We start from the raw sequence: 71,499 nt of genomic DNA, 5'->3' as shown, positions 1-71,499 counted from the left end.
TTTTGCATCGATTCCGAAAACGGATACTCGTATTGGAAATCCTTGCCAACATCTGCTTGCAATTTCCATCAATATGACGTTCTTTATGAGGGTTTAGCAACTAAAATTACAGATAATTCAACTAACCCTCTTTCTCCAATTATTTATAGTCTGACTACGCAGGACGTCACGTTCGCACTTACGAAGACAAAAGAACAACCCTTGTGCGGATACACTTTATTTCGCACAGAGCACCCTAAGCTCTTTATCCTAGAGACAAAGCAAGGCGATACCTTCGCCAGCCGAGGTATCATCCCCGTGGACAACCTGGATATATTCACATATATGAATTCTAAATTCGTGTATGTGGAAAAACACATCCGACAACAAATGACTTCATTATATTATAATGTTATGCAACAAAAATGCGAATTAGAAAGACAGGTAATCACCAACGCCCTGTCTTTCGCTACTCTTCAACCAGATGAATTCGCATATCGCCTTATGAAAGGACCCGGCTATATGGCAGTTACAACCGGGGAAACCACGCACATCGTCAAATGCATACCTGTAGATGTTGTAGTAAGGAAAACAAAGGAATGTTACACGGAATTACCTGTAACCACCCGCAACACTTCCTTGTTTCTCACCCCGAAATCCCGGATAATTTCTAAATATGGAAATCAAAGGGAATGCAGTTTTGAATTACCAACTATGTACCGTATCGAGGATACATGGGTTCAATTTACACCTGAACCTCAAATCAGACAGTTACCTCCGCAACAATTAAAACCAATGACGACATTAACCTGGGATTATTTGACGCCAGGAGCCCTCGCTTGTCAGCGGAATATACTCCGAAGAAGATATAGAAAAACTGAGGGATCACATTATGTTCCCCGCAGAGAAACCCGCTCTTCTAAATACAATTGCAAGAGGAATTACGGGATACTCCATTAACTCCGACGCTGTCTCCATGTATAATTTATTGGACGAAGCCTCTCTCAATAAAATTGCCGAGAGTGCCGCCTCACGAGTATGGACCGGATTTATTTCATTCGGATCCGCAACCGCTGGAATCCTTGGCATTCTAATAATTATTCGCATCATAAAAGTCTTCGTCGATACAGCTATTCACGGTTATGCCTTACATTCCGCCTATGGATGGAGCATGCATTTGGCTGGAGCCATTTGGAGCTCTCTCACTCATCTACTACTTCATCTCGCACGAGGACCTGTCGATAGGACCGATAATAAAAAACCAGCCAAGGGACCACCGTCACCTTCTGCTCCTGAAGGCCTCTCCAGGGAACCTACCGTAATCATTAATGGGTTTTCAAGACCAAATGATAATGCCTCATCCAACATCGAATCAGCAACTACTAATAATGTTTCTGATATTAATTCATATCAGAATTTAAGAGATCGTTTAAAAGATCTCGAACAAATTCCTTCGAATACATCGCAATTTGTTCTTAAATAAGGGGGGAGGTGTAACGTCCCGTCATTTTCGCGAAACCATATTTTTGCGCGCTACTGTTTTTCCTGCGCCAATACTTAAAATTTAAGGATAATTAATGATTTTCCTCTTTACATATAATTGTTTAGACTAAAATCAAGCATTTATATTATTAATTACTAACCATACCAAATCTAGGGTCTCCAGTTATCTAGTTCTAACTAGCCGCTACCAGGAACTAGCGATCCGACCAATCAAACATCATCCGAGACCCCTGAGCGTATACTTCAACTAACCAGTTGTTATTATATGAAACTAACCCTTAGCAATAAGAATATATTTTAATCATGACTAACCCACCTATATATGAATATTCAATATTAATTAAACAATATAATAATATTATTTATGGAATCAGAAACATAATAACTTGTCGAACTTTACTTAACGATTTAAGACTTATAGTAATGAGTTTTAGAAGTATTTTAATCATTGACAGAATTATTATGAGGAAGGTTCCATAAATCCTTATCTTGCGATGCATTGTAACGACAAGCCTGCGACAAGCATTCGATGAATTACTAAAAGTGTTCAAACACTTAATATTTTAAGATTTCATCCGCAATTATATTTACGAAGCCTTATTTCAGTCATTAAATGATTTCGATAACGAACCCAAGATTATTAAGATTTATTGAGTAAATTATTAAATGAAGAGACTTATAAATAAGGCCCAAGTGGATATAATTAAAGAGAATATTTTATTATAGAATTAAGTCAAACGAGAACAAGAAAGTCTCGATATTACGTTATGGAATCATAATTCTATAATTTAGAAATAACTTAATCTTACCCTATTGCATTAAACTCAAGTTTTATTATAAATTATCAATCATTAAGAATTCCAATTAATAACATAAAATAAATTATATAAGAAATGATTCCATAAACGTACAAATGAATATTTGGCGAACTACAAGAAACTTTAACATGTATCTATGCGCAGACCCCTCTAAAATCAGCTCACAATCAGCAAGTAATTAAGTGCCGATCGTAGGTGACAAGCCGCTTCCGTCCGTTATCTCCCTCGCGTTATCGGATGCTAGCGTTCAAACCACAAAAGAATAATAAATTAGACACTTCTTGGAATCGTCGCTCCTCATCTCAAGCTCACCGCCTAACTTCGATATCCGGTCCAGATTATCTAAAACTCGTAAATTGATAGTTGACACCTAGAGCGTTCGCTCCTGCGGGTCACCGTATCGTGACCTCTTAGTACAATTTATTGTGACATATTCCAAGAAAACGTCTTTCTTAGAAATCCCCACCAAAAGGGAATTGCACACGACACTCAGATTTTTCTCTATTTGATGGGTATATAAACCCTTAATTCTTAACTTCATTGCGGCATACCATCATTATCATCTCACCGTAACTCTACGGCATCTCATTATCGAGATCCCACCGTAGCTCTACAGTACATCATTTCTGTAGCCTTACGATACTCTGTATAAAGTCACGCGTTTGCCGTCAACTGCGTCGACATACTCAAATTGTTAGTCGCGCATAGAATTATAAAGTAAAAGTTAAATAAAGAACTCTTGTGCTTCAAAACTCGAATACGTTGATTTTGCCAAACATCCCGCGACCGAGGTCCTAGAGAAGGGAAAAAGGCGAACGAGCGTATTACGATCCACTGCCTGAAGTTCACAGTCTATCACAAGGTAAGTACTTATAATTACCCAGACTATTTAACACGCCAATTTTAATTCTAAGTTACTCTAGACTGACAATTCTCTTTCAATCACTACCTTCTCCTAAAACAAATAAACGAAATCCACTGTTAAGCATTGCATGCAGCTAACAGTTTCCCGTTGTCAATCAGTATTTATCAAATCAGAATCCAACTACCTTTTCATAATTATTCAAGGTATCAATATCAGAATTTAGCAACATTAACGTAGAAACAATACTCCTGGTATCACTCGGACGTCGTCCAAACCCGCATTTTACCTCTAGCCGTTGGACGTACCTTTCGTAGGTCCAGACGACTCTTTACCATTTCCCCTACTTCCCGTCGTTGTCGAGGCATTCATCATACTTGCCCGACGACAAACCTCCCATCAACACCCTGCGTATCTCCATCGTCGACGAGGCATTCATCATACTTGCCCGAAGACAACTCCTCATTACCTTCTCTCACCTAATAAAAATCGATAACAGGAGAAAGATATCGCATAAGGATTCTTAAACAGAATTCCGGAACTAATTTCACTCTGGACGTGGTCCAATCCTCATTTTACCTATAGTTGCAACGCATACTTTTACCGTAAGCACACAAGCAACTCTCTGCCTTTTCCCCTACTTCCCGTCGTTGTCGAGGCATTCATCATACTTGCCCGACGACAAACCTCCCATCAACACCCTGCGTATCTCCATCGTCGACGAGGCATTCATCATACTTGCCCGAAGACATTCTCCGTACCCCCAGACCTTCCTTTTGAATTCATATTTAAACCCAAATGAATAGACGTATCGGATATTGATATCTCACTCCCTCTAGTTCCCCTTCATGTTATCTCACGATAATCCTTATCTAACTCATTATTAACCCTTCATTCTGACCATATGACTCCTTGTAGATGAGCAACCCGAGAAACAGAAAAGCACGTCGGATAAAAAGGAATCATCGAGCCGGCTTGAAAACTCGCGAAACACGCGCTGCATCGACCTTACGCTGGTTTAAGCGTAAGGCATATAGAAATAAGCCGCGTGTCATATCGTGTGAAGTAGTATCATTTTCTCCCGATACATTGCGTCGCTTAAAGACCTCATCTTCCCAAACTAATACTCCACGAAGCTTAACAAACGAGCACGAAATAACGCCTGTAATAAACTTACCGTCAGGCTTAGATTCATACTCTCCAGAATTAATATTATTCTCTGAATGGTGTCAGAACATACGCTATTTAAAAGGAAATCACACTGCAGATAACCATCAAGAAGAATCTCAATCTAACGATTTAATCTCTCAACTAAAAACTCAACTCCCCGAGAATTCTTTAGAAATAGATGAGTACGACAACTATCTAAATTATTGATGTACGTACACTTAATCATATGTGCATTAAATATATTATTCTCATCATTACCTCTACCAATTAATTCAAATGCTACCCAGATCTACTGAATTAGACGTCCAAGGATTAACAAACGATGATGCAAATTCAATTATAAATATAATTATCGGGCTACTAACTGACGTTTTAGAAGGAACTATTGATATCGATCAACTCATAGTCTGCTTAGATAATCTTCATATCCCTGGTGCTCAAATAAGCGTCGAATTCACAGACGATTAAATAAATATCAAATTCATTTTATTAATTAGCCCCTGAATTATTATTATCCAGATGAATAAACAACTTCAAGGCTTAATTTGCAATACAATTTACCAATTAATACTCAATTTGATCTATGAATATTTGAATGGTAAAATAACTTTCGATCAAGTCATAACTATTTTAAACGACATCGAAGATATCGCTAATAGACTCGATACTCCCAACTAGTAAATAATACCCCACTCCTGTGACCTACAACATTCCCTAGATCCGTAACTTCGGTCCTAGCTCTCGGCGTCCCAGAGGTATAGCCGGTGTAAGCAGGTTGCCTCACAAAAATAGAGAGCGCCCGTTTTCTCACTAGCCTAGGCATAGAGAGAGAAGGGAGATCACCCAGACGTGACACTCGTCAGTGATTATTCGCACAAAAAATTTGCAAATAAAAATGAATGAGAATCAAATCAGGGTAAGTTAAAAAGTAGCTTTATAGTCTGATTATACTTTATGTTCTTATTATTACAAAATAAAATAATACAAAACAATTGATTTTAGGAAATTACATGTTAGCTGGCTAAAAAATAAGCCAGAACGGATGCAAAAGTTTATCGTAATAGAGGGAGAGCCATTAATTCGTAATAATCTCTTTGCAATATTAACGTTATATAATTTTAGATTATCCATAGACATACTTTTAATTATTAATTATTTTATTTTAGCTTTTGTAAAGCAATGCTTATGTCAGAATACAGAAGAAGTATGCATCATTGAAAATGAAAATCATAAAAAAATTTCTGTCATCTACCACATTGATAAACAAATATATCTGTGTCTAATTTTACAACAGTTTGATACAAAATATGCAGGGATACTTGTAAACCAGGCAAGTAATTTTGTTCGCTATAATGTATATATTTTAATATATATTTTAATACTAAAGAATATGTATGTACATTTTTTACAGATATCTGACTTATTATTAAACACAGAGAGCACAATTTCAATAGTGTGCCGTCATGTATCACAGTTTCAGAGTACAAATATTCCAGAAACACCATCATTTTTAAGAATATTGACTACCAAAAATGCAAATGTTTCCAAGTATAAAATTGAACGATTAGAACAACCAAATATTGTATTTGGAGTTGGCGCAGGAGGTTGGTATTTATGTTAATACTTAAAATATTTCATGAGAATTAATGAAACTTATCTATTTGTTTCAGTTTTGTCTTATGCTGAACTTACAGGCATATCAGCCAAATTATACATGTTATATATTGACAATTTTGTACTGGATTCCGTGTATCGTGGTGCAGAGAGAGTGCATTATTCAGATAGTATTTTCCAGATTGCAAACAGTTTTAATAAGTGATTTTTTCTAATTTTCCACTGTTGAACTGTTTGCTTCTTCTTCTTCCATCTCTGCCACCGTTTCCAAATAATAAGTAATAATAAATCAGAATTTATGTATTCTGATCCCACAATCACCTATTAATATAAAAGATTCGTATTAGAATTTTAACTTTATATATTATTAATTATAACGTAATCAATATAAATATAAATTAGTTTTACCTTTTGTAATGACGAGTCTACCATGGTATCACCGATAATCTTTTTACATAGCCTCAAAAACACACGAGGTACTAAGTGCAGATATACTACAAATATTACGCTTCACACATGTCCGGGCTTCACATGACGCGTACCTTTTCAGATGCGTAAGTTACGAAAACCAATCACAAATTTGTTTTGCATTTCTGTTAGAATGTCTAACAGAAACTCTAATCTGTGATTGGTTAAATTAGTTACGCTTTTTTCACATTTACGTAAAATACGCCCTATGTGAATCTCGAGCCCAAAATGGCGTAACTTCTGTTAAAATTACTAGAATACGCAGGTTACGCTTACGCAAGTTACGCTGCATGTGCCGGCACCCTCACAACCAAAGAGTCATTAATATCTAGACATGTAAATTTTTTGACCAATCAGAAATCCTACTTGTGGGAAAAGTATTTCATTGACCAATCAAAATAAAGAAATCTTTGCTTCTGTAACGTCCCGTCATTTTCGCGAAACCATATTTTTGCGCGCTACTGTTTTTCCTGCGCCAATACTTAAAATTTAAGGATAATTAATGATTTTCCTCTTTACATATAATTGTTTAGACTAAAATCAAGCATTTATATTATTAATTACTAACCATACCAAATCTAGGGTCTCCAGTTATCTAGTTCTAACTAGCCGCTACCAGGAACTAGCGATCCGACCAATCAAACGTCATCCGAGACCCCTGAGCGTATACTTCAACTAACCAGTTATTATTAAGGGTCGGCAGGCGACCCAGGCAAACTCCGAATTGATGTTAGAGACCTCGCGCGGTGACAACGCGAAACTCCGGTTTCAGTGTTACCAACGTTGAAAAACCAATTTCAGGTTCTATGTAGTGGTGTATATCCGTACACGTACACACTATTGCATTACTCACGCGGACGCACGGTAGAGAGACAAGGATCGATAATCATGTTATCCTTGTTCCTCTACCGTGCTAATCACGTGACATGCTACACGCGAGATACGGCCTGAAAATGCTTTCTGGCCTTCCGTAGCAGAAGGCAGGAATGTAGCAAGGCTAATAAGCACCCACTTTTTGTAAATTTTATATATGCTTATGCACATATGTGCGTATATATAACAAATAGTATCAAAAATTTATATATATGTCTCCAAATTGTACAATGATAAATAATAATGATAAAATAATAATTCGCAGAGTGAACTAATATACAACATGTAAGACACGGGCGCTTATTAGACTTGGCAATTTATTGCTTTTTTATTTCTACCTTTTTATCGATATTTTATGTATCGTCAGCACGATAGAGAGACAAGGAGAGAACGAGTATTTTAATTCTTGTCTAACATGTAGTGGCAATTGTAGATTTATAGGCTAACAAATATGTATTACTTAATTACTTTTTGATTATATTGATGTTACTGTATAAGAATACTTGCTCCATATAAATCGTGATGTAAAGAACATACGAGTAACATATTATAAATAGCTCAATGCAAGGTGTTCGGTCTGTCACCCTGAAGACTCAAGTTCAAGTCTATCAATACGATTTTTTTTAATAATATATTAGAATATATAAAAATTATTTTAAAAAATATATTTTTAAAGGCGATTAACTTTAAGAATTTTTAAATATTGAAAAGATCAATTATTTTACAACTATCATATACATAAAAATGCAAAATAATTCCGTGAATAAATTAATGTATCCTGTAATAAATCAATAATTAATATATATATATATATATCAGGGACCCGGACCAAAACCGATAACCGTTCCATAACCGTTTTTTTAGTAGAACAGAAACCGTAAACCGTATTGAAATTCTGATAAATTTATAACACCGGAACCATAACCGGACCGTTAAATTATTTTCGGTTTACGGTTCTTTTCGGTTTTTTTTCTGTTTTTGCGCAAATGACGGAAGTGTCATGATAACTGTCTCCTCGAAGTGCAATATTATACAATTATAATTATAAGAGTATTTTTGTGTCGCCAGTGAAGAATAAAATTAAGCAATTATTGTAAACAACCCAACTGGCTTAATTGATCTTTATTAATTCGATATCATATATAAATATACAGACTACGTTTCGACCTTCGGTTCAGGTCCTTATCAAGTCTAAAATTAAAGGATAATACTATATAGAAGGAATCATTTTATAAAAGCATAGCGCAAACCAAGTTGAAAACAACAATTATTATAAAGTAAATGATTAAAACATACCTTACTTAAATTTTTTTTCTTTTTTCAACATGTTACAATTCTCTCTGTACTAAACGTTTCGTATAGATGGTAAAAAACGAACTAAGTTAGACTTCCTTTATTATTCTATCATAAATAGGGTTTAAATTCTCTGTGTCTTTATGTAGGATGTAGGTTAATCGTGTTGTTAAATTTTTTTATATAAAACATTTCAGCTATCTCTTTTCTCTTTTCCTAGTATGTGTTTCACGATGTAAAATATTAAAGGTTGTCCATTTAAAGTCATGTAAATATTCATTTCTATGTTTGCTTATAACGCTTTGGTTACATCATTAACAACTTACAATTAGTCGATCACGCTATTTTGTTATCTGATGAACATTTCCATAATAAGAACTTACATATTGTTAAGGGAATCTTGTCTAATAATTGCTAAAGCAAACATAGAAATGAATATTTACATGACTTTAAATGGACAACCTTTAATATTTTACATCGTGAAACACATACTAGGAAAAGAGAGATAGCTGAAATGTTTTATATAAAAAAATTTATCAACACGATTAACCTACATAAAGACACAGAGAATTTAAACCCTATTTATGATAGAATAATAAAGGAAGTCTAACTTAGTTCGTTTTTTACCATCTATACGAAACGTTTAGTACAGATGAGAGAATTGTAACATGTTGAAAAAAGAAAAAAATTTTAAGTAAGGTATGTTTTAATCATTTACTTTATAATAATTGTTGTTTTCAACTTGGTTTGCGCTATGCTTTTATAAAATGATTCCTTCTATATAGTATTATCCTTTAATTTTAGACTTGATAAGGACCTGAACCGAAGGTCGAAACGTAGTCTGTATATTTATATATGATATCGAATTAATAAAGATCAATTAAGCCAGTTGGGTTGTTTACAATAATTGCTTAATTTTATTCTTCACTGGCGACACAAAAATACTCTTATAATTATAATTGTATAATATTGCACTTCGAGGAGACAGTTATCATGACACTTCCGTCATTTGCGCAAAAACAGAAAAAAAACCGAAAAGAACCGTAAACCGAAAATAATTTAACGGTCCGGTTATGGTTCCGGTGTTATAAATTTATCAGAATTTCAATACGATTTACGGTTTCTGTTCTACTAAAAAAACGGTTATGGAACGGTTATCGGTTTTGGTCCGGGTCCCTGATATATATATATATATATATATATATATATATATTAATTATTGATTTATTGCAGGATACATTAATTTATTCACGGAATTATTTTGCATTTTTATGTATATGATAGTTGTAAAATAATTGATCTTTTCAATATTTAAAAATTCTTAAAGTTAATCGCCTTTAAAAATATATTTTTTAAAATAATTTTTATATATTCTAATATATTATTAAAAAAAATCGTATTGATAGACTTGAACTTGAGTCTTCAGGGTGACAGACCGAACACCTTGCATTGAGCTATTTATAATATGTTACTCGTATGTTCTTTACATCACGATTTACATGAGAATATATATTTCAACGTATTAAAATAAGTAGTCTATCACACATATTAAAATCCTACAGATTTATTATAAGCGTAATATTTGCAGGATCCGGAAAGTGGTATTGTTATTAACACGGAGATATTCCGTGTGAAACGCAATCATCGTTATCGATTTCGTATGATAAATGGATTTTGTACGACCTGTTCATCACTTTTAACCGTCGAAGGTCATAATCTTACTATTATAGCTGCAGATGGTGTCCCAGTTAAATCCATCGTAGTGGATTCCATAATTAGTGTTTCAGGTATTATACCATACTAGCGTTTCGGACCGCGCTTCGCGCGGTCCTCAAAGCTTTTATAATTCGGACCGCGCTTCGCGCGGTTCTCATAAAGCCTTTATAAAACCTGATTTAACACAAAAGATTAATTGTTCTGTCTGTATTACCGCGAACTACTTGCATATTTTTTGACCGATTTTCACGAAATTTATATCAAATGTTGCAAATTTTTCGAAGATGACTACTATTATTTTTTTTTCACTCCCTGATATTGTATTTTGCGTCTTGTTTTGCATAAACTTAAATATTTATAATTAAAATTTTGTTTGCTTATATTAATTTTTTTTGTTATTTTAATTTCCACACAATTTAATATGTTTTAAATCTGAAACATTAGTTTAGTAAATATATATTCATACAAATTTTTTTTTTTTATTATTTAATTATTATACCAATTTTTTTTCCTTATTCAAATATTTTTTGATTACGTCTAATGTACCCACCGCTAACCCGCTATTATTAGGTCTCATACAATTTCATAATTCTTCAATTTACAAAATTTCTCTGTATATTATATTTTTTGTAAAACATTTTTCACTTCCTTCAATTAGATGTCCTTGATTGCTAAATTCATCAATCTTAATTTTTACACTTTCCCTTTTGGTTGCTCTAGAAAATGCCACATAAAGTTGACCATGAGCAAATACATGATGTGGCAAATAAATCCCAATTTTTTCTAAACTCTGTCCTTGTGATTTATTTATTGTCATAGCAAATGATACTCGAATAGGAAACTGTCTTCGTTTAAATTTAAATGGCAATTCCAAATCACTTGTAATTAAATCTATCCTTGGAATGATGACAATCTGTCCTCGAGCAGGACCAGTTAGAACCTCCCCATAAATTAGATTATTTTTCAAATTAGTTACAATAAATCTTGTTCCATTACAAAGTCCTTTCTTAGTATTTAAATTTCTTAATAGGATTATTATAGCACTGACTTTTATTTTAAGTCGATGAACTGGCATTCCAGAAGGTGTCAGAGAGTTCAAAAACTCTGTTGGAAAATTTAATTGCTCCTGTGGATCATCACTTACAATAAAGTCAATTGAGAGATATTCCTTTTCCTCTCCTTCCATTTGACAAAGGATTGTGTCATTAATTTTAAAAGTATCCTCATTTTTAGGACAAAGTATCGCTCGATCTGGATTTTCTCTAATCCGTTCCATGGTGATTCTATCACCAAAAATTTCATTAATAAGAGATTCTTTTGATATAAAATCTTTGGGGATTTCAATTGTATCGAGATGTAGTCCATCCTTATTTGATAATTTACCATCTCCGAGTTGCATTAGCCAATTTGAAAATTCTTTTTCTTCCGCAATTCTCATATTTTGTTTTAATTTAACTTGAGTTACGTTCCTCCATATAGGATTGTATTTTACAATCGATTCAATTATAGCTGCTTTTTGTGCATGAGGCACTACTGGGAGATTTTGTCTGAAATCTCCTGCAAATAAAATTACTTTTCCTCCAAATGGTCGAGGATTCTTCATCAAATTCTTTAAAAGTTTATCAACTGCTGTTAAAGCATGTCCAACAGTCATGCTCACTTCATCCCATATGATTAATTTGGCATTAATCAATTCTCGTGCACCTTGAGAATTTCCTTTAATATTTGATTTAGCTCCATCATCAATTGGGATTGAAAGCTTAAACAGAGAGTGATAAGTTCTTCCTCCTTTCAGAAGTGTGGCTGCAATTCCAGTTGAAGCACATGGAAGAATTATTTCGTTTCTTCCTCGAATAACTTAAAAATGTGTTAAATAGGTATGTTTTACCACTTCCTGCAAACCCGTCAATAAAAAATAACCTCTGAGTTTCATTTTCATTTTCAATTGCTCGCATGACTATATCGTACACGTGCTTTTGCTCAGCATTTAGGGCGGAATTCATAGACGTTGCTCGAAACTTGTCTTAAGCATGGTCTTGGCAAGGACGGTCTTAAGATCGAAAACCATCTTAAGATAGTTTCACATGCATAGATAAATCTTAAGAACACGAGTTTGAGCTTAAGTCCATCTTGACGAAGTCCGTGCTTAAGAATACATCTTCGGTAATGTTCGGGATTCCAAGCTTTTTGACCAATTATGATAAAGATCTACAAGAATTTATATGAAAACGCTGCATAACACGACGAGATATTCCGTGTGTATTGTACAAAGGTATATACACGTTTTTTCATTAATATTTTACAAAATTTCTCGTCTTCGAATGACGAGAATGATGTTAATGATAAAACTCGTATCCACAGTTAAATCAGAGCTCTGACAACGATAGACAAGATGCCAGTGATAAACAAGACGAGGCTTTAGATACGAATTGCAATGACACGAAATCTGGAAAAAAGAAGAAAAAACGTAAGAAATTGGAGAATAAGAAAGCCAAGAGTCAACAATATGATGTGGAATGCAATGAAGATGAGATTGAGCGAAGCATATGGGAGGTGAACAAATTACTTGGAGAGCCGCTACCGAGTTGTAGTAATCAAGTTTTAGAGCCACAGTGGATTAATAAAAAATCTAAAGAAGACATATTGATCATACAGCACAAACACTTGAATCCATATAATGAATTGAAGAGAATCTTTGATAGTAAAACTGTACAAGCTGAGCGAAGGTATACCTATAATTATACATACTTACATATACATAATTTCTAAATTATTAAATGAAAAAAATTATCTTCTCTTCTCTTATAGCAAAAAAAAAAATAGAGGCCGTCTTGGACACTTGAAAAAGACATGGTTGGTTTGCCCACGAGATAATTGGCCATCGATTGGTAAATCTGGATTAACAATGTCCTTGGATTATTCTATAGAGACTACAGGGAATGTACAGTATTTTGTATATAAGCATAGCACTTCGTACAAACAGATACAATTAAAATTTTTGCAAGCTGTTGAAAGTTTAAATCCAGAGAACATAATTGTAAGTGAATAGTGTAAATTATATTAGATTTGTCATATCATAATAGTATAACATATCTTTGATTTTTTATTTATCATATCTTTGATATTATAAATATAATAGTATAACATATCTTTGATATTTTATTTATCAAATATAATATGTACTGTGGAAAACTCTAACAAAAATATTTTTTATTTATATTAATATTCACACAATGCATATATGTATATATATACACACAATATAAATGTTAATACAGATTATTATATTTCAGAGCATAATAAACATACATTCTTATCATGTAGACGCTCTCCTGCAGATAGCTGAACTGTGTAAATTGAGTGAGGATTTACCAATGGCAGCGGAATTTATTGAGCGGGCTCTATATTGCTTAGAATGCGCATTTCATCCATCTTTTAATGTAACAACTGCACAGTGTAGATTAGATTACAGGAAACAACAGAATCGGGCACTTTTTATAACACTTTTTAAACACATTGGATTTGTTGAAGACGCGCTTTAAAAGTGGCTCTATATAGGAATCTATGGTGTTCAAGAGTGGATGTTGTTGATTTAGCATCTTATTGTTAAAGTTAGAAAAACTATAATTGCATAATCTAGATATGTGAATTAATGCTTCACTACTTTCAATTGTTAGATCAGGCCCTTAGTTTATACTTGCAACGATACACTGTATATAATTAAGTCAATTTACTGGAACAAATCACGAACTACGTTCTGCCTAACAATAAATCCATCAACAGGCTGCCAATGAGGATCATTATGATGCAATTCTTCGACATTTTCATTTTCAATTGCATCGTCATCTGGTTCTTCTGGGAGAATATCTCTAAATTGTAAGGATAAATTGTGCAAAACTGCACAAGCTGATACAATTGCTGTACATGTTATTAGTTTTAAAGATAATCCTCTAGCTAAACAAGGAAATCGTCTCTTCCAAACTCCAAACGTTCTCTCCACAACCATTCTCGTTCGTGATTGAATTTGATTATATCTGTATATAATGAAAATAGATATTATTTATTATATACTCTTATTATATAATATTAAATTTTTAACGGCGTATGATTATATATTTATTTAAATTTAAATTTAACAACAATTAAATTTAGGTCTCTGCAAAATTAAATGTTACATAAGCCGAAACGTTCGCGCTTAATGTATCTTTAAGAATATTAAATTATTGTCTTTCTGACTTTTCACGCACTAATAACCGCGTTGTTCTCTCTTTGCCCAATTTTTATCTTTCTATGGTTATTTAAATTTATTTAAATAAATTTATTTAGAATTACTCTTTACCTCTGTTCTTCTTCATTCTGTGGATTTCTAAAGGGTGTCAAGAGAAATGGGAGACAAGGATATCCTGCATCCCCAACCAATATTCCTGCCAATTCGCGTTGTTGATATCGCATAAAAACTCGAGAATTTTGGAAGATTCGGCTGTCGTGTTGACTTCCAGGCCATTCTGGGACAAGGTCCAAAAATTCCATTCGTGGTCCCACAATAGCCTTTTACAGAAAGAGAATAATATTTGAAAAATATTATTAGTTCTTTTTCCTCTAATAATAATATTTTGTCATTTTATTTATAAATTCTTCACGTTGCTGTCTTAATTGACACATTTCGATTTCATGATTAATTTAAATATTCGCTAATTGTTATTCTTTTTTGCACATTACAATATTTCTATTCACTTTTTTTATTTAGAGCATGAACGTAAGTCAAGTTTTGTAAAATACTGATTGCATAGATGCGTGCTATACAATGTATATGTAGATTGCACTTATACACACAAATCAATAGTTTATAAAACTTGATTTGCATTACTATGTTTTTCGCACTTTTATATATATTATTCAGCTTCATGTTTTTACCTGGACATTTAAAGAAAAATATCCTTTTCTGTTTCTGTATGTTTCAGCAAGTCCTCCAAAATTGTTACCTACTAGTCTTACATGGGTGCAGTCTATCGCTCCATCAATATGAGGAAGTCCGATAGCTCCTTGTCCATACCCTAATTCTTTAAAGAGTCTTCGATTTTCCTGAATGGCTGCTTGGTTTGTTGTAAATTTTACATAAGTGTTAAGGTAAGCTGCTAATACAACCGTTACTCTAAACACAATCCTGCTTATTGTCGGTTGTGGTAATATCATGAGATCTCCATTTACTGTCTAAATAATAAAATAAATTATGAAACAATATTTTAAAAATATTTGTACCGTTTGTCTTTAATGTTTGAAGATGCAATATAGAAAATTACCTGAAAATTGCCAGTAGCATAAAATCGTAAACAAATGAGCAATTGGATAACTGGATCAATAGGTAGACCTCGCATATCAGGCTTTGTTAAACTTTCGACAACTAAAGGCAGTAATCCGTTCATAACACAATTTTTAGAAAATCTATATCTAAGATGAAATTCATGTTCGTAGTAGGCAGTGAATGGATTCATCGCATCTCGAATATATCGTTTTATGCGTATTATTCGAATTTCATTATTCTCGTCATCCGAAGATGAATCAGAAGATAAATCAGAATTGTCAAATAAATTTATGTCAAATTGACCACATATATTGTTTAATTCCATGTTCTTATCTAAAATGTATAGTAATAGTGATTAATAGTAATATACAATATGTTATGTTTATACGGTCATATATATTATTATGGATATAAGTTACATATATAAGAATGTTATTATGTATACAGGGTGTCCCATAATTCGCGAACCACCCGTCAGTTGTAGGTAGAGTAGGTTAAACTGAGTCAAAAAGTCCTCTACCATTTTGCGATTTTCTCAATAATTAATGAGAAATAAATTAAAGAAAATCAGCCAATTCGAGCGATGATAAGCGTGCAGCGAGAAGAGACAGCCCACTCGGGGGTCCAGAGTTAGCGCTACTCGTATGTAGTTACTGTCTTTTAGTAAAGCGCTCCACCCCGCTTCATCGCGCGCGTAGCAACCGTGTAACATTATACTGTTTCTTTTCGCCGCATGCTTAGTAACGATATGAAACTGGGCTGTCTTTTCTCGCCGTCGTCACGCGAATTGGCTGATCTTCTTTAATTTATTTCTCATTGATTATTGCGAAAATCGCAAAATGGTAGAGGACTTTTCTATTCAGTTCAACATGCTCTACCTGCAACTGACGGGTGGTTCGCGAATTATGGGACACCCTGTATATGTATATCTGTAAAAAATCTGTAGTACTTACCTTTTATAAAGAATAAATTGTACGGTTTTAATTGCTTCTTTTTATTTTTCGAAATACTATGCGTGAAATGAAAGGCGAAAGATGAAACTGCAGATTTGGTTAACATAATTAATGAACAATTGACAATCTAAAAATATCCATACCAAATAATATATACAAAAAAGGGAAGGAATTTAATATAATACACATTATTATATGATTTGATATTTAATAGCATTTTTATTTTCATATAAAAATATAATTTATGTCATGCATATTATAAATTTTCTGTTACTTCATGCGCATCGCATGCATGAATTGGAAAGTACCCTATGTAATCATTTACTTATCATCAGCTGAAAAATAATGATGTCCCCTAAAATAAAAAAATATAAATTATTTACAATGATAAATGATAAATGATCAATGAAAATGTCAAACATAAAGATGAGATCGACTATCGGTCTGCAGCGGATCTTGGTACCTAATAATAATTTTTGTGTGATTGTCTGCAGACCGATGGTCGATCTTTATGTTTGATAAATTATTTAATTATTTAATAAAAAAAAGTAATTACTTACATCTCTTTTTGAGCACGAAACTTCGCTAATTTTACTCGCTCTTTTAATTCTTTTTCCTCTAATAATAATTTTCTAATTGTCAATTCATTTATGAACTCTTCACGTTGCTTTCTTAATTTACATATTTCGATTTCATGATTGATCTTAATATTTGCTAACTCTAATTCTTTTTCACATATTACGTTATTTCTGTCCACTTTCGACTTTTTTGATTTAGAGTTTAATGAGTCCGTATGATTTGTTCTCTTTGAATCAAGATATATATTATTTCTTTCAATAGTCATTACATCTAAAACATAATTTTAAGTTGCATTTAAATGTTAAGAGTATTTTTTTTAAACAGTATTTAGTTTTAAATAACGTTTGGTATTTTCTTACCAGATTGATTATTAGGTGCTTTCTGTATATTATCTTCAACATCTTCTACATGAACAATTGAATATTGAGCTTCTTCATCTTCGTTCCCGTCTATGATCATTATATTAGTATCTGAAAAAATAAATATACAATTAACATAATACTAATCTTATCAATAATAAATGAATATTAAATCGATATGTGAATAATATAAGGAATAAGAGAAACTACCATTTGTGATTGTAAATTAATTAATTTTTAGCTTACTTAAGTCAGATGCTGATTCATGTTGACTGCATGATGAAGTTGATGGTACTTGTGTTTTCTTCAAATGTTCATTATCAAATTCGTTTAGTGTTGTTATATTATTTTGCTTAACTGCTTTGAAAATTTGTTTTTGTCGATCTAAAATAATCAATAATTATTCATTCGTTTAACAAATAATTTCATTAACATTTATATGCATGTATTATTTAAAAACATTTTAACAGTACCTATAGACTCATTCCTTGTAAAATTACTCGAAGAAATTGTTGGTGCTGTAGTCATAAGGCTAGGTATTATGTCCAAAACATCTGAATCAACTTCACCAACATTTTTTTCTGGCCCTCCACCAGTAAGAAATCTTGCTTGTCTTTCAGCTGTTAAAATGTTCTTGTTTTGTTGTTTCAAGTTAGACCAGTATTTCTTTAATTGTGAAACATCTCTCTGCAACATAAAACATTGTAATATTAAGAAAATGACAAATTCGAGGAACTGCTGTATGAAATATTCTTAAAATACCTTATTATAAATTAATGAAGACTCATTATATTCTTGTGTAATCATAGACCAAGCCTCTGATTTTTCTTTTAACGTTGACGAATTTGTTCCTTTTGATTCAATAGTATGCTTATACTTTTTTAAAATTTCGAGAAACACCTTTTTCTCTAAATCAGAATAAATAACTCTTTTAGTTGCCATTGGAAAAAATTTTCGTTTAACACTTTTATCAGGACTTTTATGGAACTTGTATGGAGCTTTCACATCAAGGAATAAGTAGGATAATAGCTGTTAGGAATGTGTGGACAAGAGCACATGTTCTTCATGCAGCGAGACAACCTGTGTAGTACCATAGTAATAGTAATTTGTTTTAAGAGAATATACCCACATCGCTCATTGAATTTAACGTCATAACTCAAAAAACAAAGTTTTCTAGTTTGAATGTTTTAAATAATATAAATTTTGTAATGTCATCTTGATATGCGATTTTGATGTAACGATTTAATCATCTACTGATTGTAGAGGAATAAAAGTATCATTAGCTATTCACTCAGTGTATTGAATTCTCATCAGAATTCTTTTTTTGCAGACAACTCAAAAAAGATAATTTTGGAGTTATGACGTTGTGGTATTTAATGAGCGATATGTATGTTGTAAAACTATAATTTATACAGGAACTCATTTAGTTTAAGCAGACCATAGACATATTAACATAGACTGCTCAAGACTGCTTATAAGGGTGGTGGAGGCCTCCTTTTGAGGGAAAAAGATAGTATGAACTTGGGTGTCTGAGGAAAAAGGATAGTATGAAAGGCTAGGTTAGGTTATAGGTTCACGTCCACTCCAGAAGAAAACAGACACCCAAGTAAATTCATGCTGTCTTTTTCCCTCGGGAGGACGCCCCCACTACCCTTATGAGCAGTCTATGTTAATATGTCTATGAAGCAGACAAAACGCTGTTTTAAAACCTAAATTTTATTAACAAATTTTATTAACCTGCTGCGAGAAGTTATGATTGATGAAAGTCCCCTCGAGGGCTCTTCGTCTGTTGAAGCTGCCAGATTATCTTCTGTATTAGTTTCGAGCTGGTATAAATGAGCTTGATGGGTTTTCAAAAAAATAAGTCCTAACAAAGGATATAATGAGAACACGTCCGTTCCCGTCCGTGGACGACAAACGACAACGGTCTACGGAATCTGTCAAATCCGTCTCAAGTCGACTATTTACTGGACTTGACGAAGACAAGCTCAAGACAAATCTTAAGAAAGAACTGTGTATTGAATAATGCCATTTCGCTCTTAAGATTTATCTATGCAACGTTATTTGCTTACTTAAGACCGAGCTCAAGTTTAAACTTAAAAGTCGGTCTTAAGGAAGAACTATGAATCGATCGTGGTCTTGAGAACGAGCTTAAGCCCGTCTTGATTTTCAAGACACGTCTATGAATTCCGCCCCTAGTCTTCCTAATTTATCAAGTCCTCTTGAATGTGCACGTACATGCAACGATCACGAAAAACCCAAGATATGTTATTATCGTTTTGAAGCAGAGGTATATTCTTCACTTACCAGGTGAATAATATTTAATAATTATTTTTTAATAACACAATAAATTAATAGTATTATTAGCAATATTATTATGATTATTATATATTACACAAACTAACGTATTTAAAACATTATATTTGCTTGTAATCTCTATAATTTATCTTATCTTTATATCTTATTGAATTTATCTTATAATTAAGCTTATATAAATAAATAATTAAATATATATAAAGACAATTAATTATATTATAATTTATTTTAAATTTATCTTAGTTGCAATTTTTTTATAAAATAACTTTTACACATAAACATAATATTACATATATATATATATTTATATTTAAGTAGCATAGAAAAAGAAAAATAACTTATAATAAATACTTTTGCTGTCTCAAATTATTCAATTCTTGACATTAATAATTTATATATTTATATATTTTAATTTATATATTTGTGTTGTTATGCATACACATGTTTGCATGACAAATAATTCATGTAAGTGTACATATATATATTGATAGGATATAGCATCTATAACATGTAGAAATTTTTAATATGTCGAAACATGAGAATATATATTTCAACGTATTAAAATAAGTAGTCTATCACACATATTAAAATCCTACAGATTTATTATAAGCGTAATATTTGCAGGATCCGGAAAGTGGTATTGTTATTAACACGGAGATATTCCGTGTGAAACGCAATCATCGTTATCGATTTCGTATGATAAATGGATTTTGTACGACCTGTTCATCACTTTTAACCGTCGAAGGTCATAATCTTACTATTATAGCTGCAGATGGTGTCCCAGTTAAATCCATCGTAGTGGATTCCATAATTAGTGTTTCAGGTATTATACCATACTAGCGTTTCGGACCGCGCTTCGCGCGGTCCTCAAAGCTTTTATAATTCGGACCGCGCTTCGCGCGGTTCTCATAAAGCCTTTATAAAACCTGATTTAACACAAAAGATTAATTGTTCTGTCTGTATTACCGCGAACTACTTGCATATTTTTTGACCGATTTTCACGAAATTTATATCAAATGTTGCAAATTTTTCGAAGATGACTACTATTATTTTTTTTTCACTCCCTGATATTGTATTTTGCGTCTTGTTTTGCATAAACTTAAATATTTATAATTAAAATTTTGTTTGCTTATATTAATTTTTTTTGTTATTTTAATTTCCACACAATTTAATATGTTTTAAATCTGAAACATTAGTTTAGTAAATATATATTCATACAAATTTTTTTTTTTTATTATTTAATTATTATACCAATTTTTTTTCCTTATTCAAATATTTTTTGATTACGTCTAATGTACCCACCGCTAACCCGCTATTATTAGGTCTCATACAATTTCATAATTCTTCAATTTACAAAATTTCTCTGTATATTATATTTTTTGTAAAACATTTTTCACTTCCTTCAATTAGATGTCCTTGATTGCTAAATTCATCAATCTTAATTTTTACACTTTCCCTTTTGGTTGCTCTAGAAAATGCCACATAAAGTTGACCATGAGCAAATACATGATGTGGCAAATAAATCCCAATTTTTTCTAAACTCTGTCCTTGTGATTTATTTATTGTCATAGCAAATGATACTCGAATAGGAAACTGTCTTCGTTTAAATTTAAATGGCAATTCCAAATCACTTGTAATTAAATCTATCCTTGGAATGATGACAATCTGTCCTCGAGCAGGACCAGTTAGAACCTCCCCATAAATTAGATTATTTTTCAAATTAGTTACAATAAATCTTGTTCCATTACAAAGTCCTTTCTTAGTATTTAAATTTCTTAATAGGATTATTATAGCACTGACTTTTATTTTAAGTCGATGAACTGGCATTCCAGAAGGTGTCAGAGAGTTCAAAAACTCTGTTGGAAAATTTAATTGCTCCTGTGGATCATCACTTACAATAAAGTCAATTGAGAGATATTCCTTTTCCTCTCCTTCCATTTGACAAAGGATTGTGTCATTAATTTTAAAAGTATCCTCATTTTTAGGACAAAGTATCGCTCGATCTGGATTTTCTCTAATCCGTTCCATGGTGATTCTATCACCAAAAATTTCATTAATAAGAGATTCTTTTGATATAAAATCTTTGGGGATTTCAATTGTATCGAGATGTAGTCCATCCTTATTTGATAATTTACCATCTCCGAGTTGCATTAGCCAATTTGAAAATTCTTTTTCTTCCGCAATTCTCATATTTTGTTTTAATTTAACTTGAGTTACGTTCCTCCATATAGGATTGTATTTTACAATCGATTCAATTATAGCTGCTTTTTGTGCATGAGGCACTACTGGGAGATTTTGTCTGAAATCTCCTGCAAATAAAATTACTTTTCCTCCAAATGGTCGAGGATTCTTCATCAAATTCTTTAAAAGTTTATCAACTGCTGTTAAAGCATGTCCAACAGTCATGCTCACTTCATCCCATATGATTAATTTGGCATTAATCAATTCTCGTGCACCTTGAGAATTTCCTTTAATATTTGATTTAGCTCCATCATCAATTGGGATTGAAAGCTTAAACAGAGAGTGATAAGTTCTTCCTCCTTTCAGAAGTGTGGCTGCAATTCCAGTTGAAGCACATGGAAGAATTATTTCGTTTCTTCCTCGAATAACTTAAAAATGTGTTAAATAGGTATGTTTTACCACTTCCTGCAAACCCGTCAATAAAAAATAACCTCTGAGTTTCATTTTCATTTTCAATTGCTCGCATGACTATATCGTACACGTGCTTTTGCTCAGCATTTAGGGCGGAATTCATAGACGTTGCTCGAAACTTGTCTTAAGCATGGTCTTGGCAAGGACGGTCTTAAGATCGAAAACCATCTTAAGATAGTTTCACATGCATAGATAAATCTTAAGAACACGAGTTTGAGCTTAAGTCCATCTTGACGAAGTCCGTGCTTAAGAATACATCTTCGGTAATGTTCGGGATTCCAAGCTTTTTGACCAATTATGATAAAGATCTACAAGAATTTATATGAAAACGCTGCATAACACGACGAGATATTCCGTGTGTATTGTACAAAGGTATATACACGTTTTTTCATTAATATTTTACAAAATTTCTCGTCTTCGAATGACGAGAATGATGTTAATGATAAAACTCGTATCCACAGTTAAATCAGAGCTCTGACAACGATAGACAAGATGCCAGTGATAAACAAGACGAGGCTTTAGATACGAATTGCAATGACACGAAATCTGGAAAAAAGAAGAAAAAACGTAAGAAATTGGAGAATAAGAAAGCCAAGAGTCAACAATATGATGTGGAATGCAATGAAGATGAGATTGAGCGAAGCATATGGGAGGTGAACAAATTACTTGGAGAGCCGCTACCGAGTTGTAGTAATCAAGTTTTAGAGCCACAGTGGATTAATAAAAAATCTAAAGAAGACATATTGATCATACAGCACAAACACTTGAATCCATATAATGAATTGAAGAGAATCTTTGATAGTAAAACTGTACAAGCTGAGCGAAGGTATACCTATAATTATACATACTTACATATACATAATTTCTAAATTATTAAATGAAAAAAATTATCTTCTCTTCTCTTATAGCAAAAAAAAAAATAGAGGCCGTCTTGGACACTTGAAAAAGACATGGTTGGTTTGCCCACGAGATAATTGGCCATCGATTGGTAAATCTGGATTAACAATGTCCTTGGATTATTCTATAGAGACTACAGGGAATGTACAGTATTTTGTATATAAGCATAGCACTTCGTACAAACAGATACAATTAAAATTTTTGCAAGCTGTTGAAAGTTTAAATCCAGAGAACATAATTGTAAGTGAATAGTGTAAATTATATTAGATTTGTCATATCATAATAGTATAACATATCTTTGATTTTTTATTTATCATATCTTTGATATTATAAATATAATAGTATAACATATCTTTGATATTTTATTTATCAAATATAATATGTACTGTGGAAAACTCTAACAAAAATATTTTTTATTTATATTAATATTCACACAATGCATATATGTATATATATACACACAATATAAATGTTAATACAGATTATTATATTTCAGAGCATAATAAACATACATTCTTATCATGTAGACGCTCTCCTGCAGATAGCTGAACTGTGTAAATTGAGTGAGGATTTACCAATGGCAGCGGAATTTATTGAGCGGGCTCTATATTGCTTAGAATGCGCATTTCATCCATCTTTTAATGTAACAACTGCACAGTGTAGATTAGATTACAGGAAACAACAGAATCGGGCACTTTTTATAACACTTTTTAAACACATTGGATTTGTTGAAGACGCGCTTTAAAAGTGGCTCTATATAGGAATCTATGGTGTTCAAGAGTGGATGTTGTTGATTTAGCATCTTATTGTTAAAGTTAGAAAAACTATAATTGCATAATCTAGATATGTGAATTAATGCTTCACTACTTTCAATTGTTAGATCAGGCCCTTAGTTTATACTTGCAACGATACACTGTATATAATTAAGTCAATTTACTGGAACAAATCACGAACTACGTTCTGCCTAACAATAAATCCATCAACAGGCTGCCAATGAGGATCATTATGATGCAATTCTTCGACATTTTCATTTTCAATTGCATCGTCATCTGGTTCTTCTGGGAGAATATCTCTAAATTGTAAGGATAAATTGTGCAAAACTGCACAAGCTGATACAATTGCTGTACATGTTATTAGTTTTAAAGATAATCCTCTAGCTAAACAAGGAAATCGTCTCTTCCAAACTCCAAACGTTCTCTCCACAACCATTCTCGTTCGTGATTGAATTTGATTATATCTGTATATAATGAAAATAGATATTATTTATTATATACTCTTATTATATAATATTAAATTTTTAACGGCGTATGATTATATATTTATTTAAATTTAAATTTAACAACAATTAAATTTAGGTCTCTGCAAAATTAAATGTTACATAAGCCGAAACGTTCGCGCTTAATGTATCTTTAAGAATATTAAATTATTGTCTTTCTGACTTTTCACGCACTAATAACCGCGTTGTTCTCTCTTTGCCCAATTTTTATCTTTCTATGGTTATTTAAATTTATTTAAATAAATTTATTTAGAATTACTCTTTACCTCTGTTCTTCTTCATTCTGTGGATTTCTAAAGGGTGTCAAGAGAAATGGGAGACAAGGATATCCTGCATCCCCAACCAATATTCCTGCCAATTCGCGTTGTTGATATCGCATAAAAACTCGAGAATTTTGGAAGATTCGGCTGTCGTGTTGACTTCCAGGCCATTCTGGGACAAGGTCCAAAAATTCCATTCGTGGTCCCACAATAGCCTTTTACAGAAAGAGAATAATATTTGAAAAATATTATTAGTTCTTTTTCCTCTAATAATAATATTTTGTCATTTTATTTATAAATTCTTCACGTTGCTGTCTTAATTGACACATTTCGATTTCATGATTAATTTAAATATTCGCTAATTGTTATTCTTTTTTGCACATTACAATATTTCTATTCACTTTTTTTATTTAGAGCATGAACGTAAGTCAAGTTTTGTAAAATACTGATTGCATAGATGCGTGCTATACAATGTATATGTAGATTGCACTTATACACACAAATCAATAGTTTATAAAACTTGATTTGCATTACTATGTTTTTCGCACTTTTATATATATTATTCAGCTTCATGTTTTTACCTGGACATTTAAAGAAAAATATCCTTTTCTGTTTCTGTATGTTTCAGCAAGTCCTCCAAAATTGTTACCTACTAGTCTTACATGGGTGCAGTCTATCGCTCCATCAATATGAGGAAGTCCGATAGCTCCTTGTCCATACCCTAATTCTTTAAAGAGTCTTCGATTTTCCTGAATGGCTGCTTGGTTTGTTGTAAATTTTACATAAGTGTTAAGGTAAGCTGCTAATACAACCGTTACTCTAAACACAATCCTGCTTATTGTCGGTTGTGGTAATATCATGAGATCTCCATTTACTGTCTAAATAATAAAATAAATTATGAAACAATATTTTAAAAATATTTGTACCGTTTGTCTTTAATGTTTGAAGATGCAATATAGAAAATTACCTGAAAATTGCCAGTAGCATAAAATCGTAAACAAATGAGCAATTGGATAACTGGATCAATAGGTAGACCTCGCATATCAGGCTTTGTTAAACTTTCGACAACTAAAGGCAGTAATCCGTTCATAACACAATTTTTAGAAAATCTATATCTAAGATGAAATTCATGTTCGTAGTAGGCAGTGAATGGATTCATCGCATCTCGAATATATCGTTTTATGCGTATTATTCGAATTTCATTATTCTCGTCATCCGAAGATGAATCAGAAGATAAATCAGAATTGTCAAATAAATTTATGTCAAATTGACCACATATATTGTTTAATTCCATGTTCTTATCTAAAATGTATAGTAATAGTGATTAATAGTAATATACAATATGTTATGTTTATACGGTCATATATATTATTATGGATATAAGTTACATATATAAGAATGTTATTATGTATATATGTATATCTGTAAAAAATCTGTAGTACTTACCTTTTATAAAGAATAAATTGTACGGTTTTAATTGCTTCTTTTTATTTTTCGAAATACTATGCGTGAAATGAAAGGCGAAAGATGAAACTGCAGATTTGGTTAACATAATTAATGAACAATTGACAATCTAAAAATATCCATACCAAATAATATATACAAAAAAGGGAAGGAATTTAATATAATACACATTATTATATGATTTGATATTTAATAGCATTTTTATTTTCATATAAAAATATAATTTATGTCATGCATATTATAAATTTTCTGTTACTTCATGCGCATCGCATGCATGAATTGGAAAGTACCCTATGTAATCATTTACTTATCATCAGCTGAAAAATAATGATGTCCCCTAAAATAAAAAAATATAAATTATTTACAATGATAAATGATAAATGATCAATGAAAATGTCAAACATAAAGATGAGATCGACTATCGGTCTGCAGCGGATCTTGGTACCTAATAATAATTTTTGTGTGATTGTCTGCAGACCGATGGTCGATCTTTATGTTTGATAAATTATTTAATTATTTAATAAAAAAAAGTAATTACTTACATCTCTTTTTGAGCACGAAACTTCGCTAATTTTACTCGCTCTTTTAATTCTTTTTCCTCTAATAATAATTTTCTAATTGTCAATTCATTTATGAACTCTTCACGTTGCTTTCTTAATTTACATATTTCGATTTCATGATTGATCTTAATATTTGCTAACTCTAATTCTTTTTCACATATTACGTTATTTCTGTCCACTTTCGACTTTTTTGATTTAGAGTTTAATGAGTCCGTATGATTTGTTCTCTTTGAATCAAGATATATATTATTTCTTTCAATAGTCATTACATCTAAAACATAATTTTAAGTTGCATTTAAATGTTAAGAGTATTTTTTTTAAACAGTATTTAGTTTTAAATAACGTTTGGTATTTTCTTACCAGATTGATTATTAGGTGCTTTCTGTATATTATCTTCAACATCTTCTACATGAACAATTGAATATTGAGCTTCTTCATCTTCGTTCCCGTCTATGATCATTATATTAGTATCTGAAAAAATAAATATACAATTAACATAATACTAATCTTATCAATAATAAATGAATATTAAATCGATATGTGAATAATATAAGGAATAAGAGAAACTACCATTTGTGATTGTAAATTAATTAATTTTTAGCTTACTTAAGTCAGATGCTGATTCATGTTGACTGCATGATGAAGTTGATGGTACTTGTGTTTTCTTCAAATGTTCATTATCAAATTCGTTTAGTGTTGTTATATTATTTTGCTTAACTGCTTTGAAAATTTGTTTTTGTCGATCTAAAATAATCAATAATTATTCATTCGTTTAACAAATAATTTCATTAACATTTATATGCATGTATTATTTAAAAACATTTTAACAGTACCTATAGACTCATTCCTTGTAAAATTACTCGAAGAAATTGTTGGTGCTGTAGTCATAAGGCTAGGTATTATGTCCAAAACATCTGAATCAACTTCACCAACATTTTTTTCTGGCCCTCCACCAGTAAGAAATCTTGCTTGTCTTTCAGCTGTTAAAATGTTCTTGTTTTGTTGTTTCAAGTTAGACCAGTATTTCTTTAATTGTGAAACATCTCTCTGCAACATAAAACATTGTAATATTAAGAAAATGACAAATTCGAGGAACTGCTGTATGAAATATTCTTAAAATACCTTATTATAAATTAATGAAGACTCATTATATTCTTGTGTAATCATAGACCAAGCCTCTGATTTTTCTTTTAACGTTGACGAATTTGTTCCTTTTGATTCAATAGTATGCTTATACTTTTTTAAAATTTCGAGAAACACCTTTTTCTCTAAATCAGAATAAATAACTCTTTTAGTTGCCATTGGAAAAAATTTTCGTTTAACACTTTTATCAGGACTTTTATGGAACTTGTATGGAGCTTTCACATCAAGGAATAAGTAGGATAATAGCTGTTAGGAATGTGTGGACAAGAGCACATGTTCTTCATGCAGCGAGACAACCTGTGTAGTACCATAGTAATAGTAATTTGTTTTAAGAGAATATACCCACATCGCTCATTGAATTTAACGTCATAACTCAAAAAACAAAGTTTTCTAGTTTGAATGTTTTAAATAATATAAATTTTGTAATGTCATCTTGATATGCGATTTTGATGTAACGATTTAATCATCTACTGATTGTAGAGGAATAAAAGTATCATTAGCTATTCACTCAGTGTATTGAATTCTCATCAGAATTCTTTTTTTGCAGACAACTCAAAAAAGATAATTTTGGAGTTATGACGTTGTGGTATTTAATGAGCGATATGTATGTTGTAAAACTATAATTTATACAGGAACTCATTTAGTTTAAGCAGACCATAGACATATTAACATAGACTGCTCAAGACTGCTTATAAGGGTGGTGGAGGCCTCCTTTTGAGGGAAAAAGATAGTATGAACTTGGGTGTCTGAGGAAAAAGGATAGTATGAAAGGCTAGGTTAGGTTATAGGTTCACGTCCACTCCAGAAGAAAACAGACACCCAAGTAAATTCATGCTGTCTTTTTCCCTCGGGAGGACGCCCCCACTACCCTTATGAGCAGTCTATGTTAATATGTCTATGAAGCAGACAAAACGCTGTTTTAAAACCTAAATTTTATTAACAAATTTTATTAACCTGCTGCGAGAAGTTATGATTGATGAAAGTCCCCTCGAGGGCTCTTCGTCTGTTGAAGCTGCCAGATTATCTTCTGTATTAGTTTCGAGCTGGTATAAATGAGCTTGATGGGTTTTCAAAAAAATAAGTCCTAACAAAGGATATAATGAGAACACGTCCGTTCCCGTCCGTGGACGACAAACGACAACGGTCTACGGAATCTGTCAAATCCGTCTCAAGTCGACTATTTACTGGACTTGACGAAGACAAGCTCAAGACAAATCTTAAGAAAGAACTGTGTATTGAATAATGCCATTTCGCTCTTAAGATTTATCTATGCAACGTTATTTGCTTACTTAAGACCGAGCTCAAGTTTAAACTTAAAAGTCGGTCTTAAGGAAGAACTATGAATCGATCGTGGTCTTGAGAACGAGCTTAAGCCCGTCTTGATTTTCAAGACACGTCTATGAATTCCGCCCCTAATATAATTCTTAAGAACACGAGTTTGAGCTTAAGTCCATCTTGACGAAGTCCGTGCTTAAGAATACATCTTCGGTAATGTTCGGGATTCCAAGCTTTTTGACCAATTATGATAAAGATCTACAAGAATTTATATGAAAACGCTGCATAACACGACGAGATATTCCGTGTGTATTGTACAAAGGTATATACACGTTTTTTCATTAATATTTTACAAAATTTCTCGTCTTCGAATGACGAGAATGATGTTAATGATAAAACTCGTATCCACAGTTAAATCAGAGCTCTGACAACGATAGACAAGATGCCAGTGATAAACAAGACGAGGCTTTAGATACGAATTGCAATGACACGAAATCTGGAAAAAAGAAGAAAAAACGTAAGAAATTGGAGAATAAGAAAGCCAAGAGTCAACAATATGATGTGGAATGCAATGAAGATGAGATTGAGCGAAGCATATGGGAGGTGAACAAATTACTTGGAGAGCCGCTACCGAGTTGTAGTAATCAAGTTTTAGAGCCACAGTGGATTAATAAAAAATCTAAAGAAGACATATTGATCATACAGCACAAACACTTGAATCCATATAATGAATTGAAGAGAATCTTTGATAGTAAAACTGTACAAGCTGAGCGAAGGTATACCTATAATTATACATACTTACATATACATAATTTCTAAATTATTAAATGAAAAAAATTATCTTCTCTTCTCTTATAGCAAAAAAAAAAATAGAGGCCGTCTTGGACACTTGAAAAAGACATGGTTGGTTTGCCCACGAGATAATTGGCCATCGATTGGTAAATCTGGATTAACAATGTCCTTGGATTATTCTATAGAGACTACAGGGAATGTACAGTATTTTGTATATAAGCATAGCACTTCGTACAAACAGATACAATTAAAATTTTTGCAAGCTGTTGAAAGTTTAAATCCAGAGAACATAATTGTAAGTGAATAGTGTAAATTATATTAGATTTGTCATATCATAATAGTATAACATATCTTTGATTTTTTATTTATCATATCTTTGATATTATAAATATAATAGTATAACATATCTTTGATATTTTATTTATCAAATATAATATGTACTGTGGAAAACTCTAACAAAAATATTTTTTATTTATATTAATATTCACACAATGCATATATGTATATATATACACACAATATAAATGTTAATACAGATTATTATATTTCAGAGCATAATAAACATACATTCTTATCATGTAGACGCTCTCCTGCAGATAGCTGAACTGTGTAAATTGAGTGAGGATTTACCAATGGCAGCGGAATTTATTGAGCGGGCTCTATATTGCTTAGAATGCGCATTTCATCCATCTTTTAATGTAACAACTGCACAGTGTAGATTAGATTACAGGAAACAACAGAATCGGGCACTTTTTATAACACTTTTTAAACACATTGGATTTGTTGAAGACGCGCTTTAAAAGTGGCTCTATATAGGAATCTATGGTGTTCAAGAGTGGATGTTGTTGATTTAGCATCTTATTGTTAAAGTTAGAAAAACTATAATTGCATAATCTAGATATGTGAATTAATGCTTCACTACTTTCAATTGTTAGATCAGGCCCTTAGTTTATACTTGCAACGATACACTGTATATAATTAAGTCAATTTACTGGAACAAATCACGAACTACGTTCTGCCTAACAATAAATCCATCAACAGGCTGCCAATGAGGATCATTATGATGCAATTCTTCGACATTTTCATTTTCAATTGCATCGTCATCTGGTTCTTCTGGGAGAATATCTCTAAATTGTAAGGATAAATTGTGCAAAACTGCACAAGCTGATACAATTGCTGTACATGTTATTAGTTTTAAAGATAATCCTCTAGCTAAACAAGGAAATCGTCTCTTCCAAACTCCAAACGTTCTCTCCACAACCATTCTCGTTCGTGATTGAATTTGATTATATCTGTATATAATGAAAATAGATATTATTTATTATATACTCTTATTATATAATATTAAATTTTTAACGGCGTATGATTATATATTTATTTAAATTTAAATTTAACAACAATTAAATTTAGGTCTCTGCAAAATTAAATGTTACATAAGCCGAAACGTTCGCGCTTAATGTATCTTTAAGAATATTAAATTATTGTCTTTCTGACTTTTCACGCACTAATAACCGCGTTGTTCTCTCTTTGCCCAATTTTTATCTTTCTATGGTTATTTAAATTTATTTAAATAAATTTATTTAGAATTACTCTTTACCTCTGTTCTTCTTCATTCTGTGGATTTCTAAAGGGTGTCAAGAGAAATGGGAGACAAGGATATCCTGCATCCCCAACCAATATTCCTGCCAATTCGCGTTGTTGATATCGCATAAAAACTCGAGAATTTTGGAAGATTCGGCTGTCGTGTTGACTTCCAGGCCATTCTGGGACAAGGTCCAAAAATTCCATTCGTGGTCCCACAATAGCCTTTTACAGAAAGAGAATAATATTTGAAAAATATTATTAGTTCTTTTTCCTCTAATAATAATATTTTGTCATTTTATTTATAAATTCTTCACGTTGCTGTCTTAATTGACACATTTCGATTTCATGATTAATTTAAATATTCGCTAATTGTTATTCTTTTTTGCACATTACAATATTTCTATTCACTTTTTTTATTTAGAGCATGAACGTAAGTCAAGTTTTGTAAAATACTGATTGCATAGATGCGTGCTATACAATGTATATGTAGATTGCACTTATACACACAAATCAATAGTTTATAAAACTTGATTTGCATTACTATGTTTTTCGCACTTTTATATATATTATTCAGCTTCATGTTTTTACCTGGACATTTAAAGAAAAATATCCTTTTCTGTTTCTGTATGTTTCAGCAAGTCCTCCAAAATTGTTACCTACTAGTCTTACATGGGTGCAGTCTATCGCTCCATCAATATGAGGAAGTCCGATAGCTCCTTGTCCATACCCTAATTCTTTAAAGAGTCTTCGATTTTCCTGAATGGCTGCTTGGTTTGTTGTAAATTTTACATAAGTGTTAAGGTAAGCTGCTAATACAACCGTTACTCTAAACACAATCCTGCTTATTGTCGGTTGTGGTAATATCATGAGATCTCCATTTACTGTCTAAATAATAAAATAAATTATGAAACAATATTTTAAAAATATTTGTACCGTTTGTCTTTAATGTTTGAAGATGCAATATAGAAAATTACCTGAAAATTGCCAGTAGCATAAAATCGTAAACAAATGAGCAATTGGATAACTGGATCAATAGGTAGACCTCGCATATCAGGCTTTGTTAAACTTTCGACAACTAAAGGCAGTAATCCGTTCATAACACAATTTTTAGAAAATCTATATCTAAGATGAAATTCATGTTCGTAGTAGGCAGTGAATGGATTCATCGCATCTCGAATATATCGTTTTATGCGTATTATTCGAATTTCATTATTCTCGTCATCCGAAGATGAATCAGAAGATAAATCAGAATTGTCAAATAAATTTATGTCAAATTGACCACATATATTGTTTAATTCCATGTTCTTATCTAAAATGTATAGTAATAGTGATTAATAGTAATATACAATATGTTATGTTTATACGGTCATATATATTATTATGGATATAAGTTACATATATAAGAATGTTATTATGTATATATGTATATCTGTAAAAAATCTGTAGTACTTACCTTTTATAAAGAATAAATTGTACGGTTTTAATTGCTTCTTTTTATTTTTCGAAATACTATGCGTGAAATGAAAGGCGAAAGATGAAACTGCAGATTTGGTTAACATAATTAATGAACAATTGACAATCTAAAAATATCCATACCAAATAATATATACAAAAAAGGGAAGGAATTTAATATAATACACATTATTATATGATTTGATATTTAATAGCATTTTTATTTTCATATAAAAATATAATTTATGTCATGCATATTATAAATTTTCTGTTACTTCATGCGCATCGCATGCATGAATTGGAAAGTACCCTATGTAATCATTTACTTATCATCAGCTGAAAAATAATGATGTCCCCTAAAATAAAAAAATATAAATTATTTACAATGATAAATGATAAATGATCAATGAAAATGTCAAACATAAAGATGAGATCGACTATCGGTCTGCAGCGGATCTTGGTACCTAATAATAATTTTTGTGTGATTGTCTGCAGACCGATGGTCGATCTTTATGTTTGATAAATTATTTAATTATTTAATAAAAAAAAGTAATTACTTACATCTCTTTTTGAGCACGAAACTTCGCTAATTTTACTCGCTCTTTTAATTCTTTTTCCTCTAATAATAATTTTCTAATTGTCAATTCATTTATGAACTCTTCACGTTGCTTTCTTAATTTACATATTTCGATTTCATGATTGATCTTAATATTTGCTAACTCTAATTCTTTTTCACATATTACGTTATTTCTGTCCACTTTCGACTTTTTTGATTTAGAGTTTAATGAGTCCGTATGATTTGTTCTCTTTGAATCAAGATATATATTATTTCTTTCAATAGTCATTACATCTAAAACATAATTTTAAGTTGCATTTAAATGTTAAGAGTATTTTTTTTAAACAGTATTTAGTTTTAAATAACGTTTGGTATTTTCTTACCAGATTGATTATTAGGTGCTTTCTGTATATTATCTTCAACATCTTCTACATGAACAATTGAATATTGAGCTTCTTCATCTTCGTTCCCGTCTATGATCATTATATTAGTATCTGAAAAAATAAATATACAATTAACATAATACTAATCTTATCAATAATAAATGAATATTAAATCGATATGTGAATAATATAAGGAATAAGAGAAACTACCATTTGTGATTGTAAATTAATTAATTTTTAGCTTACTTAAGTCAGATGCTGATTCATGTTGACTGCATGATGAAGTTGATGGTACTTGTGTTTTCTTCAAATGTTCATTATCAAATTCGTTTAGTGTTGTTATATTATTTTGCTTAACTGCTTTGAAAATTTGTTTTTGTCGATCTAAAATAATCAATAATTATTCATTCGTTTAACAAATAATTTCATTAACATTTATATGCATGTATTATTTAAAAACATTTTAACAGTACCTATAGACTCATTCCTTGTAAAATTACTCGAAGAAATTGTTGGTGCTGTAGTCATAAGGCTAGGTATTATGTCCAAAACATCTGAATCAACTTCACCAACATTTTTTTCTGGCCCTCCACCAGTAAGAAATCTTGCTTGTCTTTCAGCTGTTAAAATGTTCTTGTTTTGTTGTTTCAAGTTAGACCAGTATTTCTTTAATTGTGAAACATCTCTCTGCAACATAAAACATTGTAATATTAAGAAAATGACAAATTCGAGGAACTGCTGTATGAAATATTCTTAAAATACCTTATTATAAATTAATGAAGACTCATTATATTCTTGTGTAATCATAGACCAAGCCTCTGATTTTTCTTTTAACGTTGACGAATTTGTTCCTTTTGATTCAATAGTATGCTTATACTTTTTTAAAATTTCGAGAAACACCTTTTTCTCTAAATCAGAATAAATAACTCTTTTAGTTGCCATTGGAAAAAATTTTCGTTTAACACTTTTATCAGGACTTTTATGGAACTTGTATGGAGCTTTCACATCAAGGAATAAGTAGGATAATAGCTGTTAGGAATGTGTGGACAAGAGCACATGTTCTTCATGCAGCGAGACAACCTGTGTAGTACCATAGTAATAGTAATTTGTTTTAAGAGAATATACCCACATCGCTCATTGAATTTAACGTCATAACTCAAAAAACAAAGTTTTCTAGTTTGAATGTTTTAAATAATATAAATTTTGTAATGTCATCTTGATATGCGATTTTGATGTAACGATTTAATCATCTACTGATTGTAGAGGAATAAAAGTATCATTAGCTATTCACTCAGTGTATTGAATTCTCATCAGAATTCTTTTTTTGCAGACAACTCAAAAAAGATAATTTTGGAGTTATGACGTTGTGGTATTTAATGAGCGATATGTATGTTGTAAAACTATAATTTATACAGGAACTCATTTAGTTTAAGCAGACCATAGACATATTAACATAGACTGCTCAAGACTGCTTATAAGGGTGGTGGAGGCCTCCTTTTGAGGGAAAAAGATAGTATGAACTTGGGTGTCTGAGGAAAAAGGATAGTATGAAAGGCTAGGTTAGGTTATAGGTTCACGTCCACTCCAGAAGAAAACAGACACCCAAGTAAATTCATGCTGTCTTTTTCCCTCGGGAGGACGCCCCCACTACCCTTATGAGCAGTCTATGTTAATATGTCTATGAAGCAGACAAAACGCTGTTTTAAAACCTAAATTTTATTAACAAATTTTATTAACCTGCTGCGAGAAGTTATGATTGATGAAAGTCCCCTCGAGGGCTCTTCGTCTGTTGAAGCTGCCAGATTATCTTCTGTATTAGTTTCGAGCTGGTATAAATGAGCTTGATGGGTTTTCAAAAAAATAAGTCCTAACAAAGGATATAATGAGAACACGTCCGTTCCCGTCCGTGGACGACAAACGACAACGGTCTACGGAATCTGTCAAATCCGTCTCAAGTCGACTATTTACTGGACTTGACGAAGACAAGCTCAAGACAAATCTTAAGAAAGAACTGTGTATTGAATAATGCCATTTCGCTCTTAAGATTTATCTATGCAACGTTATTTGCTTACTTAAGACCGAGCTCAAGTTTAAACTTAAAAGTCGGTCTTAAGGAAGAACTATGAATCGATCGTGGTCTTGAGAACGAGCTTAAGCCCGTCTTGATTTTCAAGACACGTCTATGAATTCCGCCCTTAGTGTCGATAATAAATAATCACCACGTATTCTTTCTTCATCCACATTATACTCTGTTACGTAAATATTTATTGGAGTTGTATTTGGCAATTGGAAGTTCTCACAGCTACTTCCATTATTTATCAGAATTCCTTGTATATGGTTTAAAGCCATATTTTCAGGATTTACAACATTGTTATGTACAAAGTCCTCAATCATGAAATCTTTATATTTATTCCAAATAGTTGGAGTACATCTGTTGGAGTTCCAAAGATGCAAATGTAAGCAAATAATTCTCGAAGTTGTGCAGGCATATTCGATTCTGTTGCTTCTTCCAGCGTTTTTCCCCAAAGATTATCATTTTCTACCAAATTTTTTGCAATTGCTGCATCTTTAAATGTATTATAAAGAATTCCATTTACAGTTCTCAAATCTTCAAAACATTTAACTCCAGTCACATGTAGTAGAAGAAGACGGAGATAAAATCTCTCAATATCTTTTATGCTTACTGTATAGAGTCTTGAAATTATTTTTTCACCACCTTTTTTGCGTGGATTCCACTTAGTTTCTTTTTTATCATATACATAATGATAAGGAATATTTGTGTAAATAAAATTCACTGCATTTTCATCAGATTGATTTAATTTGAACCATGCAGTCAGCGTAGTATCTCGAGTGAGCTCTCTCTGAGCAGCTTGCTCTTCATTTCCTGCTCGAAAATAAACCATTTGACGATTAGGCAAATGAACTGCCAATCTGATTACTGTATGAGATCTCATAAACAGATCGTATCCGTTCAGTCTCCACATTGCTTCTGGAGCACTAATATATCTTGCATCCAGGAATGATTTAATTTCATCTATTTTAATTAGCCTTATGCCATCTCGTGCTTGCACTTCAATCGCAGCACAGTCAAATCCTTTATGAATATATTTATATAAATATTTTACGCTCTTCACCGATGAACATATTTCCAAATTGATATGTCGATCATATTTCATGATTAAATATGATGAATATGGCACCACCCATCGATTATCAACTTCTTTGCCTCTAACGATGTATTTTTTACCAAAATTCCTTCGTTGATACATAGGATATCCATTCACATTAGCATTAGTTTCTTCACGAAACTCTTTTGGAAAACCTTTTGAACATTTTCCATCGTCTCCAGTGCAAGGATATCTGTGGGAGGAATCTCCACAAGGACCATGAATCATGTGCTTCAAAATTTTTAAATTAAGTTCTGAATATCTTTCTTCATCAAGGATTTCAGCCCATATCATCATGTCAATAACTTCTTGAAGTCGGGGCTTATCTTCATCACTCAACATTGCAAGTAAATGCAAATGTGGAAGTCCTCTTTTTTGAAATTCAATCACACCTGCATAAGCAATTATATTTCCAAAAATTTTATTATGAATTAGATCATTTAAAATCTCTTTGACATCCAAGTTAAATGTTTTAGCGACCAAATCTGGTCGAAATTCTATTAAACATCCATCAAGATTATCCTTAATTTCTGGGCATTGAGGATTGCAAGTCATTGTAAGAAAAATATCTGGTTTACCAAACTTTCTTACCAAAGACATAGCATCTTGGTACCTTTCTTGCATGTTTCTTGGACTGCCCATAAATGAAGAAGGTAATATCACAGATATACCAGCTGTAATTCCTTCATTTTGTGCTCGATTATCTAGGTGATCCATTAATCCCGAATAAAGTTCTGCTCTTAATTGAGGTTGATTTAATTTAATATAATTAAGCCTATTTGCTTCAGTTTTCATATAGACATCAAGTATAAATTGACATCTCAATTTGCCTGCCTTTTTAAATTGACTAAATTCTAATCTTGGTGCTAACAGGTGAGCATAATAATCCATTTGAGTTACTTTGAATCCTGGATATTTAGGATTATATGATTTAAGTTCTGAATGCCATCCATTGTTACCATATGGATATAACAAAGGATAACACATTGGGTCACACCTTTTGTCTAGAATTGATATTTGTTGAACATCGTTCGAATTTTTATTATAAATCCGAACGTCTCTTTCAAATGGAGGCTCACCATCTACATTCTTAAAGACCACAGCTATTTCATTTGCTTGTGGAGCATTGTATCTTCTTTGATCTTGTTGAGGATTTTATCTAAAGGACAACATTAAATTTATGGTTTTATTTCCTATCGGATTAAGATCTTGTTCAACCTGACGCATCATCTTGAATGTTTTTGCAAATTCATTGCATTGAACCATAAAACTTGACAACTCTTTCATTATTTCTGAATCACACTCCTTATTAGCTTTGTTATTCATTCTATGATTTACAGCATCTTCTGTATCTAAAAAGTAAAGCTGTGCAAATCGCGGAGCTTGCCCATCCGCTGGGCGCATTGCTGTTGAAGTTAAATGATGATATTGCCCATGAATCTTTAAGCAATAAGGAGCATTGTTCACAACATCCAATGGATTTCTATTTCCCGGCGCACCCATTGAAGCCATAGCTAAAGCGCTGTTATATGAACGAATATTATTCATAAAATTTTTTGATTTATAATCATTTCCATTATATAATTTTTTAAGAAAATCAGGACATATTATTGGCTTTAATTGAAGCTTGCCTTTTTGACAACAATATATAAATTTTCCATCTTTAGATTTTTCACATGCAAAGTTTAACGATTTGCAAAATTGGCATTCTACATTCATTTGGCCAAGTGTATAAACTGGCACATTTATTTCATGGTCCTTGGCAATTAGCGCAATGTAATGATTTAATTGTTTAGCTTTTTGTCTTCCTTAAGCACGTCTCTGGGCATCAGCTTCAAGTTGTTGAGACCTTGCGTCATCATTTTCGTCGGCCCTCTGCTGAGCATGTCTCTGGGCATCAGCTTCGAGTCGTTGAGACTTTGCGTCATCATTTTCGTGGGTCCTTTGCTGAGCATGTCTCTGAGCATCAGCTTCGAGTCGTTGAGACCTTGCGTTATCATTTTCATTGATCCTCTCCTGAGAATTTCTTTGAACATTAGCTTCAAGTCGTTGAGACCTTTCCTCAAAACTCTCAATTATTCGTATTTGTCGTAAGCGCTTGCTTTCGCGACTCACTTTATACAAATTTCCGCCTTTTCTCTTTTGAGGCATACTTGTCTACGTCGTACCGTATACGACGTATACGTAGGTATATTATACGAATTGTTAAATAACAATAGAGTATTTTTTAAATATGTATAATTTTTGAATATATATGTTCTCAAATATATGTTATTGCCTAATTTTATATAAAAAAATTATATCTATCTATATATATATCTATATAAGTGCCGTAATAATTATATTTATATTATTCTATATATATATAAGTATTATTTGTCTTTCTGTATGACCAAGAATTATTTATTCATTAGTTCATCGATTTTCTTGATGAATCTTTTCTTTTTCGTGCTTATTATGTTTTATATTAATTCTTTATATAGGCACACAGCAGCTTTTTTTATAGGCGCACCGCAGCCTTTTTTTATATGCGCACAACAACCTTTTTTTATAAACGCACAGCAGCCTTTTTTTATAGGCACACAGCAGCCTCTTTTTATAGGCGCACATCAGCCTCTTTTTATAGGCGCACAGCAGCCTCTTTTTATAGGCGCACAGCAGCCTTTTTTATAGGCGCACAGCAGCCTCTTTTTATAAGCGCACTGCAGCCTTTTATTATAGGCGCACAGCAGCCTTTTTTATAGGCGCACAGCAGCCTTTTTTTACAGGGGCACAGCAGCCTTTTTTTACAGGCGCACAGCAGCTTTTTTATAGGCGTACAGCAGCCTTTTTTACAGGCGCACAGCAGCCTTTTTATATAATTCTATATATTTTTCTATCTATCTATATCTATTTTATATAATTTTATAATATAGATTTTTATATAATTTATATAAATTTTTTTTATATAATTTTTATATAATTGAATTTTTAATATCTTAGAAATCTTTTTTTCATATAAGAAAAATATAATAAAAGTGTAATTATTAAATAATATTAATTATAAATATTTAAACACAATTATTACAAATTTCTATATATATAAATATGTAAAATATCTACCGTTTCTCCCTTCACTCTCCCTCTTCAACGTTATAACTTCGTCTATTACTATTTCCTTTCTCGTAAAATTTTACACCTTCGACTCCTTCTTTGTTGTGCGGATTTTATTTATTATAACATTTTCTATTTTATTTGACCTATCCATTATGACATTTAACGTAATTTAATTTGAAACCAGCAATTTATTATAGATAAATTTATTAAATGACTCACGTTAAAAAATCGAAACTCATCCCTAAGGTGTGTTTTTTACAAAATTACATCAAGAAGTAATTTTTGAAAAATTTGTGTATGTGTTTTTGTATATGTGTGCAATTCGTGTAAATAAACCTTTAATTTGTATGCCTTGACTATAGTAACATTTATCTTCAATATTATTATTTTATGCGTACCACATTTCTTTCAACTGTTCTTTGTAGTTAATGTCACACATCTCTAATTACTACGTATAATTGTATAAATCGGCTTCTAATTAATCAAGATGTCTAAAGAGATAAACGAAAATGCGTGCAACACCAGTGAGCATAATGTAAGTAAATTTTAATTTCAAAGAGAGACAGAGAGAGATAAATAGATAGATAGAGAGAGAGAGAGAGAGAGAGAGAGAGAGAGAGAGAGAGAGAGAGAGAGAGAGAGAGAGAGAGAGAGAGAGAGAGAGAGAAAGAGAGAAAGAGAGAAAGAGATAATATGGTTAGGTTAGATATATATCTTCTTTCCCTTTAGCCTCCTTCTTCCTCTCTCTCTCTCCCGCCACAAAACATAACAAAAATTTATTTACATAAATAAATAATTATTTATTTATATAAATAAATTATTATTAATATTATTAATATTATTTTTTTATTATTAATTTATTATTAAATAAATATTTTATTGTTATTAATATTATAAATATTATTTTTTTTATTATTTATTTATTAGTTTTTTAGTTTTATTATTGTTTGTTATTTTTATTATTTATGATGTTAGTTTATTAATTTTTTTAAATTAAGTTTGTAAACTATAATTTTTACATATAATATTACTGTTATTGTTACGTATCCCATATTGCAAATTGTAGAAAATTTAATTATTAATATTATATTTGGGCATATCTCAAACAAAAGTTGTAATATTTATTCTATTAATTTTGAAAAAATAATTAAATTAGCGTATAGAAATTTAAAAAGCAGCGAATTTTATTAAATAATAATTAACAAATAAAAATTTTTAATATATAATTTTTATTAAATATCTAAACATGTAAAAAATACACATATTTAATAATTTAAATAATTATTTTATACCAAATTATATTTTTTTAATTTGTTTATCCTTTTTTTCATCATTGTCATTATTATCTTCTTTCCGCTTTTTATTTTTTTTCTGAAATTTATCTTTAAATTCATTCTTCATACACTCCTCCTTCTTTAGCTCCTCTCGTTTTTCAAATTCTTCTAATGGCATTATTAATACATGATCTAGCCCATCTTCAAGTACTGAAATTTTTTATTTATATATATAGATTAGGTTATATCTTTATATATATGTAATAATATTAATTTAAATAAAACGATTGACAAATTTATAAAAAAATATTTTATTTAAATAAATTAATTATTGTTTATATTTTTACCATTTTGAAATTCTTCAATTTCTGTTGATATATTTAATTGATTCATCGTTATATTTTTAATTTCAAATCCATTTGTTTTATTTATCAGAACATTTTCTATTTCTTTCGGTATATTATTTTCTTCCACAATTGAATTTTCAAATTCATTTGTATTTATTTGATCATCTTCAATTACTGAAATTTTTTAATTAAAAAATATATTAGATTATATGTTAATGTGATAATATATTAATTTAAATAAAACAATTAACAAATTAAAAAAAAAATATTATTTTATTCAAATAAATTAATTATTATTTATATTTACCATTTAGAAATTCTTCAATTTCTTTTTCTATTTCTTTCGGTATATTATTTTCTTCCATGATTGTATTTTCAAATTGATTTGTATTCGTTTGATCAATGATGACATTTAATATGTGAAACCAGCTACATATATATATATATACATATATATATAGATATAGATAGATAGATAGTCATTTCTGAAATGACATGTAAATAAAACTCATCACCTCTAAGGGGTGATTTTTGCAAAATCTCACTGAACAAAATAATTTAAAAATTTTTACGATTTAAAAAAAACAATACATTAATAAATAAATGCTCTTACTTAATAACACCATTTAACAATCACGCCACTACCAAAAGATGATTTTATTAAAATTATATGTTTCTCTTTTATAACTACAAAGTTTTTTAACATAAAATAACATTTTTTAAATGCGCACGCGCGTGAGTAGATGCGTGGGTGGGTGAGTTGGGGTGTAAAATTAAAAAAAACCACATAGTAGCCATCTCTAATAAATTTGCTAAATTTTGCTACCAATTTCTTGAAAATCGGTCAATAAATTTGTAAATGCGTGAGTGGGTGCGTTGGTGGGTGCGTATGTAGACAAAATTAAAAAAAAATCACATACAGTAACCATCTTTGAAAAATTTGCGAAATTTTAGTACCAATTTAGTGAAAATCGTTTAATAAATGTGTGAATGCGTGTGTGGATGCGTGGGTGGGTGCGTAAGTAGACAAAACTAAAAAAATCACATATAATATTCATCCCCGAATAATTTTCGAAATTTTGGTACCAATTTCGTGAAAATCGGTTAACAAATTTATGAGTGCGTGGGTGGTTGCGTGGGTTAGCAAAAACTTAAAAAATTAAAAATTTGAAAATTTTAATTCCAATTTCGAATCGTTCACCAATTTCGTGAAAATCAGCGAACAAATGTATTAGTACGTGGGTGGGTGCGTGGGTGGTTGCGAGGGTTTGTTAAAAAAAATCACATATAATAGTCATCCCGAATAATTTTCGAAATTTTGTTACCAATTTCATGCAAATAGATGAAAAAATATATGATTGCGTAGGTGGGTGCGTGGGTGGTTGCGTGGGTGGGCAAAACTTTAAAATAACCATAATGGTCATCCCTTAAAAATATCGAAAATTTGACTACCAATTTCGAAAACATCGGTTAACAAATATGTGATTGCTTGGGTGGGTGCGTGGGTGAAGGTGTAAAACAAAAAAAATCACATATAGTAGCCATCCCCGAATAATTAGCGAAATTTTGGAACCAATTTATTGAAAATCGGTTAACAAATGTATGAGTGCGTAGGTGGGTGCGTGGGTGGTTGCGAGGGTGGGTTAAAAAAATCACATATATAGTAGCCATCACCGAAAAATTTGCTGAATTTTTTTACGAATTTATTGAAAATCGGTGAACAAATGTATAAGTGCGTTGGTTGGTTATTTGGGTGGTTGCGCGGGTGGGCAAAACCCACGCAACCACCCACATACAATGTTTTGGAACACCCTAAACACATTGGCGTAAATGGCGTAAAAATCTGTGAAAAAATTATTTTCAGGAAAACATACCCTCCTTTTTGAGAAAAAAAAAATTTTTTTAAAAATGAAAATAAACCCCACAGCAGCCACCCCCGAAAAATTTGCAACATTTTGGTACTTGTTTCACAAAAATCGGTCCACAAATGTGGAAGGAGTTCGCGTACATACAGACAGACAGACAGACGGACGGCACTTATATATATAGATTCAAGACTTATTTATGCAACAAATTAATTAACGAGGTAATTAATTATAAAAAATTACGAGATAATTGATTATATAAAAAAATTAATTAATAAAACTAATAAATTCTTCGTATTTTTCGTGCCAGCTAAGATTTGAATATTTTTTAAATTTTATTAATAAAATAACTGCACAATTAACATGTAGTTTTTGTGGATTCATATTTGATTTCGATATTTTTCTCAGAAATATACATGCAATATGCATTAATAATATATCTATGCACCTACAAATATAATAATAAAAAATATGCAAAAATTTCAAAAGATATTTGCTTTTTAATTTAAATTAACATAAAAAAATAATGAAAGAGAACTAAATAAAGCGCGATCAAAAATTAGTTCAAATATGATGTCTTTTAAACGATGTCTTTTGAAACTTCTATTGTACTTTTTTTTAATTAAATTTATACAAATTTCCGCCTTTTCTCTTTTGAGGCATACTTGTCTACGTCGTACCGTATACGACGTATACGTAGGTATATTATACGAATTGTTAAATAACAATAGAGTATTTTTTAAATATGTATAATAGTAATTTTTGAATATATATGTTCTCAAATATATGTTATTGCCTAATTTTATATAAAAAAATTATATCTATCTATATATATCTATATAAGTGCCGTAATAATCTATATATATATTATTCTATATATATAAAATATTATTTGTCTTTCTGTATGACCAAGAATTATTTATTCATTAGTTCATCGATTTTCTTGATGAATCTTTTCTTTTTCGTGCTTATTATGTTTTATATTAATTCTTTATATAGGCACACAGCAGCTTTTTTTATAGGCGCACCGCAGCCTTTTTTTATATGCGCACAACAACCTTTTTTTATAAACGCACAGCAGCCTTTTTTTATAGGCACACAGCAGCCTCTTTTTATAGGCGCACATCAGCCTCTTTTTATAGGCGCACAGCAGCCTCTTTTTATAGGCGCACAGCAGCCTCTTTTTATAGGCGCACAGCAGCCTTTTTTTATAGGCGCACAGCAGCCTTTTATTATAGGCGCACAGCAGCCTTTTTTATAGGCGCACAGCAGCCTTTTTTTACAGGGGCACAGCAGCCTTTTTTTACAGGCGCACAGCAGCCTTTTTTATAGGTGTACAGCAGCCTTTTTTTACAGGCGCACAGCAGCCTTTTTATATAATTCTATATATTTTTCTATCTATCTATATCTATTTTATATAATTTTATAATATAGATTTTTATATAATTTATATAAATTTTTTTTATATAATTTTTATATAATTGAATTTTTAATATCTTAGAAATCTTTTTTTCATATAAGAAAAATATAATAAAAGTGTAATTATTAAATAATATTAATTACAAATATTTAAACACAATTATTACAAATTTCTATATATATATAAATATGTAAAATATCTACCGTTTCTCCCTTCACTCTCCCTCTTCAACGTTATAACTTCGTCTATTACTATTTCCTTTCTCGTAAAATTTTACACCTTCGACTCCTTCTTTGTTGTGCGGATTTTATTTATTATAACATTTTCTATTTTATTTGACCTATCCATTATGACATTTAACGTAATTTAATTTGAAACCAGCAATTTATTATAGATAAATTTATTAAATGACTCACGTTAAAAAATCGAAACTCATCCCTAAGGTGTGATTTTTACAAAATTACATCAAGAAGTAATTTTTGAAAAATTTGTGTATGTGTTTTTGTATATGTGTGCAATTCGTGTAAATAAACCTTTAATTTGTATGCCTTGACTATAGTAACATTTATCTTCAATATTATTATTTTATGCGTACCACATTTCTTTCAACTGTTCTTTGTAGTTAATGTCACACATCTCTAATTACTACGTATAATTGTATAAATCGGCTTCTAATTAATCAAGATGTCTAAAGAGATAAACGAAAATGCGTGCAACACCAGTGAGCATAATGTAAGTAAATTTTAATTTCAAAGAGAGACAGAGAGAGATAAATAGATAGAGAGAGAGAGAGAGAGAGAGGGAGAGAGAGAGAGAGAGAGAGAGAGAGAGAGAAAGAGAGAAAGAGAGAAAGAGATAATATGGTTAGGTTAGATATATATCTTCTTTCCCTTTAGCCTCCTTCTTCCTCTCTCTCTCTCCCGCCACAAAACATAACAAAAATTTATTTACATAAATAAATAATTATTTATTTATATAAATAAATTATTATTAATATTATTAATATTATTTTTTTATTATTAATTTATTATTAAATAAATATTTTATTGTTATTAATATTATAAATATTATTTATTTATTAGTTTTTTAGTTTTATTATTGTTTGTTATTTTTATTATTTATGATGTTAGTTTATTAATTTTTTTAAATTAAGTTTTGTAAACTATAATTTTTACATATAATATTACTGTTATTGTTACGTATCCCATATTGCAAATAGATGAAAAAATATATGATTGCGTAGGTGGGTGCGTGGGTGGTTGCGTGTGTCACGTCTGGGTGATCTCCCTTCTCTCTCTATGCCTAGGCTAGTGAGAAAACGGGCGCTCTCTATTTTTGTGAGGCAACCTGCTTACACCGGCTATACCTCTGGGACGCCGAGAGCTAGGACCGAAGTTACGGATCTAGGGAATGTTGTAGGTCACAGGAGTGGGGTATTAGTTACTAGTTGGGAGTATCGAATCTATTAGCGATATCTTCGATGTCGTTTAAAATAGTTATGACTTGATTGAAAGTTATTTTACCATTCAAATATTCATAGATCAAATTGAGTATTAATTGGTAAATTGTATTGCAAATTAAGCCTTGAAGTTGTTTATTCATCTGGATAATAATAATTCAGGGGCTAATTAATAAAATGAATTTGATATTTATTTAATCGTCTGTGAATTCGACGCTTATTTGAGCACCAGGGATATGAAGATTATCTAAGCAGACTATGAGTTGATCGATATCAATAGTTCCTTCTAAAACGTCAGTTAGTAGCCCGATGATTATATTTATAATTGAATTTGCATCATCGTTTGTTAATCCTTGGACGTCTAATTCAGTAGATCTGGGTAGCATTTGAATTAATTGGTAGAGGCAATGATGAGAATAATATATTTATAATGAGTTAGATAAGGATTATCGTGAGATAACATGAAGGGGAACTAGAGGGAGTGAGATATCAATATCCGATACGTCTATTCATTTGGGTTTAAATATGAATTCAAAAGGAAGGTCTGGGGGTACGGAGAATGTCTTCGGGCAAGTATGATGAATGCCTCGTCGACGATGGAGATACGCAGGGTGTTGATGGGAGGTTTGTCGTCGGGCAAGTATGATGAATGCCTCGACAACGACGGGAAGTAGGGGAAAAGGCAGAGAGTTGCTTGTGTGCTTACGGTAGAAGTATGCGTTGCAACTATAGGTAAAATGAGGATTGGACCACGTCCAGAGTGAAATTAATTCCGGAATTCTGGTTAAGAATCCTTATGCGATATCTTTCTCCTGTTATCGATTTTTATTAGGTGAGAGAAGGTAATGAGGAGTTGTCTTCGGGCAAGTATGATGAATGCCTCGTCGACGATGGAGATACGCAGGGTGTTGATGGGAGGTTTGTCGTCGGGCAAGTATGATGAATGCCTCGACAACGACGGGAAGTAGGGGAAATGGTAAAGAGTCGTCTGGACCTACGAAAGGTACGTCCAACGGCTAGAGGTAAAATGCGGGTTTGGACGACGTCCGAGTGATACCAGGAGTATTGTTTCTACGTTAATGTTGCTAAATTCTGATATTGATACCTTGAATAATTATGAAAAGGTAGTTGGATTCTGATTTGATAAATACTGATTGACAACGGGAAACTGTTAGCTGCATGCAATGCTTAACAGTGGATTTCGTTTATTTGTTTTAGGAGAAGGTAGTGATTGAAAGAGAATTGTCAGTCTAGAGTAACTTAGAATTAAAATTGGCGTGTTAAATAGTCTGGGTAATTATAAGTACTTACCTTGTGATAGACTGTGAACTTCAGGCAGTGGATCGTAATACGCTCGTTCGCCTTTTTCCCTTCTCTAGGACCTCGGTCGCGGGATGTTTGGCAAAATCAACGTATTCGAGTTTTGAAGCACAAGAGTTCTTTATTTAACTTTTACTTTATAATTCTATGCGCGACTAACAAATTGGGTATGTCGACGCAGTTGACGGCAAACGCGTGACTTTATACAGAGTATCGTAAGGCTACAGAAATGATGTACTGTAGAGCTACGGTGGGATCTCGATAATGAGATGCCGTAGAGTTACGGTGAGACGTTAATGATGGTATGCCGCCATGAAGTTAAGAATTAAGGGTTTATATACCCATCAAATCGAGAAAAATCTGAGTGTCGTGTGCAATTCCCTTTTGGTGGGGATTTCTAAGAAAGACGTTTTCTTGGAATATGTCACAATAAATTGTACTAAGAGGTCACGATACGGTGACCCGCAGGAGCGAACGCTCTAGGTGTCAACTATCAATTTACGAGTTTTAGATAATCTGGACCGGATATCGAAGTTAGGCGGTGAGCTTGAGATGAGGAGCGACGATTCCAAGAAGTGTCTAATTTATTATTCTTTTGTGGTTTGAACTAGCATCCGATAACGCGAGGGAGATAACGGACGGAAGCGGCTTGTCACCTACGATCGGCACTTAATTACTTGCTGATTGTGAGCTGATTTTAGAGGGGTCTGCGCATAGATACATGTTAAAGTTTCTTGTAGTTCGCCAAATATTCATTTGTACGTTTATGGAATCATTTCTTATATAATTTATTTTATGTTATTAATTGGAATTCTTAATGATTGATAATTTATAATAAAACTTGAGTTTAATGCAATAGGGTAAGATTAAGTTATTTCTAAATTATAGAATTATGATTCCATAACGTAATATCGAGACTTTCTTGTTCTCGTTTGACTTAATTCTATAATAAAATATTCTCTTTAATTATATCCACTTGGGCCTTATTTATAAGTCTCTTCATTTAATAATTTACTCAATAAATCTTAATAATCTTGGGTTCGTTATCGAAATCATTTAATGACTGAAATAAGGCTTCGTAAATATAATTGCGGATGAAATCTTAAAATATTAAGTGTTTGAACACTTTTAGTAATTCATCGAATGCTTGTCGCAGGCTTGTCGTTACAATGCATCGCAAGATAAGGATTTATGGAACCTTCCTCATAATAATTCTGTCAGTGATTAAAATACTTCTAAAACTCATTACTATAAGTCTTAAATTGTTAAGTAAAGTTCGACAAGTTATTATGTTTCTGATTCCATAAATAATATTATTATATTGTTTAATTAATATTGAATATTCATATATAAGTGGGTTAGTCATGATTAAAATATATTCTTATTGCTAAGGGTTAGTTTCATTTAATAATAACTGGTTAGTTGAAGTATACGCTCAGGGGTCTCGGATGACGTTTGATTGGTCGGATCGCTAGTTCCTGGTAGCGGCTAGTTAGAACTAGATAACTGGAGACCCTAGATTTGGTATGGTTAGTAATTAATAATATAAATGCTTGATTTTAGTCTAAACAATTATATGTAAAGAGGAAAATCATTAACTATCCTTAAATTTTAAGTATTGGCGCAGGAAAAACAGTAGCGCGCAAAAATATGGTTTTGCGAAAATGACGGGACGTTACACCTCCCCCCTTATTTAAGAACAAATTGCGATGTATTCGAAGGAATTTGTTCGAGATCTTTTAAACGATCTCTTAAATTCTGATATGAATTAATATCAGAAACATTATTAGTAGTTGCTGATTCGATGTTGGATGAGGCATTATCATTTGGTCTTGAAAACCCATTAATGATTACGGTAGGTTCCCTGGAGAGGTCTTCAGGAGCAGAAGGTGACGGTGGTCCCTTGGCTGGTTTTTTATTATCGGTCCTATCGACAGGTCCTCGTGCGAGATGAAGTAGTAGATGAGTGAGAGAGCTCCAAATGGCTCCAGCCAAATGCATGCTCCATCCATAGGCGGAATGTAAGGCATAACCGTGAATAGCTGTATCGACGAAGACTTTTATGATGCGAATAATTATTAGAATGCCAAGGATTCCAGCGGTTGCGGATCCGAATGAAATAAATCCGGTCCATACTCGTGAGGCGGCACTCTCGGCAATTTTATTGAGAGAGGCTTCGTCCAATAAATTATACATGGAGACAGCGTCGGAGTTAATGGAGTATCCCGTAATTCCTCTTGCAATTGTATTTAGAAGAGCGGGTTTCTCTGCGGGGAACATAATGTGATCCCTCAGTTTTTCTATATCTTCTTCGGAGTATATTCCGCTGACAGCGAGGGCTCCTGGCGTCAAATAATCCCAGGTTAATGTCGTCATTGGTTTTAATTGTTGCGGAGGTAACTGTCTGATTTGAGGTTCAGGTGTAAATTGAACCCATGTATCCTCGATACGGTACATAGTTGGTAATTCAAAACTGCATTCCCTTTGATTTCCATATTTAGAAATTATCCGGGATTTCGGGGTGAGAAACAAGGAAGTGTTGCGGGTGGTTACAGGTAATTCCGTGTAACATTCCTTTGTTTTCCTTACTACAACATCTACAGGTATGCATTTGACGATGTGCGTGGTTTCCCCGGTTGTAACTGCCATATAGCCGGGTCCTTTCATAAGGCGATATGCGAATTCATCTGGTTGAAGAGTAGCGAAAGACAGGGCGTTGGTGATTACCTGTCTTTCTAATTCGCATTTTTGTTGCATAACATTATAATATAATGAAGTCATTTGTTGTCGGATGTGTTTTTCCACATACACGAATTTAGAATTCATATATGTGAATATATCCAGGTTGTCCACGGGGATGATACCTCGGCTGGCGAAGGTATCGCCTTGCTTTGTCTCTAGGATAAAGAGCTTAGGGTGCTCTGTGCGAAATAAAGTGTATCCGCACAAGGGTTGTTCTTTTGTCTTCGTAAGTGCGAACGTGACGTCCTGCGTAGTCAGACTATAAATAATTGGAGAAAGAGGGTTAGTTGAATTATCTGTAATTTTAGTTGCTAAACCCTCATAAAGAACGTCATATTGATGGAAATTGCAAGCAGATGTTGGCAAGGATTTCCAATACGAGTATCCGTTTTCGGAATCGATGCAAAATCCTTCGCTCAAGAGACAAATGGTTCCGGATTTTAATATTATTTTTCCGGAGTTTAATTGTACGGGAACGTGCGATGTCCTCAAGGAGATCTTGACGACGGCTTGAACAACGACGTTGTCCCAGGTTCCGTAAGGGTCGGAGTACTGAGTGCCTTTGCAGGTTCCGTCGTTATTAGTGCGTCCGGCTAAGGTGAGACTGTGATAAGTAGTCTGATTAGCTCTTAGTCCGTGAATGATATTGCTATCTCCGAGAGAGAATGTTCCATCTTGGAATGCCCTTCGGCACACTGTATATCCGGTTTCGTGGATATAATCTGCCTTTCCGTTATGGACTATGGAGACATGCGAGTGCATTCCGCAGTGGTAAATTGTCCGTGATATTTCCACCTTGCACTGGATGACTTCTGCATGATTGTAGTCCGAGAGTTGTAAGAGTTGCATGTAGACGTCAGTCGAATTGGGTTTCCGTATATCAAGATTGCATTCTCCAACATCGAGCAACGATACCGAAGTAATATTCAGGTGTTGTCCGCCACAATCGAATCCAATAAGAGCGTGAATCGGATTAACGAGAACGAGAATCGCGAAGTACGACAACATGTCTGTAATAATGCATAGTGAAGTATATATATATAGATATTCTTAATCTAATTGTTCGTGTATGTGATATTGCTTTAAAATTATGGTTATATGTGTATGTTTGTATTCCTATAGCTTTGTAATCAAGTAGGATATATATATATGTGATTATTATTGAATATATATATATTCTTATTCTAATTATACGTAAATATATATATATTGTTTTATTATTATTATTTTTTTTTTTTTGTGTGCTTTTTGGGTTTTTTTTTTTTCTTTATATATATATCTATATATATATATAGTATATGAGGTATCCTTTTGTCACCGAGTAAAGTATGGAATTATAATAGATTATATGCACGTTTTATTCTAAAATTATGAATATGTAAATTATTTTTTTCCTTTTTTTTTTATATATATATGCTATATGTCTTATAACTTTATTTTGCAACTGAGTAAGATATAAGAATTGTACTTGGGTATATATGTACGTTCTATACTTAAGATATATATATTTCATTAAAATTACTTTAATTAGATCAGTTAGAACCAATGCGTAGATGTTAATTATTTAGGGTGAAGCTTATCGTAGCGAGGAATATATACTATATTAACTTACATAGATGCTTAATGATAAAAAAAATTCTCTTCTCTCTTTTTGTTATTATTTTTTTCGAGGACGCTTTCGTATTTTGTTAGTTCTCTGAATCAGGCCGCCAAGCTGCGAGGGTCTGATATTGCATCCATATGTGTAGTTTTTCGCTGGGAAAGGTTGTGTTTTAACGTCTTTGGTAAGTTAGAAAGGGCGTGTCAAGTCGTAAACATATCATAGGTAGAAGTGTATGTGAGTAGAGGGGGAATGGGAGGAAAAAGAAAATGGTTTTCCACGTGCAGGTCAACGAAGAAGAATCGCACAGTCGCACTTTAGTTTTTGCAGTGGTAAGAGTGTTGTGAGAAAAGAAAAATTTATAATGGAAATTGAAGTCCCGTATTCGAAAACGAGGGTGGTGATCAGGCGATTACCGATAATTCTGGTGATGGAGTTTGATAAGGAGAACGTAAGTAGTTATTCATGAATGTGTATGAGTCTGTTTTATTATTAATGCTATTACCTCTGATATTAATGATATTTGATATTTGCTTAATAATTTGGAACGGGGCGATCGAGATAGGGAAATATAATAATTAAGGGTTTTCTTTCTCAGCCCGACGTTATTCTTTCTGTGTATCAATACACGAAGAAGGATCGCGAAGATCGGCGAGTGAGAGCCGAAGAGAGACGGCGCTGGGAGGCTTTCCTGGAGGAGGAAGGGGATGATATTTTCTCCCTGAATAAATTATTTGAGGAATGGAGCGAGGAGGAGAGATTGTTCAGAGAGAGATTTCTGATCACCGATGAGATGCTCAGTAAGTTCTTTTAAAAAAATTTTTTTTTTTTTATGACGCGGTTTGTTAATATATAATTGATAATTCGATGTATGTAACCTTTATTTGTTTGTTAGAGGACGACTGGGATTGTGGACCACCGTGGAGGGTATGCTTGTGGAAGAACGTAGTGAAGATGAGTAGACTACGTGCTGAAAGAAGGGTGCAGAGAATGATCGATTTCGCGGCGCCGGTGAGGAGGTGTGAGGACGCGGGGTACGATGATTTTGAAGACGCGGAGTACCGTGAAGAAGTTTTACGCCAAGCGGGATTCTATAAGAATTAGGTAAGTAAGCTTTCTTTTACTTTGTTTTGCCTTGGGTTTATCTCATTGCTTGACATTACATTATTTTTGTGCATTGTTTCAGAACTGCCTTGATAGCGTCATCGATTCAGGTTATTCTGAAGAGCGCGCGCGCGATTGCAAACGTATATATTTTTAATAGTTCCTTTATAATAATTATTATCGCATGTATTTTACGTAATTATTAAAATTATGCTTATCGAGAAACTGCGTTATTTTATTTCATACTGCCTTCATAAGTACTTTATATACTCGTAAGATTAGAGGAAACACCGTAGAAGCATTTTATTGTTTATGATTAAGATTCATTAATTAAAATATATATATTCTTATGATTTAAATCCATATATATATGATTCGTAATAAGATTGAAAGAAGCTTAAGAATGCACTTTGTTATATTATTATCGTATTAATTATCGTATATATATATTTTATTATTTTTTTTTTTATTATTTTTTTTTATTTATTAAATAGGACGAGCACTTTATTATCTACGATCAAGATTAAATAAATCAGATATTTGTCAGCCATATTTGCTTAAGACTAGTTATTTGTCGTAATGTAATTGTTTCGCCAGAATAATTATAGTAGTAAGATCGAAGGAAGCTATAAAGAGACATTTTATCATTTTATATATATAAGATTAAATAGATAGGACACTTTATCGTATTAGGATTAAATAGATAGGACATTTTAAAGTTACTTAAAGTATAGTATATTTTCCAAAATGTTTTCGTTCAATGTCTTCATTAAGTATTAAAATACTTAGAGTTAAAAGTAGTAATATAGAATGTATATTTTATATAATTTTAACGATATATTATCATTTAATATATATATATGTATTATCTCTATAAATTTGAACACTAATAATGATTAAATGCTGCGTATAATTTTCATATTACGTTTTAGACTGTACGTTTAACGAAATGTAGTATAACTAGTTACTGTATCTCCTAATTTTAGTTAATTACGCGGAATTGCATTTGCCTTGGACTTAAGTATTTATAAGGTTATAATAAAGATATAATTTATTCTACACTTTGTTATAGATTAGTGATTTATTTAGTTAATAAATGTTAAGCTAGAGACCGTTTATAGAATTGTCTTAGTTATGACTAGATAACTCATCAAGGTTATAATATAGGTTACATAGGAGTATGTAAATGTTAGAAAATAGATTTTGTTTTAGTAAATAGATTATTTGGTTATTAGGTTGGGGTTCTCAATTCAATTTCGAAGCCAGTGTCGTTATCGTACACCGAGAGGTAAAGAACATCCAGGGTAGCAGTGTCCAGAACTAGAAGTGCGATTTTGTTAGAATAGTATGTTTTAAAGGCGTTCATGAATTCTATATAAGCGATAAAGCAATCGTTACATTGTAAAACAGAGCGTTTTTCTATGGCTATTTCGCTGCTGCAGATTTGACAGTCGGCAGGGCTCATATCTCCGTCTATAACTCCATGACCAATTATATGTTTATAACCCTTTGGGGTTGTGCGGTTATAGCATTTAATACAAAGTCTATTGCCACTTTCTTCAGCTTGGTAGCCAGATATTCGTAGGCATTTTATTTCATATAGTTCTGGAAAATGCTTTAACAAGGGATGTGGGTTGTATTTAAAATTCTTCCCGATGCACATTTTGCAATTAGTAAGTATAGCGTTAGTATTTATTGTTGTTAAGGTTTTTTTTTTATGCGTATAAAGTAGAAATATTTAGTACGGTTGCTGCATTTAAGCAGAAATTAAGATGGTTTATTAGAAATGGAAAATTTGTTAATTAGTTAATTAATAAAAGATGTCAGGTGATCCGTAAAACAGTGTTGATAAAAAGGAGAACTGTTTCCACCTGAAGTTGATCCGGGGCCTTAGGGGCAGTTCGTAGTCACAGACGATGGAGAGCTGTTAAAGAGGATAACTGCTTTAGGTCCTGGAATAATGTTTCGTTGGCGCTGCCAACATCTGTAAACAAAGATGATACATGTTATTTTATCCTGGTTCAACATGTGCAATTTTTAACTTGTTAACGTGAACAATTTTGGGTTTATTTTTGACTAATAATTTGACGTTGCACTGCGGTAGAACTTCTATAATTTCATGGGGTCCGGTATATTGGTCGGCGAATTTTCCTTTTGCAGGTTCCTTTAGTAAAAATACACGTGATCCTACTTGAAAATTTTGTTCGTTAACTTTTCGATCGTAATAATGTTTACTTCGTTCTTTAGAGTTTATGAGGTTTTTGCGTGCGTCTTCTTGTGTGTCATGTATTCTGTTAAATAAATCAGTCAGATAATCTCGATAGGTAGTCTCTAGATTTCCTTCGACAGGTGGGTGAGCGGAGGGTAATCGGGCTATTCTACCGAAGATTAACTCAAATGGTGGGTATTTAGTTCCTTCATGAACACTAGTGTTATAAGAAAACATTGCCATGTTAATATGACTATCCCAGTCTCTCTCTTTCTGGACCTGAATTTTAAGATATTCTGTCAGTACATGATGTGATCTTTCAAGAGAACCGTTAGATTGAGGATGATAGGCGGTAGTTTTAAAGTGTTGTATATTAAACATTTTAGCTAAATTTCGTATGAGACCAGAGAGAAAATTAGTTCCTTGGTCCGTAAGGATGGCTTTAGGAGCGCCGTATATGCAAATGAAATTTCTGGTGAGCGCAATAGCAATGGATAAAGAATTAGCTTCTCTTAAAGGAACGGCTACAGAATATTTAGTCAATAAATCTTGCATAGTTAATATATATTGATTTCCAGAATTTGTTATAGGGAGAGGACCTACTATATCGAGAGCTACTTTGTCGAATGCGGCCCTAGGTGTATCTGTAATTACCATGGGTTGTCTTGTTTTTACACGTGTTAATTTCTTTAACTGACATTGACGACACCTCTGAATAAGATGCTGTATATCTTTTTTCATAGTGTTCCAATGATAATAAGGTCTTAATCGGTTATAAGTTTTAGTTACTCCTTTATGACCACCGTGAGCGGAGGAATGATTCTCGATAATGAGCGTTTCGCGTTCTTCGGCAGGGGGAATTCGAACTAAGTTTTCGCAGACTGTAATGTGGATGGGTAATTCTCTCAAAAATTCTTGAATTTGACTAATCACGTATCGCCATGGTATATCGTCGAAACGATCGGTTTTACTGATACTAAAGGAGGCTAAACGTAATTCGGTTACGGCATCTAAAAGGGAACGCATACAATTTTTTAACGTTTGTTGTTCTAAGCGCGAACGATTATTTAATCTTATAGGAATGGATATTAATGTTTTTGATTTAACTGTTTGTACATTTACTCTTTCAAACGTGAGGTTCTCATATACAGGTAGTAAATTTGCTTGTTGATATTCTTTAGCGCCGTTATCATAAGGAGTTCCATCCATTTGAATAAAAATTACGTGATCGTCTTTTTGTCTTAATAAACAGTCGCGGCTTTCGGTTACTAGAATTAAATCTGTTTCCCGTGGTTCTGCGAGTTGGAGTACTTCTTCATATATGTGATCTCCTTCGCGTAGGTCAATAACTGTTCTTCGTTTATTGTCGCCGTCTTCGCTGCTGTCGTCGTCACTGGAATATTCTTCTACTATTACGTCAGGTTCCTGAGGATGTGGATTAGGTGGAGGAGTCTTAATAACTTCGCAATAAATATTAGGGTTACTAGAAACAGGTTCGACTAATGATTCATTTGGAGGTTCATCATACTCGTGATTTACGAATAGAGGAATGGCGAGATTAATAAGTGGATTTCTGGATAAAGCATCTGCATTATTATTTAAACTCCCTTTCTTATATTGTATTTCGTATTCGTATTCAGCCAATTTTGTTCTCCATTTCCATAATCTGGAGGAAGGGTCCTTAATAGAATGTAACCATACGAGAGGTTTATGATCAGTAATAATAGTGAATTTCTTTCCGTATAAATAAGGTCGAAAATGATTGACGCAATAAACTATGGCTAAGCATTCTTTTTCGATAGTAGAATAATTTTGTTCGGCGTTATTTAACACGCGGGAGGTATAAGCGATAGGTAAATCTTTTCCGATTTGCCCTTGACTGAGTACTCCTCCGACAGCATATCCGGATGCGTCGGTTGTTAAAATGAAAGGTTGAGTGAAATCGGGATATTGAAGTATAGGTTCAGAGCATAAAGAGCGTTTTAGAATGTCGAAAGCCTCTATTTGCTTTTGTTGCCAATTAAACGTATTATTTTTCTTTAGTAGGTCTGTGAGTGGTTTAGCGACCTTGGAAAATTGAGGGATAAATCGTCTATAGTATCCAGCTAATCCTAGAAATTGTTTTATGTGTTTTTCATTTTTCGGAGGGGGAAATCTAACTATAGATGCTATTTTCTTTGGATCGGGCCTGACTCCGTCATCTCCGATAATATGACCGAGGTACGCTACTTCGTGATGTAGAAATTCGCATTTATCGGGTTGTAATTTTAAATTCGCGTTTCTTAGTCTTTGCATCAATTTATTAAATTTAATTTCATGCTCTTCTAGAGATCTGGCGTAAATAACTATGTCGTCCATATATACGAATAATTCATTACCCTGTAATCCAGAAAGAACGTTATCCATTAATCTTTGAAAAGTCGCTGGAGCATTTTTTAGACCGAAAGGCATTCTTTTAAATTGATAATGACCGTATGGAGTTGAAAATGCGGTTTTAGGGGCATCTTTAGGAGCCATGGGGATTTGATGGAAACCGGAGGCTAGATCGAGAACAGAGAAATATTTAGCGGATCCTAATTGATCTAAAATATCAGTTATATTTGGGAGAGGGTATGCGTCTCCTATGGTTTTTTCATTGAGACCGCGATAGTCGATGACCATTCGCCATCTTTTATTTCCCTGCGAATCTGATTTTTTGGGTACTATCCACACGGGGGAATTATAAGGGGATGTAGAATATTCGATTAAATTATTGGATAATAATTCATTAACTTGTTTATTGATCTCGTCTTTGTGGACAGGAGGAAATCGATATTGTTTCGTATGGATAGGGATCTCATTAGTAGTGGGTATGAAATGCTGAGTGGCGTTAGTAGCTCCGAGATTATCGTCAGGAAGATGAAATCTGTCGGCATGATTATGAATTAATGATTTGACATTATTGAACTCCTCGGAGTTTAAATGTTCTAATCGTAGAAGCTGCATGGTAGCAGATGTGCGATCGCAAGAAGCTTCGTCATTGCGAACTTCTTCGAGATATGAAGGGTTATTAATATATAAAGGAGAAGTCGTTACGAGCCCTCGGGTTGCAACGACTTGGGTAGAATTGTCTTCAAAATCTAATTGATCATTATGAATCACTGGGTGCCCTAAGGTTGCAGTGATATTTTCGTATCTAACCTTTTCATTGCATTCAGAAGAAGGACCATCGGTCGTCTCATTCCCTCGGGTTTTGACGACACCGTCTGGGATCGTGGATCCAGACGTATCCGCAAAGTCAAAATCTTCTAATTCGGCAGAAGGGACCTCTACGTGATAAGCACGGTCAGAGGTATTAATAATGGGTAGGTAAGCTTTACCGTTAATATTAGAGACTATAGCTTCTCCGAGATATACATCTTTGTTATACACGAAGCGAGGTATATATCCGTATGATTTATCTGGGTTAGTGATATTAATGAAAAAGGGCGAGACGGATCGCGGTCCGACGCGGAGAAAACTTGCCTCTGAGAATGGAATTCTAATATCGTCGTAATGTAAGCATCGATTTTTATAATCGATAGTAGCGGCGCGTGTTTTCAAAAAGGTGTTTCCTAAAATTCCATCCTGAGGAAAAGTGACGGTATCAGGAATTATATGAAAACAGGTAGGGAGACCAAGAAAATTTATAACAACGGAGCCTAAAGTCGGCATCACTTCTGAAGATAGTCCCTGAAGAGCTAGGACATCTTCTTCGCGAATTTTTATTTTTCGATCAAGACAGTGTCGTTTTATGAGATTTACTCCAGAGCCTGAATCGACCATGAAGAGGCAGTCTCCCTGAAGATCTGGGGATGAAAGGACAACAGTGGGTAAGCTATGGGGTTTTGCTTTTTCTTCTATTCTTCCAATACTGGTGATAAGGTACGAGTCGGGCTTAGAGGTCGCACTGTAGTAACTGGTGCGCGTTGGAGAAGAGAAGGGCGTCCCGGTTGAGCATCGTTCCGGCGGGCGCCAATTGTTACCGGAACGCTCTGGGCGTTTCCCTGATTATTGTTACTGGTAGAAGGGTGAGGAGGGGAAGAATTATTTCCGAGGGAGCGTCTGTACGCGAGCTTGCGACATTCGTCAATAAGATGTCCGGGGTTTTTACAGTAGCGACAGATTTTCTCGGTAGGGTAATTAGGTCCGGGTTGTCCTGGGATAAGAGGTTGTATAAAGGGGATATTATTTCGTGATGATTTTGATAGAGAGGATTGTTGTGGATCATGAGTTATTGGTTGTTGCAATGGTCCGGATCTATTCGAGAAATCAGCGCGAGGGGGAATGTTAGTTCTATGCATGGAAGTAGCCCGTTTGCGCGCATTTTCTGCTTCTAGAGTTTTTGATAATTTTATAGCGGTCTCGAGGACGTGGTCGAGTGAGAAGGCTCCTTCTAATTTAACTCTAATCAACAAATCAGTAGGGAGACCGTTAACGAAACTAGTACTAACACTACGGTCGATGGTATCTTTGGTGGATTCGTCGATTTCTCCGTAACAGTCGCTTTCTCCGTCGATTATAGCTGCACGTAATTCTTTTACTCTGGCTATATAATCGAAAATATCTTCGTTAGGTTTCATATAGATGTTTGCGAGTTCACCGCGATACTGATCTACAGATTTATTTGGACCGAAAATAGCTTTTAACTGTTTTGTTAATGAAAAAACAGAGTTATATTCTCTTCCTTCTACTGCGGAGTAAGCATGTCCTTGTAATTTATTAATTATAAGTTGCACTAAGTAATGTTCGTGATATTGTGGTATTAATTCGCGGGCACGTTCGCAGATTTTACTAAATTGAAAAACAGACATTTTGTGTCCGTCGTATTTAGGGATAGAATCGACTACGTCTTTAAAACGGATCGGAGAAGGTATGTCGACGGGACTAGTCGCATGAGTGTTTTCTGAAGGGAGGTAATCAAAATGAGCTCTTCTTTGATTGGATGCATCAGAAGTCAGACTATTATTAATACGTTGATTTAAAATCTCTACTTGTCTGGGTAAAGCACTAAGGTGAGAGATTTGCTCAACTAAGGTAGTTAATATTGAGTCATGCTGGTCGTCTGATTTTTTTGTTTCGATTTCTCGTAATAGTGCTTTAAATTCGTCTGTCTTTTCCTGCAGTAATTTGTGTTGTTCTTTGAGTGATTTTTCTTTTTCCGTTAACATTTGACTAAAAATTTCAAGTTCGGATCGTGATACACCTTCCTCAGCCTCGGAGGGAGGATTAGAACTTTGCGATCGTGTAGTCGGCATGGCGCACTTACCTTAGAGAGAAATAAGAGGCTGAAAGAAAATATATTAATAAGATTAGTTACAGTGTTCGGTCACTTAATCGGGACCGAATAGATGTCGAATTTTATAGATTTTGCGACGGGGATCTGTACGTTCAATTGTTTTGTAATCAGGATATTTGCATTCGAATTCTATTGGCGTTGGGTTGTAATCGATACTCTTATTTTCGTTAGATAGTGGTTCGGGGTCGTTTGTATTATTAGTTAAATTGTATAATTTGGTAAATAAAGGAAGGGGATTTTGGAAAGAGGAGATGGTTTCTTTGATCTGGAAATTAATCCTTTTAATTTGAACTCGACGCCCGCCTTTCCCGGGCATGAGGGAAAATAAAATGTATTTGAAATTTTAACTTATTTCTCAACTGTTGCCACACTCTTCGTCAGCGACAGTTGGTGTTGTTGCCACACTTCGTCAGCGACAACTAAGTCAAATCTCAAATCAAGATAATCATTTAGGAAAGGAATTGAATATAATTGAAAATTCAATCGTAATCGTCTGTTGCCACCCTCTTCGTCAGCGACAGCGATAATTGTTGCCACACTTGTCAGCGACAATTTGATCAAATTTCAAGTTACACTCGTTATTCACTTTCGATTTAAATTTTTAGAATTTTAACGCGAAAGAGGATTAATTCCTGAGACCTTTACACAGGAGGATCCTTATCAGTCCTTTAGGCTATCCCACCGCTGCCACCAAAGTTTTTTGGATTGTCACGTCTGGGTGATCTCCCTTCTCTCTCTATGCCTAGGCTAGTGAGAAAACGGGCGCTCTCTATTTTTGTGAGGCAACCTGCTTACACCGGCTATACCTCTGGGACGCCGAGAGCTAGGACCGAAGTTACGGATCTAGGGAATGTTGTAGGTCACAGGAGTGGGGTATTAGTTACTAGTTGGGAGTATCGAATCTATTAGCGATATCTTCGATGTCGTTTAAAATAGTTATGACTTGATTGAAAGTTATTTTACCATTCAAATATTCATAGATCAAATTGAGTATTAATTGGTAAATTGTATTGCAAATTAAGCCTTGAAGTTGTTTATTCATCTGGATAATAATAATTCAGGGGCTAATTAATAAAATGAATTTGATATTTATTTAATCGTCTGTGAATTCGACGCTTATTTGAGCACCAGGGATATGAAGATTATCTAAGCAGACTATGAGTTGATCGATATCAATAGTTCCTTCTAAAACGTCAGTTAGTAGCCCGATGATTATATTTATAATTGAATTTGCATCATCGTTTGTTAATCCTTGGACGTCTAATTCAGTAGATCTGGGTAGCATTTGAATTAATTGGTAGAGGCAATGATGAGAATAATATATTTATAATGAGTTAGATAAGGATTATCGTGAGATAACATGAAGGGGAACTAGAGGGAGTGAGATATCAATATCCGATACGTCTATTCATTTGGGTTTAAATATGAATTCAAAAGGAAGGTCTGGGGGTACGGAGAATGTCTTCGGGCAAGTATGATGAATGCCTCGTCGACGATGGAGATACGCAGGGTGTTGATGGGAGGTTTGTCGTCGGGCAAGTATGATGAATGCCTCGACAACGACGGGAAGTAGGGGAAAAGGCAGAGAGTTGCTTGTGTGCTTACGGTAGAAGTATGCGTTGCAACTATAGGTAAAATGAGGATTGGACCACGTCCAGAGTGAAATTAATTCCGGAATTCTGGTTAAGAATCCTTATGCGATATCTTTCTCCTGTTATCGATTTTTATTAGGTGAGAGAAGGTAATGAGGAGTTGTCTTCGGGCAAGTATGATGAATGCCTCGTCGACGATGGAGATACGCAGGGTGTTGATGGGAGGTTTGTCGTCGGGCAAGTATGATGAATGCCTCGACAACGACGGGAAGTAGGGGAAATGGTAAAGAGTCGTCTGGACCTACGAAAGGTACGTCCAACGGCTAGAGGTAAAATGCGGGTTTGGACGACGTCCGAGTGATACCAGGAGTATTGTTTCTACGTTAATGTTGCTAAATTCTGATATTGATACCTTGAATAATTATGAAAAGGTAGTTGGATTCTGATTTGATAAATACTGATTGACAACGGGAAACTGTTAGCTGCATGCAATGCTTAACAGTGGATTTCGTTTATTTGTTTTAGGAGAAGGTAGTGATTGAAAGAGAATTGTCAGTCTAGAGTAACTTAGAATTAAAATTGGCGTGTTAAATAGTCTGGGTAATTATAAGTACTTACCTTGTGATAGACTGTGAACTTCAGGCAGTGGATCGTAATACGCTCGTTCGCCTTTTTCCCTTCTCTAGGACCTCGGTCGCGGGATGTTTGGCAAAATCAACGTATTCGAGTTTTGAAGCACAAGAGTTCTTTATTTAACTTTTACTTTATAATTCTATGCGCGACTAACAAATTGGGTATGTCGACGCAGTTGACGGCAAACGCGTGACTTTATACAGAGTATCGTAAGGCTACAGAAATGATGTACTGTAGAGCTACGGTGGGATCTCGATAATGAGATGCCGTAGAGTTACGGTGAGACGTTAATGATGGTATGCCGCCATGAAGTTAAGAATTAAGGGTTTATATACCCATCAAATCGAGAAAAATCTGAGTGTCGTGTGCAATTCCCTTTTGGTGGGGATTTCTAAGAAAGACGTTTTCTTGGAATATGTCACAATAAATTGTACTAAGAGGTCACGATACGGTGACCCGCAGGAGCGAACGCTCTAGGTGTCAACTATCAATTTACGAGTTTTAGATAATCTGGACCGGATATCGAAGTTAGGCGGTGAGCTTGAGATGAGGAGCGACGATTCCAAGAAGTGTCTAATTTATTATTCTTTTGTGGTTTGAACTAGCATCCGATAACGCGAGGGAGATAACGGACGGAAGCGGCTTGTCACCTACGATCGGCACTTAATTACTTGCTGATTGTGAGCTGATTTTAGAGGGGTCTGCGCATAGATACATGTTAAAGTTTCTTGTAGTTCGCCAAATATTCATTTGTACGTTTATGGAATCATTTCTTATATAATTTATTTTATGTTATTAATTGGAATTCTTAATGATTGATAATTTATAATAAAACTTGAGTTTAATGCAATAGGGTAAGATTAAGTTATTTCTAAATTATAGAATTATGATTCCATAACGTAATATCGAGACTTTCTTGTTCTCGTTTGACTTAATTCTATAATAAAATATTCTCTTTAATTATATCCACTTGGGCCTTATTTATAAGTCTCTTCATTTAATAATTTACTCAATAAATCTTAATAATCTTGGGTTCGTTATCGAAATCATTTAATGACTGAAATAAGGCTTCGTAAATATAATTGCGGATGAAATCTTAAAATATTAAGTGTTTGAACACTTTTAGTAATTCATCGAATGCTTGTCGCAGGCTTGTCGTTACAATGCATCGCAAGATAAGGATTTATGGAACCTTCCTCATAATAATTCTGTCAGTGATTAAAATACTTCTAAAACTCATTACTATAAGTCTTAAATTGTTAAGTAAAGTTCGACAAGTTATTATGTTTCTGATTCCATAAATAATATTATTATATTGTTTAATTAATATTGAATATTCATATATAAGTGGGTTAGTCATGATTAAAATATATTCTTATTGCTAAGGGTTAGTTTCATTTAATAATAACTGGTTAGTTGAAGTATACGCTCAGGGGTCTCGGATGACGTTTGATTGGTCGGATCGCTAGTTCCTGGTAGCGGCTAGTTAGAACTAGATAACTGGAGACCCTAGATTTGGTATGGTTAGTAATTAATAATATAAATGCTTGATTTTAGTCTAAACAATTATATGTAAAGAGGAAAATCATTAACTATCCTTAAATTTTAAGTATTGGCGCAGGAAAAACAGTAGCGCGCAAAAATATGGTTTTGCGAAAATGACGGGACGTTACACGTGGGTGGGCAAAACTTTAAAATAACCATAATGGTCATCCCTTAAAAATATCGAAAATTTGACTACCAATTTCGAAAACATCGGTTAACAAATATGTGATTGCTTGGGTGGGTGCGTGGGTGAAGGTGTAAAACAAAAAAAATCACATATAGTAGCCATCCCCGAATAATTAGCGAAATTTTGGAACCAATTTATTGAAAATCGGTTAACAAATGTATGAGTGCGTAGGTGGGTGCGTGGGTGGTTGCGAGGGTGGGTTAAAAAAATCACATATATAGTAGCCATCACCGAAAAATTTGCTGAATTTTTTTACGAATTTATTGAAAATCGGTGAACAAATGTATAAGTGCGTTGGTTGGTTATTTGGGTGGTTGCGCGGGTGGGCAAAACCCACGCAACCACCCACATACAATGTTTTGGAACACCCTAAACACATTGGCGTAAATGGCGTAAAAATCTGTGAAAAAATTATTTTCAGGAAAACATACCCTCCTCTATGAGAAAAAAAAATTTTTTTTTTAAATGAAAATAAACCCCACAGCAGCCACCCCCGAAAAATTTGCAACATTTTGGTACCAGTTTCACAAAAATCGGTCCACAAATGTGGAAGGAGTTCGCGTACATACAGACAGACAGACAGACGGACGGCACTTATATATATAGAAAGAAAGAAAATCCTGCGGATTGTGCATCTCGTGGTTTAAGGCCAGATCAATTAATTAAATTTGATCTGTGGTGGAAAGGACCAAATTGGCTTTCTGAGTCTCCATCATCTTGGCCTTCTTTCAAGTGTAAAGAGTTACCGGAAACTGGTTTGGAAGAACGATCCAGACAAGTCATGATTGCTGTCACCCATCAACCTTTATATTGGGAATTGTTGGATAAGTACTCTTCACTCATGAAATTATTACGAATTACTTCTATTTGTCGCAGATTTATTCGTTGTCTCCGTAGAGAATCACAATCATCACTGATTAAACATCCCATAACACCCATGGAAATCGAGAAGAGTCGTAATTTTTGGGTACGAATTGTACAACAAGCATGGTTTTCGAACGAGATTCGTATAATTTCTAATAGAGAGCATTTGCCTAAATCCAACCCTTTGATTCGCCTTACACCTTTTATAGACCATGAAGGATTACTTCGTGTTGGAGGTCGTCTCCATAATGCACAGATAGAGTCTGACACAAAACATCCACTTATTATACCAAGAAGATCTTCGTTAAGTACTTTGATTATTGATGATGCTCACAAAGGACGCTACATGGAGGTACTCAAGTTACTCTCGGTTTTTTACGAAGTTCATATTGGATTATCGGTGGAAGAGCACCTGTACGTTCTTACATCCTAAGATGTGGAAGGTGTGCACGGTATCGCGGAATTCGAGCGAAACAGCTCATGGGTCAATTACCATCATCACGTGTGACTCCAGCAAGACCTTTTTATAACACAGGTTTAGATTATGCTGGTCCCGTGATAATGAAGACTTGGAGAGGGCGAGCGGCAAAAACTTATAAAGGCTATTTAGCTATATTTGTTTGTCTCACAACATCAGCAATACATATAGAAGTAGTTACGGATTATACCACTGATGCATTTATAGCTGCCTATAAACGGTTTACTGGTAGAAGAGGTATATGTGCTACGCTACAAAGTGATTGTGGAACAAACTTTGTTGGAGCTGATGCAACTTTAAGACGTTTTTTCAAGTCATCTTCTAATGAATTACGTGACCTTGCCTATCTTCTCGCTAAAGATAACACTGAATGGAAATTCAATCCTCCATCAACCCCTCATTTTGGAGGAAAGTGGGAAGCAGCTGTAAAATCTATTAAATTTCATTTACAACGAATTTTAAAGGATACTATATTAACGTATGAAGAAATGACAACGATAACTGTACAAATAGAAGCAGTGTTAAATTCAAGGCCATTATGTCCTTTATCAGATGATGCATCTGACTATTCACCCCTGACTCCAGGACATTTTCTTATTGGAGAAGCACCAACTACATTACCGGAACCGAGTCTATTAACTGAAAAGACATCTTTGCTTTCACGCTGGCAATTACTTAAACAGAAAGTAGATCACTTTTGGTCAAGATGGTCTATAGAGTGTTTACAAAGGTATCAAGCCATTTCTAAATGGTATCACCCTTCGAATGAAATAAAGGAAGGATCCTTAGTATTAATTACGGATGAGCGTTACCCGCCAGGAAAGTGGCCCCTCGCAAGAGTCATACATTTACATCCAGGACCAGACGGTTTAACCAGAGTTGTTACAGTGAAAACTGCAAACTCTATTTACAAGAGACCTATAACAAAATTATGTATTATCCCAACTGATCCTGAAATTCATTCAACAAATCTATTGTTGAATGCGGGCGGAGAAAATGTATAGGAAAGTCTATTCGAATCTTTCATAGAGTGCCGTGAGAAAAGAAAAAGATCTGGTTGCTATGCAGCTGTTTATCGTGGTTCGTTTTTTTTGTTTGAATCGACACGATGCGCATCGTACGGAAATATCAAGATCATCAGAGATACATCGAAATATATTTGGTTAATTACATATATCTGGTTAGGAAGGTCGACTTTGTCCAATTGGGGACATCATGTAAGTACATATCATGATAGTCGATACCTTCCATCAAGCCAATTATTTGAGGCTAGCCATAAGGTGATCATCCAAATTCTATCTTTGCCTTATGGTGATTTATATATCTTTGCCTTATGGTGATTTATATCTTTATCAAACAAATTCTATCTTTGCCTTATGGTGATTAATATATCTTTGCCTTATGGTGATTTATATCTTTATCAAACAAATTCTATCTTTGCCTTATGGTGATTAATATATCTTTGCCTTATGGTGATTTATATCTTTATCAAACAAATTCTATCTTTGCCTTATGGTGATTAATATATCTTTGCCTTATGGTGATTTATATCTATATCAAACAAATTCTATCTTTGCCTTATGGTGATTTATATCTTTATCAAATTAATTCTATCTTTGCCTTATGGTGATATATATTTTTATCAATCTAATCTTATCAAAGCTGATTAATATTTTCTCTGCCTTAAAAGGTGATAACTGAAAACTATAAAACTCTTATTCATATTTTGCCTTACGGTGATATTATCCATAATCATTTTTATCTTGCCTTACGGTGATATCATTTAATTCATATTTTAATTATATTTCCTAATTTCTTTAGAGACGCAGGAATTCTTTACAGATATATATATATATATATATTTCCTGGTTCCTGTTTTTGAATCCTATAAATATTCTGGTTCCTGTTTCCAAGATGAAGACAACTCCTATATAACCTGTACTACATTCAGTCCTGTACATAATATGAAATAACGTCGTAAAACAAGGAAGGATTATATATAGCAAGAATATAGAAAGAATTGATATTAATCTTGGAATAAGAGTTAAGAAGTTACGTTCGGTACGTACAAAAATTACATTTTATTGTTATCGAACATTTTTTCTATATATATAAGTGCCGTCCGTCTGTCTGTCTGTCTGTATGTACGCGAACTCCTTCCACATTTGTGGACCGATTTTTGTGAAACAAGTACCAAAATGTTGCAAATTTTTCGGGGGTGGCTGCTGTGGGGTTTATTTTAATTTTTAAAAAAATTTTTTTTTTCTCAAAAAGGAGGGTATGTTTTCCTGAAAATAATTTTTTTACAGATTTTTACGCCATTTACGCCAATGTGTTTAGGGTGTTCCAAAACATTGTATGTGGGTGGTTGCGTGGGTTTTGCCCACCCACGCAACCACCTATATATATAAGTGCCGTCCGTCTGTCTGTCTGTGTATGTACGCGAACTCCTTCCACATTTGTGGACCGATTTTTGTGAAACAAGTACCAAAATGTTGCAAATTTTTCGGGGGTGGCTGCTGTGGGGTTTATTTTAATTTTTAAAAAAATTTTTTTTTTCTCATAGAGGAGGGTATGTTTTCCTGAAAATAATTTTTTCACAGATTTTTACGCCATTTACGCCAATGTGTTTAGGGTGTTCCAAAACATTGTATGTGGGTGGTTGCGTGGGTTTTGCCCACCCACGCAACCACCCAAATAACCAACCAACGCACTCATACATTTGTTCACCGATTTTCAATAAATTCGTAAAAAAATTCAGCAAATTTTTCGGTGATGGCTACTATATATGTGATTTTTTTAACCCACCCTCGCAACCACCCACGCACCCACCTACGCACTCATACATTTGTTAACCGATTTTCAATAAATTGGTTCCAAAATTTCGCTAATTATTCGGGGATGGCTACTATATGTGATTTTTTTTGTTTTACACCTTCACCCACGCACCCACCCAAGCAATCACATATTTGTTAACCGATGTTTTCGAAATTGGTAGTCAAATTTTCGATATTTTTAAGGGATGACCATTATGGTTATTTTAAAGTTTTGCCCACCCACGCAACCACCCACGCACCCACCTACGCAATCATATATTTTTTCATCTATTTGCATGAAATTGGTAACAAAATTTCGAAAATTATTCGGGGATGACTATTATATGTGATTTTTTTTAACAAACCCTCGCAACCACCCACGCACCCACCCACGTACTAATACATTTGTTCGCTGATTTTCACGAAATTGGTGAACGATTCGAAATTGGAATTAAAATTTTCAAATTTTTAATTTTTTAAGTTTTGCTAACCCACGCAACCACCCACGCACTCATAAATTTGTTAACCGATTTTCACGAAATTGGTACCAAAATTTCGAAAATTATTCGGGGATGAATATTATATGTGATTTTTTTAGTTTTGTCTACTTACGCACCCACCCACGCATCCACACACGCATTCACACATTTATTAAACGATTTTCACTAAATTGGTACTAAAATTTCGCAAATTTTTCAAAGATGGTTACTGTATGTGATTTTTTTTTAATTTTGTCTACATACGCACCCACCAACGCACCCACTCACGCATTTACAAATTTATTGACCGATTTTCAAGAAATTGGTAGCAAAATTTAGCAAATTTATTAGAGATGGCTACTATGTGGTTTTTTTTAATTTTACACCCCAACTCACCCACCCACGCATCTACTCACGCGCGTGCGCATTTAAAAAATGTTATTTTATGTTAAAAAACTTTGTAGTTATAAAAGAGAAACATATAATTTTAATAAAATCATCTTTTGCTAGTGGCGTGATTGTTAAATGGTGTTATTAAGTAAGAGCATTTATTTATTAATGTATTGTTTTTTTTAAATCGTAAAAATTTTTAAATTATTTTGTTCAGTGAGATTTTGCAAAAATCACCCCTTAGAGGTGATGAGTTTTATTTACATGTCATTTCAGAAATGACTATCTATCTATCTATATCTATATATATAAGTAGCTGGTTTCACATATTAAATGTCATCATTGATCAAACGAATACAAATCAATTTGAAAATACAATCATGGAAGAAAATAATATACCGAAAGAAATAGAAAAAGAAATTGAAGAATTTCTAAATGGTAAATATAAATAATAATTTATTTATTTGAATAAAATAATATTTTTTTTTTAATTTGTTAATTGTTTTATTTAAATTAATATATTATCACATTAACATATAATCTAATATATTTTTTAATTAAAAAATTTCAGTAATTGAAGATGATCAAATAAATACAAATGAATTTGAAAATTCAATTGTGGAAGAAAATAATATACCGAAAGAAATAGAAAATGTTCTGATAAATAAAACAAATGGATTTGAAATTAAAAATATAACGATGAATCAATTAAATATATCAACAGAAATTGAAGAATTTCAAAATGGTAAAAATATAAACAATAATTAATTTATTTAAATAAAATATTTTTTTATAAATTTGTCAATCGTTTTATTTAAATTAATATTATTACATATATATAAAGATATAACCTAATCTATATATATAAATAAAAAATTTCAGTACTTGAAGATGGGCTAGATCATGTATTAATAATGCCATTAGAAGAATTTGAAAAACGAGAGGAGCTAAAGAAGGAGGAGTGTATGAAGAATGAATTTAAAGATAAATTTCAGAAAAAAAATAAAAAGCGGAAAGAAGATAATAATGACAATGATGAAAAAAAGGATAAACAAATTAAAAAAATATAATTTGGTATAAAATAATTATTTAAATTATTAAATATGTGTATTTTTTACATGTTTAGATATTTAATAAAAATTATATATTAAAAATTTTTATTTGTTAATTATTATTTAATAAAATTCGCTGCTTTTTAAATTTCTATACGCTAATTTAATTATTTTTTCAAAATTAATAGAATAAATATTACAACTTTTGTTTGAGATATGCCCAAATATAATATTAATAATTAAATTTTCTACAATTTGCAATATGGGATACGTAACAATAACAGTAATATTATATGTAAAAATTATAGTTTACAAACTTAATTTAAAAAAATTAATAAACTAACATCATAAATAATAAAAATAACAAACAATAATAAAACTAAAAAACTAATAAATTAATAATAAAAAAATAATATTAATAATATTAATAATAATTTATTTATA

General features: G+C 32.7%; 10 protein-coding genes and 1 pseudogene across 10 annotated transcripts; 7 read left to right on the top strand and 4 right to left on the bottom strand.

The window, feature by feature from the left end:
- LOC145947063 (uncharacterized) overlaps positions 1-1,462 on the top strand; it is a 2,065-nt pseudogene extending 603 nt beyond the window's left edge.
- A 3,724-nt stretch (positions 1,463-5,186) lies between these two features.
- Positions 5,187-6,151, top strand: LOC145947062 (uncharacterized). Its single transcript, XM_083056836.1, has 5 exons — positions 5,187-5,248; positions 5,335-5,414; positions 5,499-5,662; positions 5,744-5,936; positions 6,003-6,151. Exons 1-5 carry the CDS (start codon positions 5,232-5,234, stop codon positions 6,149-6,151), a joined length of 603 nt encoding a protein of 200 aa, XP_082912962.1. The 5' UTR covers positions 5,187-5,231.
- Positions 6,152-12,326: 6,175 nt separating this feature from the next.
- LOC145947061 (ribosome quality control complex subunit TCF25-like) lies at positions 12,327-13,838 on the top strand. The gene is made up of 4 exons (XM_083056835.1): positions 12,327-12,335; positions 12,658-13,022; positions 13,105-13,333; positions 13,590-13,838. Exons 1-4 carry the CDS (start codon positions 12,327-12,329, stop codon positions 13,836-13,838), a joined length of 852 nt encoding a protein of 283 aa, XP_082912961.1.
- A 3,034-nt stretch (positions 13,839-16,872) lies between these two features.
- On the bottom strand, positions 16,873-17,589 carry LOC145947060 (uncharacterized). The gene is made up of 3 exons (XM_083056834.1): positions 17,490-17,589; positions 17,112-17,400; positions 16,873-16,906 (listed from the first exon to the last, which is right to left on the bottom strand). Exons 1-3 carry the CDS (start codon positions 17,587-17,589, stop codon positions 16,873-16,875), a joined length of 423 nt encoding a protein of 140 aa, XP_082912960.1.
- A 4,998-nt stretch (positions 17,590-22,587) lies between these two features.
- LOC145947059 (ribosome quality control complex subunit TCF25-like) lies at positions 22,588-24,099 on the top strand. The gene is made up of 4 exons (XM_083056833.1): positions 22,588-22,596; positions 22,919-23,283; positions 23,366-23,594; positions 23,851-24,099. Exons 1-4 carry the CDS (start codon positions 22,588-22,590, stop codon positions 24,097-24,099), a joined length of 852 nt encoding a protein of 283 aa, XP_082912959.1.
- Positions 24,100-26,657: 2,558 nt separating this feature from the next.
- On the bottom strand, positions 26,658-27,374 carry LOC145947058 (uncharacterized). The gene is made up of 3 exons (XM_083056832.1): positions 27,275-27,374; positions 26,897-27,185; positions 26,658-26,691 (listed from the first exon to the last, which is right to left on the bottom strand). The coding sequence occupies exons 1-3, from the start codon at positions 27,372-27,374 to the stop codon at positions 26,658-26,660; spliced, it is 423 nt and encodes a 140-aa protein (XP_082912958.1).
- A 1,652-nt stretch (positions 27,375-29,026) lies between these two features.
- On the top strand, positions 29,027-30,924 carry LOC145947057 (ribosome quality control complex subunit TCF25-like). Its single transcript, XM_083056830.1, has 4 exons — positions 29,027-29,086; positions 29,744-30,108; positions 30,191-30,419; positions 30,676-30,924. The coding sequence occupies exons 1-4, from the start codon at positions 29,027-29,029 to the stop codon at positions 30,922-30,924; spliced, it is 903 nt and encodes a 300-aa protein (XP_082912956.1).
- Positions 30,925-33,482: 2,558 nt separating this feature from the next.
- Positions 33,483-34,199, bottom strand: LOC145947056 (uncharacterized). The gene is made up of 3 exons (XM_083056829.1): positions 34,100-34,199; positions 33,722-34,010; positions 33,483-33,516 (listed from the first exon to the last, which is right to left on the bottom strand). Exons 1-3 carry the CDS (start codon positions 34,197-34,199, stop codon positions 33,483-33,485), a joined length of 423 nt encoding a protein of 140 aa, XP_082912955.1.
- Positions 34,200-49,736: 15,537 nt separating this feature from the next.
- Positions 49,737-51,800, bottom strand: LOC145947066 (uncharacterized). Its single transcript, XM_083056840.1, has one exon. It carries the CDS (start codon positions 51,795-51,797, stop codon positions 49,737-49,739), a length of 2,061 nt encoding a protein of 686 aa, XP_082912966.1. The 5' UTR covers positions 51,798-51,800.
- A 708-nt stretch (positions 51,801-52,508) lies between these two features.
- LOC145947070 (uncharacterized) lies at positions 52,509-53,633 on the top strand. The gene is made up of 4 exons (XM_083056844.1): positions 52,509-52,840; positions 52,988-53,189; positions 53,285-53,493; positions 53,576-53,633. The coding sequence occupies exons 1-3, from the start codon at positions 52,754-52,756 to the stop codon at positions 53,491-53,493; spliced, it is 498 nt and encodes a 165-aa protein (XP_082912970.1). The 5' UTR covers positions 52,509-52,753; the 3' UTR covers positions 53,576-53,633.
- A 12,687-nt stretch (positions 53,634-66,320) lies between these two features.
- On the top strand, positions 66,321-67,322 carry LOC145947055 (uncharacterized). The gene has a single exon (XM_083056828.1). It carries the CDS (start codon positions 66,321-66,323, stop codon positions 67,320-67,322), a length of 1,002 nt encoding a protein of 333 aa, XP_082912954.1.
- The last annotated feature ends 4,177 nt before the right edge of the window (positions 67,323-71,499 follow it).

This window comes from Prenolepis imparis, unplaced genomic scaffold (assembly GCF_030444845.1).
Source record: "Prenolepis imparis isolate NDT839.2.m4 unplaced genomic scaffold, iyPreImpa1.0 SCAF_40, whole genome shotgun sequence".
Lineage (NCBI taxonomy): Eukaryota > Metazoa > Arthropoda > Insecta > Hymenoptera > Formicidae > Prenolepis > Prenolepis imparis.
Note: the sequence above shows the minus strand (reverse complement) of the source record. Positions and strands in the feature narration are given on the sequence as shown.

Excerpts from the sequence above, each read along its gene's own strand:
- LOC145947056 (XM_083056829.1), bottom strand. The coding sequence starts at position 34,199 with ATGATCATAGACGGGAACGAAGATGAAGAAGCTCAATATTCAATTGTT. Across the intron at positions 34,011-34,099 it reads AGCACCTAATAATCAATCTG|ATGTAATGACTATTGAAAGA; the intron begins GTAAGAAAATAC and ends ATTATGTTTTAG. Across the intron at positions 33,517-33,721 it reads TTTCGTGCTCAAAAAGAGAT|GGGACATCATTATTTTTCAG; the intron begins GTAAGTAATTAC and ends TTTTTATTTTAG.
- LOC145947061 (XM_083056835.1), top strand. Across the intron at positions 13,023-13,104 it reads ACTGTACAAGCTGAGCGAAG|CAAAAAAAAAAATAGAGGCC; the intron begins GTATACCTATAA and ends CTTCTCTTATAG. Across the intron at positions 13,334-13,589 it reads TAAATCCAGAGAACATAATT|AGCATAATAAACATACATTC; the intron begins GTAAGTGAATAG and ends ATTATATTTCAG.
- LOC145947058 (XM_083056832.1), bottom strand. The coding sequence starts at position 27,374 with ATGATCATAGACGGGAACGAAGATGAAGAAGCTCAATATTCAATTGTT. Across the intron at positions 27,186-27,274 it reads AGCACCTAATAATCAATCTG|ATGTAATGACTATTGAAAGA; the intron begins GTAAGAAAATAC and ends ATTATGTTTTAG. Across the intron at positions 26,692-26,896 it reads TTTCGTGCTCAAAAAGAGAT|GGGACATCATTATTTTTCAG; the intron begins GTAAGTAATTAC and ends TTTTTATTTTAG.
- LOC145947057 (XM_083056830.1), top strand. The coding sequence starts at position 29,027 with ATGATTGATGAAAGTCCCCTCGAGGGCTCTTCGTCTGTTGAAGCTGCC. Across the intron at positions 30,109-30,190 it reads ACTGTACAAGCTGAGCGAAG|CAAAAAAAAAAATAGAGGCC; the intron begins GTATACCTATAA and ends CTTCTCTTATAG. Across the intron at positions 30,420-30,675 it reads TAAATCCAGAGAACATAATT|AGCATAATAAACATACATTC; the intron begins GTAAGTGAATAG and ends ATTATATTTCAG.
- LOC145947060 (XM_083056834.1), bottom strand. The coding sequence starts at position 17,589 with ATGATCATAGACGGGAACGAAGATGAAGAAGCTCAATATTCAATTGTT. Across the intron at positions 17,401-17,489 it reads AGCACCTAATAATCAATCTG|ATGTAATGACTATTGAAAGA; the intron begins GTAAGAAAATAC and ends ATTATGTTTTAG. Across the intron at positions 16,907-17,111 it reads TTTCGTGCTCAAAAAGAGAT|GGGACATCATTATTTTTCAG; the intron begins GTAAGTAATTAC and ends TTTTTATTTTAG.
- LOC145947066 (XM_083056840.1), bottom strand. The coding sequence starts at position 51,797 with ATGTTGTCGTACTTCGCGATTCTCGTTCTCGTTAATCCGATTCACGCT.
- LOC145947059 (XM_083056833.1), top strand. Across the intron at positions 23,284-23,365 it reads ACTGTACAAGCTGAGCGAAG|CAAAAAAAAAAATAGAGGCC; the intron begins GTATACCTATAA and ends CTTCTCTTATAG. Across the intron at positions 23,595-23,850 it reads TAAATCCAGAGAACATAATT|AGCATAATAAACATACATTC; the intron begins GTAAGTGAATAG and ends ATTATATTTCAG.
- LOC145947062 (XM_083056836.1), top strand. Across the intron at positions 5,415-5,498 it reads AGAGGGAGAGCCATTAATTC|CTTTTGTAAAGCAATGCTTA; the intron begins GTAATAATCTCT and ends ATTTTATTTTAG. Across the intron at positions 5,937-6,002 it reads ATTTGGAGTTGGCGCAGGAG|TTTTGTCTTATGCTGAACTT; the intron begins GTTGGTATTTAT and ends TATTTGTTTCAG.
- LOC145947070 (XM_083056844.1), top strand. The coding sequence starts at position 52,754 with ATGGAAATTGAAGTCCCGTATTCGAAAACGAGGGTGGTGATCAGGCGA. Across the intron at positions 52,841-52,987 it reads TGGAGTTTGATAAGGAGAAC|CCCGACGTTATTCTTTCTGT; the intron begins GTAAGTAGTTAT and ends TTTCTTTCTCAG. Across the intron at positions 53,190-53,284 it reads GATCACCGATGAGATGCTCA|AGGACGACTGGGATTGTGGA; the intron begins GTAAGTTCTTTT and ends TTTGTTTGTTAG.
- LOC145947055 (XM_083056828.1), top strand. The coding sequence starts at position 66,321 with ATGGGTCAATTACCATCATCACGTGTGACTCCAGCAAGACCTTTTTAT.